At 34.8% G+C, this 60,140-nt stretch overlaps 5 protein-coding genes across 9 annotated transcripts; 4 read left to right on the top strand and 1 right to left on the bottom strand.

The window, feature by feature from the left end:
- The first annotated feature begins 18,521 nt into the window (after positions 1-18,521).
- On the top strand, positions 18,522-20,217 carry LOC113753268 (putative F-box protein At3g25750). The gene is made up of 2 exons (XM_027297371.1): positions 18,522-18,650; positions 18,949-20,217. The coding sequence occupies exon 2, from the start codon at positions 19,267-19,269 to the stop codon at positions 20,134-20,136; it is 870 nt and encodes a 289-aa protein (XP_027153172.1). The 5' UTR covers positions 18,522-18,650; positions 18,949-19,266; the 3' UTR covers positions 20,137-20,217.
- A 458-nt stretch (positions 20,218-20,675) lies between these two features.
- On the bottom strand, positions 20,676-26,042 carry LOC113753737 (phosphate transporter PHO1 homolog 1). Of its 2 annotated transcripts, none has more exons than XM_027297971.1 (13): positions 25,753-26,042; positions 25,267-25,567; positions 24,592-25,000; positions 24,435-24,483; positions 24,262-24,333; positions 23,820-23,949; positions 22,901-23,024; positions 22,560-22,806; positions 22,305-22,454; positions 22,010-22,162; positions 21,627-21,905; positions 21,243-21,379; positions 20,676-21,090 (listed from the first exon to the last, which is right to left on the bottom strand). In XM_027297971.1, the coding sequence occupies exons 1-13, from the start codon at positions 25,975-25,977 to the stop codon at positions 21,000-21,002; spliced, it is 2,367 nt and encodes a 788-aa protein (XP_027153772.1). In that variant the 5' UTR covers positions 25,978-26,042; the 3' UTR covers positions 20,676-20,999. The 2 variants fall into 2 exon arrangements, with proteins under 2 accessions (XP_027153772.1, XP_027153773.1); XM_027297972.1 differs by having other exon boundaries at positions 25,762-26,042.
- A 17,830-nt stretch (positions 26,043-43,872) lies between these two features.
- Positions 43,873-51,233, top strand: LOC113751332 (probable isoprenylcysteine alpha-carbonyl methylesterase ICMEL1). Of its 3 annotated transcripts, XM_027295303.1 has the most exons (12): positions 43,873-44,580; positions 46,588-46,664; positions 46,856-46,925; positions 47,080-47,160; positions 47,616-47,690; positions 48,032-48,133; positions 48,219-48,359; positions 49,458-49,523; positions 49,614-49,757; positions 49,908-49,998; positions 50,352-50,540; positions 51,004-51,233. In XM_027295303.1, the coding sequence occupies exons 1-11, from the start codon at positions 44,162-44,164 to the stop codon at positions 50,511-50,513; spliced, it is 1,428 nt and encodes a 475-aa protein (XP_027151104.1). In that variant the 5' UTR covers positions 43,873-44,161; the 3' UTR covers positions 50,514-50,540; positions 51,004-51,233. The 3 variants fall into 3 exon arrangements, with proteins under 3 accessions (XP_027151104.1, XP_027151105.1, XP_027151103.1); XM_027295304.1 differs by lacking the exon at positions 51,004-51,233 and having other exon boundaries at positions 43,873-44,558; positions 46,593-46,664; positions 50,352-50,650; XM_027295302.1 differs by lacking the exon at positions 51,004-51,233 and having other exon boundaries at positions 50,352-50,650.
- Positions 51,234-53,419: 2,186 nt separating this feature from the next.
- LOC113754176 lies at positions 53,420-54,336 on the top strand. 2 transcript variants are annotated; one of them, XM_027298530.1, is made up of 3 exons: positions 53,420-53,642; positions 53,817-53,965; positions 54,020-54,336. In XM_027298530.1, exons 1-3 carry the CDS (start codon positions 53,546-53,548, stop codon positions 54,053-54,055), a joined length of 282 nt encoding a protein of 93 aa, XP_027154331.1. In that variant the 5' UTR covers positions 53,420-53,545; the 3' UTR covers positions 54,056-54,336. The 2 variants fall into 2 exon arrangements, with proteins under 2 accessions (XP_027154331.1, XP_027154330.1); XM_027298529.1 differs by having other exon boundaries at positions 53,423-53,642; positions 53,817-54,336.
- Positions 54,337-58,112: 3,776 nt separating this feature from the next.
- Positions 58,113-59,093, top strand: LOC113753831. The gene is made up of 2 exons (XM_027298090.1): positions 58,113-58,253; positions 58,455-59,093. The coding sequence occupies exons 1-2, from the start codon at positions 58,142-58,144 to the stop codon at positions 58,700-58,702; spliced, it is 360 nt and encodes a 119-aa protein (XP_027153891.1). The 5' UTR covers positions 58,113-58,141; the 3' UTR covers positions 58,703-59,093.
- Positions 59,094-60,140: the final 1,047 nt, after the last annotated feature.

Raw genomic sequence — 60,140 nt, 5'->3', positions numbered from 1 at the left:
GGCTTCATCTTGAAGGGTTGAGAGTCAAGCTTGAGTGGAATCTCATGATCTACTGCTCTTGCTGGGGGCAGCTCAGTAGGGGTTGCAAACACATCTGCAAACTCATCAAGGATATCCTAAACTCTTGCAGGAATAACAGTTTCTGTACTCATGTCACCTTGCCCTATCCTCATGTTCATGCATAACTGTCTTTTATACTCAATGAATGTCCTCAGGTCATTTCCTCTAATAAGGTCTAAATCACAATCTTCAACTTGTCCTTACAAGTGTACAGCCTCCCCTTGATTTTGCAAGGATATAGTCAACTTGTGAAAATCAAACGTTATAGGACTGAATTGAGTCATCCAGTCGACTCCCAGTATTATGTCCCAGCCACTTAAGTCCATCACCTTGAGGTCATAGCAGAACTTGTGTTGGTTGATCTCCCACACTACCTTAGGACATATTGCTTTACTAGTTACACAAGCCCCATTCCTCACGATCACAGAAAAAAGGTTTAACCAGTTGATAGGAAATGTCAAATGCAATTACCTTCTCATTACTGATATAGCTGTCAGAACTGCCTGTGTCTACTAGTATCAGCATTTTCTCTCCATCCAACCTCCCTACTATTGTGATTGTTTTTCTCTTAAGTGCATCAGATAAGGTATGCAAGGACATCTCCATGATCTGTCCTAGATTACCTGTGTTCTCCTCTTGTTCTCCCACTGCATCTTCGAAGTCAGATTCCTCCTCTTCCTCATTGATCAAGAAGTTTAAGTGACCAAGCTTACACTGGTGACCTTGGCCGTACTTTTCTCCACATTTGAAACAGAGGCCATGGTTCCTCCTATACTGTACCTCTTGTGCTGAGATTCTCCTGGAATCTGAATCTGTGGTTGACATAGGCCTCCCTTTGAAGTGAATATTTTTAAATGAGTTTACTGGAGGTATTCTGTAATGCGAATTGTGATTTAATTGTTGAGAGGCATTTCTGAAAATTTCAAATCTATTTTCAGAGTTTACTTTCATATTCTCCTTAGGCGTTCTGCTCTGGAGTCTCAGTGCATTCTCCTGTAATATGGCCAATTCAAAGGCCTCAGACGAGGATGTAGGCCTTAACATCTTAATCATAGTTTTGACTTTATCTTTTAGTCCACTAATGAAACTTGATATGAAATAGGCCTCACTCAGATGAGGATTCTTTACTGTCATCAGAACCTTTAGCTCCTCAAATTTTTCTTGATATTCTTCGACCTTCCTGTCTGGTGCAATTTATTGAATTCTTCCACAACATCTTTCCCTGCCAGATTATCAAACCTCTTGCACACCAGTTCTTCAAACATCTCCCATGTTATCTCAGGTCTCTCCACCTTCACCCCTTGGAACCACCTGTCTACCCTCCCTTCTAAATACATCTCAATCACTTCAACCTTCTGTTCTTCAAGAATTTGGTAGTTCTAGTAATATTTATCGCATTTCCTGAGCCACTCTCTAGGATTATCTCCCGAGAACAGTGATAAGTCAATTTTGGGGGGATTTGGAATCAGAACCTTGCTCGCCTCCTTCCTTCCATTCCTACCCCCTTCAACTCCCATTTGTAGCCTTTGACTGGGATGCGGTGTCGGCAGCAGTGGTAATTGATCACTTAGGGTTCTACCAGCTTCCGAACTCCCTTTCTCTCTTTCCATCATCAGTCTCATTAGTGCACTGATTTCTTGCTTCATTCATGCCATTAATCCTTCCATTTTCTTATTGTTTTCCTCTAATTCCACCCGCAATTCATTGCGTATTTGTTGTTGGAGGTGGTGCGAAGATTGCAGACCTTCAAGCACATCTTGAAGCTTGGAATCTTGTTTCTTGACCTGTTCTTCTAGAGTTTTAAACCTGGTGCTCTCCGTCATTACTCCCAGATCCAAGGATTCGACAAGCTCTGATACCACTTGTCAGGATCCTATTTGCATAATCGAGGAATTTGGGGAAAAATCAAGCTCGGATGAGCTTGATGAGAAGAAATTGCAAAGGGGAGCGTGTGAAGAAGGAGAAAGAAAGAGAAGAGAGAGAGAGGAAAGGAAAAAATGAAATTCAGTTAATATCTTTCTTATATGGATCCTTGGCCCAATCATATTTATACAAGTCGGATAAAATAACTTCCACGTAACTAATTCTATTATGGAGCATGTGCTCCTACACCGACTCAACTAATTGGCTAAACGACATCGTCTCACTAAATGATTAGCTAAACGACACCATGTTACTTATTCTTATATGCTACTTAGTTGCATCAAAACGTCATCGTCACAGTGTTAATTCCCGCTACCCTGACACTCGAGTCAAAGTTCGACTCGAGTTCGGTCAAACTCAAACTCGAGTCGAACTCGAGCAACTCGTTTATAAGCCGAGTTGAATTTGAGTCAGGTGAGCCCAGGCTTGTTAGCTCGTCGAGCCGCTCAACAAGCCTTGTGAAATTACAAAAATACCCCTATTTGTATAACTAATTACTAAGTTATGATTCAGCAATCAGACCAAAAGTTTCATCTCCACAAGTTGCATTTCATTTCTGATTTCTTACGCATCTTTCTTTCATTCACAATTTCTCACACAAACCCTTGAACCCTAGCCACTACCGCCACCAGTCTGCGGTCTACCAGTGACTACCACGGCCACCACCACAGCCACCCCTCAATCAAAAGCCAACACTCCATAGCCCTAAGCCCCTAATCTTCCTTCCCGTTTGTCAGCTTGCTTTAGATTAGAAGTAGTAGCAGCTAAGCAGCACCGGCACCACCAGCTTCACAAGGCTTCGATTAGCAGCTTGGAGACGAGCAGCTTCGGTTGGTTTGCAGGTAATAAGATTCAAGAGCAGCTTCAATTTCTACATTTAGAACACTCACGGTTGAGGGAAGGAACGCGCAAATAAGCAAAAAGTGTAGTAGGCTTGAGGCCTTGCTCTTTCTATATGCATTTTTTCATCTTCATCCCCTTCTTTTGCTTCTTCTAGTTGCATCTTCATCGATGTATACGTGTCCTTTATTGTGTTGTTCTCAATTTAGGCTAGACAGAAGTGGTGCTGCTGTGATGACGGATTTCTTTTTTCTTGGGATTCACAGACAAATTTTTGGTAGATCCAAAATATGTATGGTTGTTTTTGGCTCTCATTTGTTAAATTTTCGTTGATTTACTTGTAAATCAAAGATTCAAGCATTTGTAAGATTTTGGCCCTCAACCTCTTAGGTTTTTTTTGGTTGATTCTATTATATAGCAAGAGACTTGAGATGAAATTTGAGCAACTTAAAATGAAATTTAAGGTACAATCATGAACTTTTCTGGAATTACTCCACAATCACGATTTCTGTCTTTTGATACAAGCCATTTTTTGCATGTTCCTAAATTTCCTGTTGAAATGTCATCCTTGTTTTTGTCAAAAAAATTATCTAAGCAATTGTGACATGAGATGATCCTCTTTAATTAGCTAGAGTTTAATCTCTAAGTCAATTGCTCTAGCAAGGGAAAGGCATATAATATTACTTTAATTGTCAAATGCCATTCTTCAATTTACTGGAACCTATACTTCCATTCCTAAATCAGAGTTGCCAAGAATCTGTTATAATTGTCAAAAATATCTGAACAGGTTCAAAATCCATAATAAAGTTACATAATTGAGTTTCTTATGTTGTAGACAGTGATATATCCAATGGTGTGATTGAAATTTAGTATCTTTATTGGAAATTTTCAAGATTACAAAGCTTTAGGATCAAGTTTTCCATATGATCCTGGAGGTGCTGAATTAGCTAGGACAATAAGAAATGCTACCAAGGCTACTGTGATTTTTTTTTTATTAAAGCTAGAACTGTCTTTCCTTTGCTTCGAGTTCATAGGACTAGTAACTTTAGCATTCCTTTAATTGCTGGTTGTATGGGAATCAGTTCATACACAAGTCATCATCTCATTTGAGCTAGTAAGCAGATGTCATAATTGGTTGGATGTTCAAAGTAATTCTTTTAACTCTTAGGAATCTTTGCGTATGTAGTTGCCCATAGGCCATGTGTAATGCAAGGCTATGGTTTTGTCATCTGTATACATGAGGATTCGTAATTGTCCATTCAACTCCAGTTTGGTCCTTTTTCTTGTCTGGTTCTTTCCTGCGTTTTAAGGGTGTTTTGGGCAATCTTTTGTCATGGTTTGTTAGACTGTTTTTGCTATTTTTTTGGGGCTGTTTAATAAACTGTTTGGACTGGTTTTTTGCACTTTTTTTCTTAGCTCGTATTTGGCTGCTTGGGATGATTTAACATGAAAAATTTGATAGAATAAAAAACCACAAAATCGTTAGTTTCATGTGTTTTATAGTATTGAATGTTTGAGAGTAAAAGATGATTATCTAATCATGTTTTGCTATTTTCCTTTGTTCATAGTTGAATCATAATATGGATAAGTCTGCCCCAGATGTGTCTTCACAGCTAGTAGGTACTTGCGGGGATTCGTGACTAGCATTGATATGGAGGGTAGGAATGACAATGAGGAAGAGCTAGAATGCTCTCTTGGCGATGAAGAATTAGAAAGTGAAGATGAGAAGTTAGAAGGCGATACACAAGCACCTGTTCAAACTTCAAATCAAGGGGCTACTGAAGGTGATACTCTAGATGCTTTTAAAAAGAAAAAGAGAGCCAGAAAAATCTGAGGCATGGGATGATTTCAAAGATGTAGAAATTGGGCCTAAAAAAATAATTTACTCAGAGTGTAAGCATTGCCAAGCTAGATTCAAAAAGCCGAAGTCCGGTACAACTTCAAGTTTGTTAAGGCATCAGAAGAATTGTGGTAAACGATTGGACAAACTTAAAATAGTAGAGGCACGCTAGCAAAAACTTAATTTTTCAGCTGCTGATTTTAGCTCAAATGCTCATTCCTTCATTCATACTGGCAAGTTTGACATGGCTGCCATGAGACAAAGCGCTGCTGAGTAGGTGCTTATGCATGAGCATCCCTTTTCAATTGTGGAAAAGGAAGATAGCTTCAACTTAATGATGAAAAGGGAAATGCCCGAATGGCAAAAAATCAGTCCAACAAGAAAGTTTATTTTTCCGTGTATGAAAGAGAGAAGCACAAATTGAAGAATTTGTTAAATAAGGTCAAAAAAATCAGCTTGACCACATATCTTTGAAAATCCAAGAACCAAAAGATTGAATACATGATTATAATTGGGCATTGGATTGACACCCAATGGAGATTACAAAAACAAGTCCTCAACTTTGTGCATGTCCCTCCTCCACGTCCGGGCATTGCCATTGCAGATGCTATTTACAAATGCACGTTGGATTGGGGTATTGAGACCAAAATTTATATAGTGTCAGTTGATAACACGTCAAATAATGACTCTGTATTACGATGTTTGAAGGACACATTCTCGAGAAACAAGTGTTTGTTAACCAAAGAAAAGTTATTCCATGTGAAATGTTGTGCTCACATATTTAACCTAATGGTTGAAGATGGTCTTAGTGAGATCCAAGAAATAATTCATGACATAAGGGCAAGTGTAGAGTTTATAAACAAAATTGAAGGGAGGCGCTTGACCTTTGCCAAAATTGTACACCAGCTGCGATCGCCTGGAAAAGTACTGATTTATGACTGCAAAACAAGGTGAAATTCAACCTATGAGATGCTAGCTTGTGCTCTCAAGTTTCAAGAGATGTTCTCGAGATTCAAAGACAGAGAGCCAAGTTATACTCTTTGTCCTTCCACAAAATATTGGGAAAAGGTAGAAAAGGTATGCAATATTTTACAAATTTTTTGAAATGCGACTCATATAATATCTGGGAGTGATTACCCGACAGCTAATTTATATTTAAATGAAGTTTGTGGGGATAAAAACACTTTTAGATAGCAAAGCAAATGATGAAGACAACTTTGTTCGATTAATTGTTTGGAAGATGAAGATGAAATTTGACAAGTATTGGGGTGAGTGTAACCTAATGATATCTATAGCAGCCATCTTGGATCCTAGACTCAAGATGCGAGTCATAAACTACTACTTTCCATTGATATATCCTCCGTATGAAATGCAAGTGAATATAAACAAAGTTCAGCAAGCATTATATGATCTATATGCCGAGTATGTGAAGATACATGTTTCAAGTTGAAGAGATTCTGGAGCAAGCTCTCAAGTAGTGACAAATGATCCAATTAGCAAGAGTAGCAGTAGTTCATCTTCTATAATGGCACATGTTACGGGAATGTGTGAATTTCTATCTCATATTGTTACTGTGGAACTCATTCAATCAAAGAAGAATGAGCTGAAACCTATTTTGAAGATGGTCTTCTCAGTGCTACAGAGAAGTCGAGTCTGAATATTGTCTATTTAGATGCTTTGAAATGATGGAAAAACACAACAAAATACAAAATTTTGTCTAAGATGGCTGCTAATATTTTAGCCATACTTATCAGCACCGTAGTTTCGGAAGTGACATTTAGTGCTAGAACTAGAGTGCTTGACTCCTACCGTGCTTCTTTAGCTCCAGAGACTGTAAAAATGTTGATGTGTGCTGGGGATTGGTGTCGTAGGCTACACGAGGTGAAGAAAAGGGAGAAGATAATTATGTTGCAAGTTACTATTTCATCTATTGTAATGTATTTTATAGTTGGTATAATCTTGATCTGTATTATTATTTTTTACTTTGCAGAAAATGAAGTTAGCACAAGAGATTTTATTGCCTGTTCCTTGAGTTATTTCATGTTTTAGGTAATCTATATTCTATATTGTAGTTTTCTCAAAATTTTTGGCTACTAGTCTCTTCATCCATTTAGCTGCTGGTTTCTTAATATGTGTATATTATCTATTTGGAGGTTAGTTTTATATGATTTTTATATTTCATGTGAGATGTTTTCTTGGATGTTTCATTGCAACTGAAATAGAAGTTATTTGGCTGTTTTTGTTCTCTTTTCTTAGATATTTTTTAGCTGTTGTTTAATTGATTGTTTGGACTGTTCAAGTGATGAATTCTGGACAGACTTTAGGCTGGTTCTTTGGAAGTTTTTTGGCTGGCTTTGCCCTTTTTCATGGCTGATTTTTCTGCAATTTTTTGGGTCAGTTTTATGGTATTTTTTGGCTGTTTATAATTTAAGGATGGGCTCATGATAATGAATTAAGGAATTATAAATGTGATCATGAATCAATGATTGTACTTAGTTTGTAGTAAGACTTATAATTGACCTTAATTTATTTGTGATCTTGTTTTCTTTCCTTTGGCTAAATGGGGTGAATGGCATATGCTTTTTACTATTATTGAAGTGTCAAGTTTGTATGCTTATGTGTATATGATTATCTATCTATGACTTTCTGTAATGAAACATTAGGAGGCAAATGCAAACTCTATTGATTTTGGCTAGATTGACAGCCTTAAACTTGATATTATGATTTGTTACTATGTTGGCTATATTGGCTAGTTTTTTGACTTATTCTATTGCCTGATGTTTGCCTATTTTTTTGACAGCTCACTTGCTAGAAACTGGAAATGAGACATGGAGAATTCTTAGCCGGCTTTCCGTTGTTGAACTTTGTGACTAAGAATGTTGAACTTGTGTGAAGTGTTGGACACTTAAATTCTAGACTTTTATGTGGCATATATTTTTAAATTTATGATTGTATTTAGTGAAAAATTTGTAGGCCTTTTTCGATTATGATCATTTGAAAAATTATGATCAATTGTAGCCATGAATTGTAGACTATTATTATGCTCATAATTTGGTTAGAAATAAGTTGATAAAATACTGTTTTTATTAGATTAATTTCTTGAAATTCGAGCTGACGAGCTGCTCACGAGCCAACAATTTGAGCTACATTACAAGTTCACAAATCGAGCTATTCGCGAGCCAGAAATCGAGCTAAAACTTGCGAGTCTTGTCGACTCGAGTTCGAACTTGGTTATTCTTTGGTCGAGTCGAGTTTGAGCTCAAATCTCTTGACTCATCGAGTTCGAGCTCGAATTCGAGCTTACATGTTATTAAGTTGAGTTCGGCTCGATAAGTCCAAAACTCGACTCGACTCCATTCGTTTGCAGCCCTAGTTACAACTAATAAAAGAGGATTAAAGATGGGCTAGGTATGGTCATATACAGGTTCAATCAATGTTTCTCAATCTGCCTATTCTCTAAACGAAAAACTCGCATGTCAATTGCTTCATAAGGCTCATTAAGATATCCCTTCATGTTGTCATCCGTAAAGTGTATAGAATTTAGCTTACAATTTGGAAAACTAGTAGCAGACATCCACATAGAGTAGTTGACGCCCAAAAACAATGTAGAATTGCCCAGACTCTGGATTTCAACCCGCCTGGATTGATCAATTGTTAGCTTATAAATCTTGAAAATCATAGTTCCTTGATAGTCATAGTTTTATCCTCCATCCAGAGATAAACCCTTAGGACTAATAGTAGCTCTTTGTCCAATGATTCAACTATATGTAACATTGTAGAATATTCAGACCAACGTGTAGGATGTTGTGTTATCAAGTGCTCCATTGAAACATCACCTTGATAGCTATCATCACCATCGTAGCTGTGAGCTGTCTTCACTACCATCTTCATCCTCACAAGTAGCATCTCCATAATTTCAGTTATCTGATGAATCACCACAGAATTCCCATTGCCTGATGAATCGTTACTAGAAAAGTAGTCGACAACAACAAGCTTCTTGTAACAATTTACAGCATATAACCTCCCCTTCTAAAATTGAATATTAATAACAGGTACAAACTGCCAGGATTGTTCTTCTGACCTTATGAATCCAACCATGGGTGTTATTCCATGGATTGCAACAACAATATAATCGTTTGGATGCAAATAAGGATTACAGGATAAGACTACCTTATGAATCAAGTTTTCGAGTCAAACTAAACCCTTATTCTCCTCATCCAGATCATTGTCAGGGATTTCTCATCAATCGAACTCTCCTCATTCTTATCATAAGGAGAATCAAAACGAGGGATTTTCATTACAGGAGGAAGCTGTATGGTCTTCCCAGGAAAGGGATTAATCAATGTGATGGCTAAATCTTTTTCAGCAAAAGCTCAACAGTCGTAAGAGCAACCACAACACTTTTTGTTGAACGAAATTGGTAACAGACAATAATATACCTTATTATCCTCAAAAACACTCCATAAATTATGATGTTGCTCACTTCCATTCGCCGGGATCAACAACATGGGAGGCTACTGGTGGCATGATTTCTACTAATTCCTAGTGATGATGCATATGAACCAAAGCTCGAGTTCGGAAGAAGTTTTAAGTATATGTTAATAAGTTATAGAAGAAAATAAAGTGAAAAAGAACTTTTTATAACAATATGTTCATGAAGATAGTAAAAATACGCATATCAAATGGTATTTCTAAATATATATGATAATGCATTCTGATACTAGTGAATAAGCTAACAAAAAAACAAAAAAATTACTAAAACTGTTTGATTTGCATGACAGAAAATAAATAATATTAAATAAATAAAAGGGGTAGAACTATTTAAAGAAATCTAAAAACTTTTTGAAAGGTTTGTTCTCGTATGTTTTAAAATAGAAAATAACTAGAATCAGCTAAAACTGCTCTCGAGTAGATTATAAATTTTATTTTTTAGCTATTAAATAAATAGTAAATATTATACACATTGATGGTATATATACTATTATGGTTGAATATACGACACATATATGCAAAATTTGAGTTTCAAATTCAAATTCGAATTATGTGTCATACATCTAATGGTGAAAGTGTATACATTGTCAGTGTATAGAAGATTAATCCTTAAATAAAATATAAAATGTAACTACAAAAGCAAACAAGAAATCTGAAAAAAAGGGATTATCCAAGATCAAAATTCATAATCACAAGAAATACTTCTCACTACTAGTATAGTTTACTTTTTTTTAAGTAATACACACACACATGTCTGTGCGTGCAATTTGACTATTTGGGCTCTATAATAAGCATACCAGGCCTTAGAATGAATGAAGCCCGGCCCAGCAGAAGTTAGAATAAACACACGTGCTGTCACATCGAACTTCGCTCTAACGGTCGTCAAACATTTTTCCCAAAAATTTTTGAATTTCGATGGAAACTCAATCCACCTCTGTAATCCCATTCCGATTGAAATAAGAAGTATCAATCTAGAAACTTCCCATCAGGTGCGTGTAAATATACGGTGTAAAATTGTTCCTTTTCATACCATTTTATCTTTTTCTTTGGGTTGTTTTTCGTTTCCTGTCGAGATTCGGTTTATGGATTTCTTCGTCTGAATCGTTTTCTTTTACTAGATTTTCACTGCACTAGAGGATTCTTTGCCTATATTATTTGGTCCTTTGTTGGTTTCTTTTCTTCTACCAAAATTTGGTTTGGATTTTCTAGTCTAGGGATAAAAGGCGAGAGCTTTGTGTGGTGGTTTGAGAGAATTTAGTTAATTATGGCGGGTAGTTTGTCAACAAATCCTGGAGGAGGAAAAGGTAAAAGTTGGGCAGAGCTGCAAAGGGATGTTCTTGGTGTGATTTTGAATGAGTTAATACTCCCTGATTTCATCCGATTTAGCGTTGTTTGCAAGCCATGGCTTTTTGTTGCACTTGATCACAAGCATAAGCGGATGGAAACCATCAACCAGCAGGTCCCAATGTTAATGATCCCTCAAGAAGGAAGTAAAAAACACTGGAATTTGTATAGTTTGTGTGAAAATAAGGTTTACGGTTATGTACAAAAAAAAAACTTGAGGATAATGAATGGAAGTGATTCTGGTGACAATTATTATGATATGATATGTTCTAGTTGTCCTTGTACATTGGATACTGATGCAATTTTGGTCCTCAATGTGGAGACACTAATAAAAATGGGGCACTAATAGAAGGGAAATTTTTTATAGAAAGTTACTATTTTCAGCACAATTTTTGCAAACCTAACAATTAAGCATTTGAGCTAAAATAGCCAAATCAAAAGATGCTATCATCTTTCACTTTCCCCTGTTGTTTATCCATGATAATGCTAAAAAATCCTGCAGCCATATTTCTGGAAGAATACCAACAAAATGAAAAAAAAATAGATTGTTAACTTTAAAATGACAAAAGATATTAAAAGGTTCATTTCTATTCACTTATAGTGTTCAAGGATGACACAGAACAGATTAACGATAGACCCTGGAATTTTTTACCTGAATGCCTCCTTATTTTGTGAGCATTCATGGCATCAAAATTTTCAAATCTGTGACAACACTTCTTGTGACTGCAGAAATCCTTGTAGTTCTTGTGTTTTTCTTTCTAATGTTTGATCATGGCTTGATGGTTCCCACAGCTGCGTTCGCATATGTTGCACAGCCCATCGATATCAAAGAAGCCGCCATGTTCTTTGTATGTAATATGCTTACCCTTCTTAATCATTCTTCCTTTTTTCCCCATCTCTGGACAAACAAATTAGATGACATTAACGAGTCTGAAGACAATTTTAGAACTATTGAAACAGCAAATCTAAAGTTAATTGAAACGAGCAAAGTTGCAGTTAATAACAAGACTTGGGCAATCCAAACTTTAAGAGCACACCAGAAAGAATTGATGTCTAGCAAGCTAAAGAAATTTTCTTTCCAAGGACAAATCAAAGACTGTAATAGAGGCCATTTAGAATTTGCATTGAATTTCTTTTTCTTTTTCTTTTTTAAAGCATCTAGATAACTTAAAAACACATAGAGAAAATTAAATCTTTCTGCCTTTCTTTTATTTGTTTCCTGTTTTCTGATTTTTCCCAGGGTTGCAAAGTCATGAACCAGAGAATTAAGAAATTAAAGCCTGTAGGCAGAAAAGATCAAACTAAAATACAAAGAACATATTCCAACTTATAAGAAAACAATAATCAGAACTGATAAATCAAACAAAAAATGAAAAAAGAATAAAGAAATTACAACCTGGATGCCTCTTGATTTCGATAGGTGAAATCCAATCTTTATATGATTACTTCCCCTTAATTCTTCCCTCTGTTTTTCCATAACAAAAAAGAGAAATAAAGCAAATTACATATGAGAGAGTTCAACCAGAATCCTTTATAAGTAAATGTTAGGATCCAAACGCGGAATAAACAATTATTGAATCATTAAGTGCATAACAATTTAATGAAGAACAAGTCACAAGTATGAAAGATAAACAACACACAATATTTAACGTGGTTCAACTCCACCATTGAGTCTACGTCCACGGAGAGAAAGCCCGTTCTTTATTATGAGAGGAAAATCCTATACAATAATACAATTTGAATCCAAAGTCCAATCCTTGTATACCATCTCTCATCTCCCTAGAACCCTCTCTCACTACCCCATGTATAAGGCTACATGTCCCCTCTTGTATGCTCTTGTGTGTCTCTCGTATAGTATGCTAACCCAACTATTTATAGAGAACATTATTTGGCAAAAAATACCAAATAATAATAGGAAACCAATTCTAATTCCTACACTTGTAGGAAATAACTTCTAATCCTAAACTAAATAAAATATTCCTTAGCTACTATTTCAAATAACTAAAATCAATTAGAAAACTAATTACTTTCACACAAAACAAGAAACCTGTCTAAAAGAAATTAAGCCAATTTTCTAATAAATTTTCACATTGGCGAAAATTTCTTTTAACAATCATTTGCCTTCAATTACCAAATAATATGGTACCGAACTACATACCCGAATCAATACAGTACTGATACCAAATTAATTCAATCGGCAAATGAACATGTGTAGTTACTCCGAGTCCAACCTCCAGTTGACTCGTGAGAAAGTGTCTCAATTCACCGTCTCCCTCTACAGGATTTTTTCTGACCACCACTTGCAATCCGGGATCCCCTTCTGTGAGTTTTAACCCTAACTATTGAGGCAACCAAGTGGTAAAATCACTATATCTCTTCCCATCCTCAGGACTATCTCACCATGTGTGGTTTCAAAACTCCACCTAAAACAAAAATTCGTAACTATCAGAGTCTTCTGGCGCATGAAATTAGATCTCTTTGTTTCTTTGGGACACGTGCCACACCACCCAAAAAATATAATCAAAATCTAAAATCCACTGAGATGAAATATCAACCGTTGGATGTGTGAGAAAGTCTCCACCGATTTATATCCAAAATCAACATTAGATTCTACCTTTTTCTTGACTCTTGAATCACCTGCCTAGATTCACCGTCAAGTATCTCCATACTTTTCGATTTTCCATCCTTCACCGTCAATGTTTCTTGCTAAGCCATTGAAACAAGGATATCATCCATTAAATTGTTCAATTAGTAGCAGTCGCCAATTCATTTGATCTCAATAGTTAACCAGGATCCAACCATGAACCTTGCTCTATTGCCCGTGAGTAGCTCAGTCTCGCAACCAACCTCTGATACCACTTGTTAAGATCCAAACGCGGAATAAATAACTATTGAGACATCAAGTGCACAATAATTTAATGAGAAACAAGCCACAAGTATGAAAGATAAACAACACACAATATTTAACGTGGTTCGACTCCACCATTGAGAGCCTACGTCCACGAAGAGAAAATTCGTTCTTTATTATGAGAAGAAAATCCTATACAAGAATACAATTTAAACCCAAACCCAACCCTTGTATACCATTTCTCATCTCCCAAGAACTCTCTCTCACCACCCCATGTATAAGGCTACATGTCACCTCTTGTATGCCCTTGTGTGTCTCTCATATAGTATGTCAACCTACCTATTTATAGAAAATATTATTTGGCCAAAAATACCAAATAATAATAGAAAATCAATTCTAATTCTTACACTTGTAGGAAATAACTTCTAATCCTAAACTAAATAGAATATTCTTTGGCTACTACTTCAAGTAACTAAAATCAATTAGAAAATTAATTACTTTCACACAAAACAAAAAACTGCCTAAAAGAAATTAAGCCAATTTTCTAACAGTAAATAACATCAGACGAGAATCAACAAAATCTGAAACCCATTCATTCATTTTGATTTTCCCATTCATTTTTGTCTTTCTTGTTTTCTGATTTCTTCGTTACGCAAAGATGGAATTACCCAAAAACTAAGAAAATTCAAGCAAAAAGGCTGCAAAGTAAGATAAGAGTCAAACTAAATTCAAGAAACCATACAACAACGAACACTACATTCGATAATTAGAGGAAGCATCAAGAAAATTTAAACCCAATCAGAATTGAAAAAATTACCAACCTGGACAATAAACTGCAAAATCATAATCAGCACATGAAGCTGTAGTGATTATTATCAGAGAGTATAACCACCTTTGCCCCTCTCGATTGACATGCAACTGGGAGAGTTTTGATAGGACCAAGAAGAAAGAATCTGAGATGGGAATCAAATAAGGGAGAAAGGAAGCAGAAATGGAGCGGAGAGACTTGTATGCATGTATGGCATGGGAAGGGATACGTGAGAATATTAAAGAGCCAATATGCTGCATTCTCAACGACCTCACTGATTTTCCCGCTATGACACCTAGGGCGGTATGCGCGCGCTATGTTTGTGTTTTTTTTTTCCCGGGCGGGGCACGGGGCAGGAGGCGGGTCCTTCTAGAGTGATTTTTATTTTAGGAATAATCTTCAGTTCAGAAAGTAACACTTCACCTCTTCGAAATCGAACAAAGGTTCTTTTTACTTGTATTTGTTTGATTTATTAGCTAGAACATAGCTAGGTCTAGTTTCAATTTTTTGTGCAAATCACCTGTGAAATTTGGAATTTGAAAAATATTAAAGGAAACCCATTCAAACGAGTTGTGTAGTATGGTCAAAATACTAATGGGTATGGGTCAGGTATTAGGTGATTTGATCTCACATTGGAGTGTCTGCACAAGTTGATTTCCTGCATGACCACAGCTCCAAAAAAGGATAAAAGTTAAAAAAAACAAAAACAAAAAAGAAAGCAAAAAAAAGAGAAAAGCAACTAGTTCACATCTCTAGGTTGGAGAAACCATGATTTTATTTCAAATATTTGTTTTATCTTATGTATATTACATTAAAAAGAGCACTATGCTATTATTTTCAAAAAGAATATTTAAAGAGCTGCCATTTGAATCAGTATTTACCAAAATTCTTCTCAAACAACAGAAGGTAATAACCTTTTTCTTTTTTGGGCTGCCAAACATTGCAAGTCTAACTATCATATAAGCAGAAACCAGTTCACGTCTAACCATCATCATGCAAGCAAAACCAAATCGAGCGAGCTTCTACAAGTTTGGTTGCGGGACTTTGGAGCATGAGAGTTGTCGGTCTTCAACTTGCAAAAGAGAAAGGCATTCACAAATTTATTTCGGAGTTGACTCTAAAATAGTAGTGGATTATTTGAACAATAAGTGTGAAATGCCTCTTCGCGTATGTGACATAGCAGGTGGCTCTCGAAGTATCCATGTCACTTTTCAATATTTCAACATAGAAGGAAACCGACGTGAGGATTTCCTAATAAATCTTGGCGTTCAATCGAATACATGTGTGATCAATTGCAAAGCAGACATTTTAGGGGTCAGCTGGGCTAGACCCATTTAACCTTTTTAAGAACCTTAGGTAAATATTTGATTCTCTTTTATTTCTCAAAAAAAAAGGGCAAAAGCAAATTCTTCTTGAAATTAACAAAAAAAAAAAAAAAGAACGATCGATGTACTATTATGTATAAGTTAGAAGCCAACTCCAAAAGCCAACAAATTTCTTGATCAACCACACATCAATCTTTGATCTATCCCAATTTCGTTCAACTCATTTCAAGCATCTACTCTTCCTAAAGCAAGTCTAAAATTTTCCCCTTTACAATTCCTCCAACTATTTTTTAATTCATAATCGTTAATTCTTTGGAACTTATGCTTATTTTAAGTTTGTCATTTAAAAAATTTTGATGATTATTAGTTTGTCAATTATTCTTATTTTAATTTGTATCTTAGAACTTTAGTCTCATTTTGCATAGCCTTAATGTGATTTATAGAATTAGTTAATTTTTGTATGATTTTGGCCGATGAGTTAATTTTATCTTTTATAGTCAAGCTTATATTATAAATATTTCATGTTATAAGATAACAAAATAAAAATGCCTCTAAAAATAATTGATTCTTTTTTCGAGCGAAAACGATCCCCAATAAAGAAGATGTGACTTATCCTAAAGAAACTCCTCCGATTGAGTCATTTAGTTTCATATGCCTCGTAATGATGGAAAATAAAGTAGTGGAGAGTCTAATTTCATGTTTTACTTTTTATGGCATATTTTGTTATTACAAATATTTATTTGTTAGCTATAGACTATTGAACTTTCATTTCAAGTTTGTGTATTTTATTTGTAATATTTTTTTAATTGTCTATTTGCCCCCAAGTCAAAATCCTGCGTCCGTCACTTAGGGATGCAATTGAGGGGCACCTGCCCCAGGGGGAGCTAATGGGGCAGGGGTTGGGGCAGGTGGTGGGGCGAAGCCTGGGGGAATTTTTTCCCCCTGTTTAGAAATAGGGCAGGAGCCCGCCACTTGCTAAAAAATTAATATATATGTGATATAATTATATGTATATATTATTTAATTTAATTAGTTACAAACTTATAATAATGATATTATTAGTTATATGTATTATATAATGGATATTAGTATAAGTAATATAATTGATATTATTAATTATACTAATAATTATACATGTCTAATAATAGCAATTATTAATTAGTTATACTAAATTTATAATTATACTTAACACAACAACACTTTTTATTTCTAAAAAAAAAAACACAATAATGACTTAGTAATTGTATTTGTGTTAAAAGTGAACATTTGACCATTTTAGTTCTATTTGTTTCAACACGTTGAATTGTATTCAAATAACTTTTGTTTGATTATTTTTATGGATTTCAATTGTGAAATCACAATAGTTAATAATTTGATGATGTATTGATATTTTAGTACTTGATTATTTGCTAAAATTTAACTATAATAAAATTATATGATAAATTGTTATTAACCCCACAGGGGCACCCATGTGGGACGCAGGGCGGGGCGGGCCGAGGCAAGGGAAGCAGGGAGCGGCCCAACCCCGCCTCATTGCCATCCATACCGTCACTATCTGGCTCAAGTAATATTTTATTTTTTTTTAAAGAAAAATTGACATTATTAATTGATATATATTTTGTTACTATTGCAAAATGAGAAATATTATTTGCACTCTGACCATTTATTTTATCATATAGTCTAATAAATGAAAACCATATGATAGAAATGATAGTGGGAGTACGATTAACAAAAATGGGAGTACAAATAACATTTCTCTTGCAAAATTTTACGAACTTAAGCTTTGTTGCTTTTCCCCTCCCTCCCCCTAAGAAAGAAAAAGCGGAAAAAAGAGTGCTTAGGTGTCCACGCAACTACAAGTTACAATTACTAATTCCAAGTGATAATGCATATGAACAGAAGGTAGATTTTGAAAGAAGTTTTGAGTAAATGCTAAAAAGTAACAAAACAAAAGTGAAAACAAAAATTTGTTATAACCATATGTTCATGAGGATAGCAAAAATTCGCATATCTAATGGTAATTTTATATATGATAATGTAATCTGATGGTTGTGAATAAGCAAGCAAGATAACCTTTTTGTAAGGCATCTCTTCTTCCCTTCCTAAATCATCCCTCCAATGGAGTTTTACTTGTCCAAAACTCCAAGAAAGAACCCTAATAAATGCTCGATTTGTATGATTGAATAACAAAAGCAAAAGGATAGAACTTATTAAAGGCTTAAAGGTCTTGTTCTTGTTTGCTTTAAAATAGACAATAATCAAAACTTCCTTTGGTGGATTATAAATTTTAACTTTTTAACTATTAAAAAAAATCTAAAATGTAACTACAAAAGCAAACAAGAAATTTAAAATACGAATTATCCATGATCAAAATTCATATTCACATGAAATAGTTAACTGAGAAAGTGCTTAGATGATATCAACTCTGACCATAATACCTAACAGAGGGTTCTTTTATACCTCTATATCACACACTCTATACAAAAGGGCAAAAAAATTGAATGTGGCAGATATCCAGCATGATGCAGGTGGCATGTAAGTTAGGAAAAATTGAACCAACAATCTCTCTTAATAATCCTATCCTCCAAATAAAATCTCCCTTGTAATCATACAGTGTCATGATCAAGATTAATTCTTCAACAAACAACTTTATGACAATGTGTTTGGATTAACAAGATTTGAAATAAAATAATTTACTTCACAAAATTTCAATCACCTTTTTACCTTCTCAATCACCTTTTTATCTCACATACATCACATCACAAAAAGTGTTACAGTAATTATCTCAAATAAATCATCCAAATAAACTCCTATCTAGTATATTTTGATTTCCTCTTTTACTTTTTTCTTTTTTTTTGTTTGTCTTTTTGGCAATTTAACTATTGGGGCTCTAGTTTAAAAAAAAAAACCTATTTGGGCTCTAGAATAAACACGTCAGGCCTGCAGGCCGTCGACGAAAGGTGTATTTACTGCACGAAGCCCGGTCCACTGGAAGTTTAGTTTTGGAAGTTACTCTTCAAACACGCGTGCTGTCGTGTCGGACTCTTAACTCTGTCCGAGTCGGTCAAACCTTATTTTTCCCAAAATGTTGAAGTTCAATCGAAGCTCAATCCACCTACATAATCCTATTCCAATTGAACCAAGATTACCAATCTAAAAAACTCCAATCAGGTGCGTGTAAATATATCGCGTAAAAATCTGTTTCTTTCCGTATTATTTTAGCTTTATTTGGGACTGTTTTTCGTTTCCTGTTGAGATTTGGTTTGTGGATTTCTGCCTGCAATATGTTTTCCTTTACTAGATTTTCGCTGCACTGGAGGATTCTTTGCCTATATTATTTGGTCCTTTGTTGTTTTCTTTTCTTCTGCCAAAATTTGGTTTGGGTTTTCTAGTCTAGGGATAAAAGGCGAGAACTTTGTGTGGTGGTTTGAGACAATTTAGTTAATTATGGCGGGTAGTTTGTCAACAGATCCCGGAGGAGGAGAAGGTAAAAGTTGGGCAGAGCTGCAAAGGGATGTTCTTGGTGTGATTTTGAATGAGTTAATACTCCCTGATTTCATCCGATTTTGCGTTGTTTGCAAGTCATGGCTTTCTGTTGCACTTGATCACAAACATAAGCGGATGGAAACCATCAACCAGCAGGTCCCAATGTTAAATGATACCTCAAGAAGGAAGGGAAGAACACTGGAATTTGTATAGTTTGTGTGAGAATAAGGTTTACGGTTATCAGTTTCTGGTTCCTCACCGGGTAAGATGATGCTGCTGTTCCTCATATGGCTGGTGGGCAATGGCTGAAAAGGATTTATCCGTTAAGCTTGTGAATCCCTTTTCTGGGGAGATCATACATCTTCCTCCAATAATGGTAGCCATTCCTGGATTTCATACTGTACCTGAGTGCTACATCCACCGGGTTATTTTGTCTTGTGATCCTTGTTTGTACCCATACAGTTATGTGGTTGCTGCCATGTATAATTCTGCTCCCGTTGTGGCATTCATAAAGTCAGGTGAACAGTCATGGACTTATGTGTACAACAAGTTTAGGCCTGTCAATTATATTCTTTTTCATAAAGAACAATTATATGCAGTGAATTCTAGGAATCAGGTATTAGTTATTGATTATGAAGGTAATGATTCATCAGATGATACTGAAGATGAGGATGAGGATGAGGTGGAATACTATGAAGGTCCTTGTGTGGAATATTTGATATCACAGCCTACTGAATACTCTCATGTGTCTTATCTGGTTGAATCTTTGGACGGAGGTCTGTTATTGGTCCGAAGACGGTACCTTGAGATAATTGATGATATCAACTATAAGGTGACGGTGGGTTTCAAGGTTTATAGAATGACAAGGAAGCATTCAAGTGATGAGGAGGAGGAACCGGAATGGGTTGAAATCAAGAGTTTGCCTAATATTGCATTATTTGTGGGGGACAACCATTCTATTTGCATCCCAGCATTTGGTTTCCGCAACTGCCAGTCAAATTGTATATACTTCACAGATGACTGCACAGAGAGGGATCCTGATGCTCCTTATGAAGCTACTGACATGGGAATCTTTCATTTAGAGAGTGGACAAATAGGGAAACATTATGAGCTTCCTCAATCACTGTCATACTTGCCACCAGCAGAATGGATACTGCCAAAGTTGCAGTAAACTAAAGTTTCAGCAGCTGGTTTGCTCACTTTGTACTTTGATTTAGTTATTTTAGTATGAATTAATTGTTTATTTTAATTATTCAAAATCCCCCATTAAATCTTGATCTAAAAGAAACAAATTTCCCCCAGTTCTTGTGCAAATGATCTTGCTCACTGTTATACACAAATTTATATTTTTCTCGAGTAGATTTTATTATTGAACAGATTCGACATCTGTCATTTAGGTACCAATGTACTATAATTAATGCTTTGAGAGTGTAAATTATAAATCAATGATGGTTTAAGAATGCAAATTTCACCCTTTTTCTGTATTGAGCATTAATTTTTCAGATAAATGTTTTTGACCTCGCAAGTTGAGATATATAAAACTTAAACTATATTTACATTAAACTCTTTTTCTTTTTCTTTTTTGGCATGTGTATCAAAATTCTTACATTATCCATCGGACAAGGTTAAATCTAAATTAAGGATTTTGTACAAAAAAAAAAGAAAAAAAATTATCTCAAGTAAAGCAACAGGTAGAAAAGGCCCTCCCATCTGGTAGCTTAAAGCATTAGCTACATTACAATCAAATAGCTCCGGACACACGTGCAATTCAAGTGCAATATACAATGGAGGTTTCCATAAGAGAAAACTAAACTCTAGGTGTTATTGATTTTATTGAGATGGGGAAAATTTTGTGTACAGGTATAAATTTCCCGGCCAAAAAGCGAAGAGAAAAAAAAAAAAGAAAAAAGAGTAGTTGACATGTTGAAACATCAACTTATCAACTGGAAGTAATAAATTCCCCTCCCAGCAATTTGGCCAGGTTGGATTAAATTCTTTGATTCTGGCTTCCAAGTAGTCCATCCAATGGGGCTATCAGTCTTGATCATCTACTTCATGAAATGGAAGTGGTATTGTTTTGACAGCTCTAAATTTGCCTGCATTATTTAGATGCTCATTCTCCAACCTGTGCCACGAAAAAGAAAGGAAATTCTTATCTCAAGTAAAGCAGCAGGGAATACAGATATCATTAGGTTCATGATAATATAACGTAAACTGATCACCCAGTGGATGAACATGACTGCAAATGACCAAATATATGTAAAATTGAATACGTACCTATAAAAATTCCAATGACCTCTTCTAACAACTTCCAGGGCAGCCAAAAGTAGCCCCGTCACTCTGTAGTCTACATTTCCAAAATTGTAGTGGAAAACTGTTTGCAACCAAGCTAATCGGAGAACAAGATTCAATCCCTACGAAATATTAGCAATAACAACGATTCAAAATCTTAAAGAAGAGTGATATTTGTTCAATAGAAAACAACTGTAGAAATTTGCTATTCCATTGCTAAAATGATTGTATGATCAATTTATCTGTATATGTGGATCTTTGTCTTCTTATACCAGGTGTCTTCCTACGAGTTGTGTGATATATTATCTAGTTTTTTCATTTATTCTCTTATTGAGGGACGAATCTCGAAGGGGAGGAGTAGAACGATACCATGGAGAAGTAGTAAATGAACTTTCTCCGCAGCATTAGTTCATCTCTTAGCCATGGATTCTTGGAATGCGGCTGAAGCAAACCCCAGTCCTTCACAAAGTCCCAATACAACTGATACACCGTTGCAGCACTAGATATGACTACAAGCAGGCAAAGCCAGCCACTGCTCCTTTCTTTCTCATAGGCTACTTTGGCTCCTGCAGCCAACATTGCTGAGACATATTTTCCAAGATTGACAAGATGGCTTGTGTGTCCTTCATCAAACCATCTTCGAGCACACTGCCAAGTAGAATCATCATAAGTTAATAATGAGGTTTTAATCTATTCTTGAAAGATTACAGAATAGAAAACTTCAGAAAAGCCCTCTGTATTTATGTTCTAACCTGCATAGCTCTCCAGTAATAAGGAAGGAATGAAACTGCATAGGCTAAGTCTCTATAGTTTTTGTTCCTCATGCAAAGTCCATAGTCCTGAGTTTTGTAGCTTCCTGATATGTAGTAGCAAGCTACATACTCAAGATTTCTGAGCATCGGTACCTGATTGGTTTAGAAAATAACAGATTCAGTTGATAGAGCAGAGATGATCATAGTACATAGGATCTTTTAAGTGTGGCAAAATCAATTTTCGAGTAAATTAATGAGAAAAGTCGCTGCATATGACACAATTAGCTGATCTAACCTGGCTACAAAGTTGATCAGCCATGAAAAAATCCAGCATGACCACCTTGTACAGAGGGGACAAAATGATGTTTCTTATTACACAAAGGAAGCGGTAGCGGCTTGATTTGTAGATAATGTTGAGAGGACACACCAGCACTAATAGAAAAACCTACGGGAAAAGCATCGTTGTGAACTGCCTGATTTGAGAAATTACAAATGTAGAAGTACTGTTTAAATTATCACGGTATATTTTTTTTATTTTTAAAAAGTTTACCAATAGTAGAAGGCCTGGGATTGCTTGAATTTGAGCATTATAACCCTTTGCTATGAGCAACAGATGTACAAACAAGACCCCTACTACAACAGTCATTGACGTGGTACAGATCAAAAACACATCTCTATATTTGAGTTCTCTTGTTGGCGACAGCTCAAAGATGAAGCTGTAATTAATACGGGTCTTTCTCCACATGAAAATGTTACATCCATACAGGAAGAAGTGCAGAAACAGGAGGCTGAACATGCTGCAAGGATGTGAACAGTTTTCATGTTAATCAGTGGATCTTGGAAGCATATTTAGACTAATTAGTTATAAAATTTGGATCAGTATTTACTTGCCTAAGCACCGGATAGACGGTTTCCATGTAAATGTTTGTCTTTGATTTGGGTCTGTACGTTCCCGTGACATGAGCCATGATGACATATCCAATCAATAGCGCAAGGAAACACCCACTGAACAATCCTGATCATCCAAAACAATGAGTAGATTAGTTGGAATCTCCTCCACTATTTGGTGTCGTACATGTTATAATCCATTACACTGGTGTTCAGCACTAGAATGATGGTCTTAAGTTCTTTTCTAGGAGATATGGATGATTTAATGATATGATTTTTATCCATATTGAGAATTTATCTAAAATTTCACAATAACCAGACTAGTTTATTGTTCGATGCACAAAACCTCCTTAAACAGCCTGATGAAAGAGAGTGGCTTCATATGGTTACTAATCTACAAACGACCATAGGTTGGAAGTGTGTGATAGATCACACTCCTAGTAAAAAGCAATTAATTGGAGCCTCAGTCTGTCATTTCCTAGGACATGTCAGGTAAATGCTCAACATTAGTAGTACATGTCATCATCAAAGTCTCAGAATATATGGCAGGGCATTACCCTGGGAAAACTAGTGTCCTATTGAGGTTCAAAAGTTGTGGTCAATAAGTTGATGGTGACCTATATGCACCTTTTCTTTCTCTCCATCTCCAAAATGTGGACCCTGGTAGAACTTTTTGTTCGATATTTAGTCGCTAATTCAAGGTCAAGTTGCCTAGAGGCCATTTATTTTGTTGCAACTTTTGTGCATTTGTTTCTTTTGTATCAAATGGGACCCCAATGAACACTAGCTAATCAGACATGTAAAACAAAAGACAAGTGATTCAATAAAGGAAACAAATTATATATGTTATCTTGAAAATTTATCTCTTTTGTAATACTGCTTTAATTTCTTTTATGATCGAGTTAAAAGGGAGGAAACTTACCAATGAAGAACGTCACAGAATGTGATTCTTTACGCTGTGTAGGTTTGAGGTATTTCATGGCCTTTCTTCTGTCATCTTCAGCAAAGTGTTTAACAAATATTTCTTCGACTTCATCTGCTAACTTCAAAACCTGTTAATCACAGAAACTAATTAGACATTTTCTCTGTTTCAGAAAACATGCACCCTGGCTAGTGTAGTGGAGACAAGCATATCTTAGCTAGATAGAAAAAAATCTTAGACCATTGCTTGTGTGGAAATGCACTTTACTAGCATATGACCACTTAACACTGTCTAAGAATAATCTGGAATGGGATGGCTGATACCCCACAACCAATCATCTTCCTATCACAGACATGTAGCTAGCCTGCTCCATCATGCAGCAATAATTTCATTTTCACTAGATATTTTACTAGAAAGTGCTGCTTTCTGGCTTTGCATTTACCTTGTCTGAGCTGTTGAAGTACGAACTCTCGACCACTCTTAAATAAATGGGAAGAACTTGTTGGTTAGTCACCTATAAAAAGTTTGATAAAGTTACTGTCAATGACCAAAAAAGGTAAAAGAAAGAAAAAGATACAAGTGCATATGACTATAGGGGTTAACCTCCATACTTACTTTGTCAAATTTTTTCAAAATTTTCACAAAAGCAAGCAAGTTTAAGTTCCTGAAAAAAGTACAATGGAATTACGTTAAAAATGAGTTTAGATACTTCTTTCAAATTAGATCATAAACTATAAGTGGTAAATTCAATGTAATTGAGTAAAATAATTACCTGTAAGTTTGGAGGTACCCCAATCCTCTGTAGAGCTCAATGAAAGCTCCTCTGATCATTTTCTCAGCATGATGTAGCTTTGTTTTGTTTATGTGCAGTCTACTTCCTTCTACACCATATTTCTTGGATGATTGATTGACCAAATCATCCCAAAGTAGATATGTTATTGCTGAGAATGTACGTGTTGGATTTGTCAGTGGAATGTGAATTCTTAGATTTTTCCCCTGGCAGTTGATAACACGAGTCGAAAGACTCCTGAATTTGCCATCTACTCTCTTCGAACTTATAGATTTGGACAATTCATCTGGTTTTGAACAGTCTTCGTATTGGACATCGCTTTTATCAGACTCATCTGTTGGATTGTCCTGCCCCTTCTCTTGCTCTGCCTTGTCTGTGGTAGATTCTTCATCTGTGGCCAATAAATATGATCAAAATTTTAGTTGGACAATGTAAATCTTGGAAGCATAACACGAATTTCATAAGTCCCATAGCATAAAACAGAAAAGCATGGACTATGTAGCAGTTGAATCATGAATGCTTTTAGCATTTGCATGTCTCAATACTACTTAATCCAGGAAATGATATACAAAATTGTGATTGACTAATTTATCTCCAAGTTTGTCTTGCATGTATGTACTGTGATGCATATAATCAAGATGGAGTCAGTCGATATACCGCAAGAAATGGTGCCTGAGATTGAAACGTCCTCTTTTGAATCTTGAGCAGAGGACCCTTTAGCACGTTCATCCTGGAGTAAGGTTTTGAGCTCTACAAGAATCTGCATTTGTTTCTTCAGTGAGTCGCCTCTCTCAAGAAACTCTACCTCTTTCGCCTTGTAAAATTGGTTCACTTTGTTAAGTTGAAGGTCCAGAAGTATGAAGAACTCTTTCGCTGCATCGGTATCAGCAAATTGCTCGAGCAATTCAGTCTCGTACATATCTCCCTTGCTTGCTGAGGACGCAAGTTTTCGGTGAACCTGATAAATAAGGAAACGAACAAGTAAACGTTAAAGTTAAATTCTTCTTTGTTGGATTGTCACATTTTGCATGTGAGCTGAACTTCGACAAGAAAATGTGAATGTGTTGCTTTTTCAGTTACATAACGCTGGACAAGAAGATGAAAAATGTGACAGACAAATCCAGGGAGGGACAGATTTAGTACTTGAATGACCTTGTGTTCTCTTTGCTGATGTCCAAGCAAAGAAAACTTTCTTAAAGAAGAGAAGGAGAAACAACTTTCTTGTTTTGGCTGCTTATTAACACTTGTGTTTTCAGGGTTGAGGAGATGAATTCGCTTAAGGTCTTTCTTGAGTTGCCAATAATCTACAAAAGCCTCTTTCCATTCAGGGACCAGCTGACCCTCAAATTGCTTAGAGAACTTCACCATCTTGACTCGATTGAGGCGATCGATTTTCTTAGAGCAAATTTGATATGAAGTGATGAATGTGGCAAGGCTAGCTGCTTAGCAGTGAGTGTATTCAAGTTTGAGCCTGTGATCAAATATTTATGGATAGAAAAAGGAATTTGATGTGGGATGCCCAAGAGCACATTCTGTAATATCCTCTACACCTATATTATCCTAGCTCTTTCCACTTGGAAAAAACAGTAGTAGTGCGATTCGCTTCCCCGGGAGCATTACTAAACTTCCTGCCGGATATGGTGACTTCTCAGCCAGCATGCTGTTATGGAAATCTTGGAGACACTGGAAATTTAAAGTATAACGTATAATACTGTGTATGGTCCTCTTACTGTTTAGATAAAGTAATCTGGAAGATGCATTTAAAAAGAATTTTCTTTTTAATGCTACAGGTGGATGTCCCAATAATTTTTTGAAATGTCTTATATTTGGAAAATTCTACACCCCTCTAGGGAATCATTCCCAAAATGCATATCTCTCAATGATGGTAGTGCTTTATATTTTAAATGTTTGGAATTGTTACAATATAAGCGTTTAAAGCACTTATTTCAGTATCCAACGATGAATTGATATTTAAGAGTATAGTATTGAAAATTAAGGCGTGCAGAATCCCCGGTGCCTTTGAGCTCAAAATAAAATGATTTTTTTGACAAACGTAGCCCAGAGCTGAACGCTATTGGGCTATGGTGCATCTCCTCCTAGGCTAGGTGAACTCAATAAATAATTTTATACTCCTAGGTTGTTTATTTTAATACAATTTACAACATTTTTTTAAGCAAAAATAATTTTTTCATTAATCATCAGAAAAAAGCTTTACAAAGGAAAAAAATTTCCTAGTACATCAAAGTACAACTATATATATATATATATGTCACTATTCTAAACTAGCTCTATACAAGTACAATTAGAGAATCACTATTCCTAAAACAATACAATTTGCAACATGTTCATTTGAGAATTTAAAATATTTGGACAGCCGTTTTTTGCCGAAAAATTGCGTCGTTTTCCGTGATCACATTTTCTTATTATCTTTTTTCTTCATATACATCAAATCGCTACAGTAATTTTTCTACAAAAAATCCTAAAAAATGCAATCCAAACACAATCTTGGCATAAGGAATCAACAATGTGCAAGTGGCAGGAATACGTAATGGGAACCATAGCCTCTCACAAAGTAAAGGAGGATTATTACCTAAATCATATACTACAAATCACAAAAAGTCGCAAGTACACAAAGGTTGCCACTTATTAGCCAAGCCTGATTTCCACTAAGATTGGGATAACTAGCTAGAAAGGTTTTTTGTAATTATCTTAAATCTCCCACTTCCAGTAGTGAAAGAGCTATTTAATTATGTATGATCTACTTAATCGTGCTAGTGTACTCATGTGTCAATCAAGATCAAGGACATCGACAGGATCAAACTTTTTATGGTTCCATTTGATCGCCTTGGCAGCCTTTGAACTTTACCTGTTCTATTCATCACTAGCTAATTCATGCATGGATTGTCATGTAGTTTATTCACTTTCCAGAGTAAGTATAATGCACTTTGAGTTGTAACTCACTCTGTGATTTCACTGACTTCTTGTTTTAAAATGCTAAGAACATTAACAATGTGGAATTATTTATGAGCACGCAATTTTTTTTTTCCAGGTTAAGCTTCTGCATAAAAAAAATCGAGTATTTGGCTACTAGTGCTGGTATAGTTCAGGTATAATAGGAAAGGAAGGTTCTAAATAGTAATATTCTGCTGAAATAATTCCATCTTTCTGCTAAGTTGTCAGCATATATGATACCCTCCACTACAACAAAATTGTGAAGGATATATATATATATGTATATATAAAAGCATATATTTCTTATATGTCAGCATATATATGAAATATTCTGTTGAAATCGCTAGCCGTGTTCAGTCATTTCTTCTCTATTGAGAAGGATAGCAACATCACAGATGTTACAGAATTGGACTACTGAAAATGCCACCTTAGGTGGCTGACTCTAATGTACGTTATTGTCTTCATTTGGCCAACCCCCACCACCCCAACCCACGAGAGCTAGCATCATCCCTTTTCCTATTCCTATTCTAATTCTAACAATGAACAAGACACATCCTAGAAAGTTATTATTGCAACTAGATTCTTGTTAGGTCAATTTGATGTTTAAAGTACATAATTTGTCCAGGAAGTTTTAGTCTAGTGATTTAGTTTGAGATCCTAAGATTTTGGATTCAAATCTCCTTTTTTCCTCCCCGCTTCTTACTTTCTTGCTAAAAAAAGATAAGTTTAAAAACATCGTAAAAACATTAATTACTTTATATTATAAGCACGAGAGTTTTTTATGCAAATGATATTAATACTTCCTACAAATCTCAAGCACTTTACATCTTCTTTTACTTTAAAAGGGATGATGGAGTCTCCCAGATTTATCTGCAAGTGTTTAATATCAGTTACCTCTCTTTGTAAGAAGATACAGTATATAGCACAACAAAGCTATTAACTATACATGTGTAGTTAGAAATTTCTTAAAGTTTATTTTGATCTGGAACATACATATATACCAATCGGTGGGCGATTACATGGGACCATAATAACTGCAGTAGATTAACGTTTTCGTTTTGCTACCAATAAGCAAAAAGATAGAGATTGTTTCTAGATAAAGAAATTTCTTTAACCTTTGTTGTTGGTCCACATTGACATGAGATGTTTCTTTGGTGGCTAGGAAACATGTGGTCAGTTCCATTACGAATGAAGACTAACCAAATCTAGTGCCAAAAATATAGATCTTATTGTCTTTCACAATATCAGCATTTTTTTGTAGAGACTATGGTTTTCCCTTTCATAATTTCATCCACAGCAATGCTAGACATTCCAAAAGATTTGTCCCGAATGCATTCCCAAATAGAATTTCCCAACTTAAACATATTTTTTTTTCTGGAATCATGTAATAAGCAAATTAAATTTCAGCAACAAGTCAAATATAGTTCAATTATTCTCAAAGGGTTTGTACTACAAAATGCAGGATGTAACATGTTGAGTAAATCTTTTTTTTTTTTAATTTGAAGTTTGATTAGCATACTGTTTTGGTTCTTGATATTGCATAGGAATCTCTCTCTCTCTCTCATGAATCGTTTTATGGGTACAATTTTTATATTTGAATATAAGTCATTGTAAAAATTGATTCTGTACCAAATTACGACGAACAAAAGAAGGCATGCACGGTAGGGGCACCAAATATTCTAAGGCTTTTCAACCAATGGACCAGGGACAAACCATGCAAGTCATGGGTCTGAGTAGGATGGCAATTTTTCTCTTGTTGCGCCCTTTTGCCCCGCCTACAGTTTCTTTCATCTGCTTCCCCACAGTTTCTTTCATCCGCTTCCCAGATAAATACGTACGGTTGCTTCACATTATCTGTAATTTTATCTTATCTGTGAGGTTTAATGTAAAGTTCTACTTGAACAAATAATATTTTGTGTATGTGCAAGTATACAATTCTACTTGCATAACTAGATTTAACTAGCTACATGGACGACACATGGTGCTGGTCAGGAATTTTTTTTTTCTTTTTTTGGGTAAAAAGAAGTTTGGTGGGTTTGATTCCGATCATGCCCTTGGGATTATAGGTTACGACTTTTTATGAGGAAATTGCCGGATCGCTTATAGGAGTTTTTACAGATCATCTGTCAACATAATTTTTACATTGACAGCGAAATTAAAAAACATGATCTTTTTGTGAGGAAGTAACTTGTTCTTACCAATTGAGTTAACTTATGTTGGTTGGGATAAGAGTCGCCAAAGAATCTAAAGATTAGGGTGAATGGTAGGTTGGGTGGCACGGGGGGAGGGAGCTTGTATGTGTGCGTAAAGTATCTAAAGATTAGATAAGAGTCGCTAAAGTATCTAACAATTAGAATTAGGGATGGAAATACCTATAATATAGAGACAAGATTAAATAATGACAAATTATTTAAAAAATTAATAATCAATGGTAGTTTATAACTCTCAAAATTACTTTGTCCATGACATCCTTATTATTCTTATTTTTTGGTTGAAAGAAAACTAGTCCTGGATTTTGTGTTGGTACACTATTATAGAGTTGAGATTTAAATTGAACAGCAGGCCTTGGTGATTAAAGGAATTCCCCCAAAAAAATAAAAGGAATATAAAACAAAACTTTAAAATGGCGATGCGTATGAATATGACTTAGTGGCCAAACAAAAAACAGCAGTAGAAGCAAGGGTTTGAGGACAAAATTATACCTTAAACTGACGTCAATAGAACTAATGCCTGGGAAATAAGATGGAACATTGAAGTTAATATGTTTCATTTTAATTCGGTCGCCACGTTCTCATGAATTTGAGATTCTCTATTTCTCATGAACGTGTCCGGCCAAATATAATACGGAATAATGTCATAACAAGGTAGAGATTAGGCCTCCAAAGTATTGGAAAGATGATCCTAAGCATACGATTCTGGATTTTTATTCCAGAGAATGCCCTTTAAATTATTGGCAAATGTAAGTTCTGGGAGAATATCCCCCAAGAAAGGAAAAAATTTGTTTTAAATGGATTAGGAACACATCTTTTCAAGTTTTAATCCAGATAAAAATGATTCAGTATAGGGCATATACTTCTTGCAAATACCCTAGAGGTTCTTGCACTGCTCTTAAATCTGAGGTCGCAGTAGTACACCATCTCTGAATAAGGGCAGAATTGAGTGGAACATTAACAAGTATATGCCTCTCTTAGCATCTTTCGGTTTGAATGGTAGGTACAATTTAAACAAGCATAATGTATTAATTTGGACATGGCATGTATGGATTATTTGTTTGAGCAAACGTGTAGGGAACCAGTGACGGAGCGAGGATTTTATTTCCTGGGGAGCCAAAATTATCTTAATATGTTATGTTCAAAATAATGTTCATCTATTTAAATATATGACATCTAAAAATATCAAATATTAACTTTAATTATAAAGGTATTTAAAAAATATATAACTTTTTTTGAAGAAAAAAACTAATTCAAAAGTGATTAATCCATATATATATATATATATATATATATGAACTCTTATAATATAAACTAAAATTGTAAAAAATTGGGAAGGGGGACAACTTTATTTTACACATATTTTTGCGCAATATGAATTAAAATTTTTAAAACTCAAGCCCCCCATCAGCCCCCTTGGCTCCATCCCTACATATATATGAACTCTCATAATATAAACTAAAATTGTAAAAAATTGGGAAGGGGGACAACTTTATTTTACACATATTTTTACACAATATGAATTAAAATTTTCAAAACTCAAGCCCCCCATCAGCCCCCTTGGCTCCATCCCTACATATATATGAACTCTCATAATATAAACTAAAATTGTAAAACATTGGGAAGGAGGGCAACTTTATTTTACGCATATTTTTACACAATATGAATTAAAATTTTCAAAACTCAAGCCCCCATCAGCCCCCTTGGCTCCATCATTGTAGGGAACCATAATCTTGTACAGCAATTCATGGAAGATAACATAGGCAAGAAGAATAAGTTTTGCACGATCATATGGTGTTGAGGCCATTGAATTTGATGAATGAATTAATACCATTTGTCCTCTCGGACATTTTGAACCTTTTGATGATAAACCATGTATTCGTCTAGAGTCATTTTACACAATTCTCATTGGATTTAGGATAAAAAGATTTTAATTATTCTGATTCTCAAAAGATAAGGGAAATGCTGACGATACCATTCTGTATGATGTTGATCAAATTCCACGCGTATTCCTATGCTTTTTTCCTGATTTTTGGAAAAGATTTCACTATTATCTATTAATTTCTTTAATGACTGGACGAATAGAATCTTACCTGTTTCAACATCCATATGTATTTAATTTACAAATCAATTTTACTTTTTAGGTTTACGAATTTCGCAAAATGGAGTAGCTTATAAAGGATCTTCTTTTCTCCGTAATGAAGAAAAAAACAGTGACTAAATTTCAACGGGACCCTAATTGAGATACTTAATTATTACTAAAATCAATAGTTATTGATGATGCACGCATGCCATGCAGCCACAGACCCTTCTTCAGGAATCAAATTCAGTTCTTTTTCGAGGCTTTAAGAAGTTAAGTACCACGTTTCGGGAATCTAATTAAAGTTGGCCATATTTCACTGAGATGTTTCACAAGAAGCTTGGGGAAGGAAAAGGGGGCGAAAAAATAGAAGAGATCTATGGGTCTGGCTACTTGGATACGCAGGATTGTTAGGGCTCGTCAATCATCTCCAATGGCTACAAATTAAAGAAATCGAAGCAAACTATCAACGCATGGTATGGAATTTCTGATTCTTGCTCATAGATGCATGAAAAGACCATTTCTGAATGCATAATTCACCAATGCACATGGTGTAAAGATTTAATGTACCATATTTCATGGTCCGGACTAAAACTCATGTCAAATAGCACGTGTAAATTTTCATGCTCATAGGAGAATGATTAGCCCAAAAAGTTCTTTTGATGGAAAATTTCGTCTCATTTATTACTTCTGCTTGATGACAATGTAACAAGTTTATTAGGATGATTGAGGCCAAGAATTAGAGGTCCTACTCAAATTCCCCAACCTTCCCCCCTTCTTAAGTCTCACCCCTCCTCCTAGAGAATTTTTTTTTTTTTTAAAAAGTATTAGGATGATCATGATATTAAATCTCTCTGATAATAAAAAGGGGTTCGGAATGAATTTATGGTCATCTTTGTCTTTTAAGCACTTATAAAAGTTGACAAATTGCAGAAAAAAATTATGGTTCTATTCAAATCCCCTACTCTTCCTAGGAGGGAAGTCTCACCCATCTCCTGTAAAAAAAAAAGAAAAAAGTCTATTAGGATGGTCATGATATTAAATCTCTAATAAAAAAAAGGTTCGGGATGAATTTATGGTCATCTTTGTCTTTAAATACTTATAAAAGTTGGCAAATTGCAGCAAAAGTTCCTGGAGTCTCTCAATCTTGGGAATATAGAGAGAGATAATCCATTGAACTTGAGCAGAGTTCCAACTTAAGAAACCACAGCCGTGTACACTTCAAATGTTATTAGCGAGGGGCCCGTTTTGAATGGAATTCTCCACATCTTGGTTGATTTGGGGATTAAGTTAGATTTATATGATGATTAGGATTATTAAAGAAGTAGCAAAGAAAGTTGGGAGTTCATGAACTCTGGCTGCCCTAGGAGGCTCAAGGGTAGGCATGGATAAAGCTAGCTAGTTGGATTCTAAACATAAAGGAGCTGTTGATTAAATTATAATTACGAGTAAATGATTACTTATGTCACGTGTAGTTAATCCTAGCTTAAGACTTTATAGAATTAAATACCACGTTTTACAGTCTAAATCATCCTGTCCATAAGATATTGGAATATTGCAGGAAAAGAAGGAACAACTTACGTGCAAAATATCTACAAAGCTGCTGCTATATTAAACAATATAGGACGCTTATCTGGATAAAACTCGATATGGTACTGAGTGGGATATTAAAAAATTACCAAAAAAAAGGAAAAAAAAGAAGAAGAAACAGTAGCCACAATTGTTTAGCCAATCAAAATTACCAACATAGATTTTTAATCGTCAATATATAGAATTATTGATGAAAGTGAAATAACACGAGTAGGACAGACCTTCGAGAAAAAAAAAAGAGTAGGACAAGTAAATGCAATTCCATCATGTTTCATTTACATAAATTTTTGTCAGTTAGCACTCCACTAAGCTATTAGCTACATGGCTAAGTTTGGTCTTTGAAGGTAGAAAAAGAAGGGGAAAATAATTCCCTAATCAGCACCTTCATCACCTGAGAAGAAAAGTGAATGCAAATCTTGCACTTGAGAATAGCTTCAATGCACAAAACGGCCGGGAACTAGTCCAGTCCAGGTCCTTTCATCAAAGGAAAGGCCGAAACATGTGCAAAAAGATTGTTTCTTTGACTTGGAAGCCCATAGTGGCACAACCTCAAACCTTCTTCAAAAGCTTTGAAACTAATTATGCTTTGACAGATGATGAATGCCAACTGGCCGAATATGCAAGGACAATTATCATAAAAATTAATATATGTTATCCTAAGAAAAGTTATGCACTGTGAAAAGTTCGTAATTTAGCAATCAACACAATTACTTTTATTGTTGTTCAGACGCAAATGTTTTCATCTGTATAATTTGCTCCTTCAGTCACTTCAATTGGCTGTTTCTGAAACCACGGAAAGGACTTTCCTGTTATGCTCCCTTACCTTATAAACGTTACGTACCAAAAATTTCCTGCTGATACGAATCCACTAAACGATTATGCGTTAGTCATCTCTTTGTCCAAGAGAATTGTTTAATAGTTGCGTAACGTCTCATGGCAATATTGGCTCGACTATCCACTAGAATTTTTTATGTTAAAAAAATTAATTAGTCAAAAACTGGTTCTAATTGCTACGTCATCTAAAATATAATGGACTAGCGCTATAATGGACTTTATTAGTTGAAAACATGTCTCTGCATGTACTTTGCATAACACATTACTTACAACAATGTGTGTGTGTGTGTGCACGTTTTTTTTTTTTTTCTTTGTTGAAGGGTACTAGACGCGAACTCTTATACGGGGAAGAAGAAAAAGAAAGAAATTGAGAATCGAGCATTTCAATGTCATCTAACTAATGTTCCTATCAATTAAATTGGATTTTGAGAATAATGTACGACATATGTTAGATAAAATGTTGTCTCGAAAAGGCCAAGTTTACACATAAAAACTCTAGAGACATGCAAGGATGGATGGCTTTGACAAAGCAGGCCGAGTTGCGTGCTTGGCCAATCAAAATGTTGCAATTCCGCAGTGTCTTTAGTCCCAAGTGTGATCTTGACCATTTGATACACAGCGAGCAGAAAGCACAGTGTGACTGATACATGACAAAAAAGGCACAGGTTATCTCATTCAATTTTCAGGTGCTAATGATGCAATACCATTATATGATCAATCTTATTTTGATACGTACGTCAATCACAGAATTGATTAAAAGTTTTAATTTTCCAATTCAAAGGGATTAGAAAGCCTTCATGATGTGTTTAAGCTGCTGAAATCATAATGCTGAATTGATTTCTTGTGCGTAGTAAAGCATGGACTCCTGCTTGATTGTGTTAAGAACTACGTACTATTTAAGCCCAGATGTAATTCTAAACAGCTAAATAAGTTGGCAAAGCTAGGATAGAATTTTGCCAATCGCGGATGCTGTAGTTTACATATCCTTTATGAGTAATTGTTTGCACAAAAATAAAGGTTGCGTCATAAATATATTTTTCTGAACCTTTCAATCTTCTCAACAATCTTTTTATATTACACACATCATATCATAAAAATTATTACAATATTAATCTAAAACTTTTATCAAATAATCTTATATTCAAACACACTCCTTATCGTGTCAAGGATGGCAATTTCACATTCTATTGACTTATATAGTTACTGGAGGAAAAATGGTATTCTCACAAACTTTCCACTTGAACTAGACTCGTTTTAGGTTTTTTACTATCTTGCAATTTTAAAAGCATTTACCCCTCACATGATAGACTCTCATTTCTCAGTCATTTTTATATGTTTCATTAACACTAACAAATTGATTCTTATTATGACCGAATCATTTTTACTTTTTCAGTGCCGATAGTGATCTTAGTATATGGTTTCAGGGATTTAAAGGACTAAACGTGTCAAGAATTAAAAGCAGTTAAATTGATAGGTGCATATGAATAATTGGCAAAATTGGTTTGGGATAATTTCAGAAACCTCCCTTGAGGTTTCATGAAATATCACCTAGCTCCCCTAAACTTTTTAAAATCTCACGTAACACCCTTGAAGTGATAGTAGGGCCATATAGTAACATCAAAGGTGATAAATTGTTAATAATACCCTCATATTTAAATTTTCTAATCCTGTTTTTCTTTCTCTAAATTTTCTACTTTTCTTTAACAATGTCTATACAAACATATTTATTTATATATGTATATTTATTTATATATATATGTATAATTGAATTGCAAATGTCAATGAAATATAGGATTTAATCGATGCAATATTCAATGCATTTGGAGAAGAATAGCTGCAAGTTCTTTTTATTTTTTTTTCTTTTTTGGTGTTTCACAACTTTATTTATTTATTTATTTATTCCTATTCATTTAGAGCGCAAGAGAAATAAAGTAATTGAAACTCTGAACAGTTTTTCAAAGTCTGACTTTTTCTATAATAAAATTTTCATATTTCACACCCATAAAAAAATCTGTCTATTTTGAGTAAATTTTTTGTATGATATTGAAGTTGAATTTCATTTATTACTAAGTTTTTTTTTGCTCAAATGTATGATTTTACATGATAATTATCTTCAACGCTATGAAGGGTTTTATTTGTAAAAATGGTTTAAAAAATAGTATTTGCTTTTATACTCTTTTCCTACTGTAGAAGTGACTATTGGCTGTAACATAAAATCTTACCAATTTTTATCTCTCCACTTTTAAGATGATTCCTATTTAGTATTTTTTTTTTTTTGGTTTGTAAAATGTTCATTTTTTTATAGTCTAAGGGTATTAAAGGCACTAAAATAATCTCTCTCCTCGAACATGAATTTTTTAATATTACTTTTGGTTAGAAGGGCTTCCAATGTTACCAAAATGTCAATTCAAGGGGTGCTAAGTGAGATTTTGAAAACCTCAAGGGAGCTAGGTGATATTTCATAAAATCTCGGGGGAGGTTTATGAAATTATGCCAATTGGTTTCCACTAATATAGCATACTCAACTAAATCTGTTCTTGCAGGGGAGAGCGGAAAAAATAAGATAAGAACGAAAATAACAGGTGGATCTAGTCCCTATCACAGTGACCGAATTGTCGAATTTGTCAACTTAAGTATTAGAGGTGAGCTGCTTCTCTAATTAATTACCAAGTTATAAATTATAATAAACGTTGTGAAGAAAAAACCTGCACTAAGTACTAGACGAATTAGCAATCGTGGGTTTAGTTTATATCCGGTGTGTGTGTTTCTTAATTAAGGCTAGACGAATTCAAAACTTGACAGCTGAAAGTTAATAGGTTACAAGAATGGTCAACCTATTCTACTGCTGCTACTGCAAAGTTCATTGATTACATTTGGATTGAAGGTGCTACAAGCAGTGATTACTCTTGTTTGACCCAGTTCATGACTTCAAAAATAGAGAATTAAAAGATTTTTGCTGGTTTTAGCACGAATAAAAGAGCTTATTTAAGCTTTCCAACACGTCAATTTTCCAATGTTGGGTTTACGTTCGCTTCCAAGTTTAAATTAATTTGAGTGAATGTCCATCTATATCTACCTATTATATAAGAAGAAAGTGGAGTTACTGTAGCAACTCCAATGATTGCCAAGTGGATCCCTCTCATTTTGACACGTGGCCCATTTCTTTTCTTTTCTTCATTTTGCTTTGTTTTTCTTTTGTTCACTTTATTTCCTTTCTCCTTTTTGATTAAAGATAATTAAACAAATCCTCATGTACACTGCAGGTTTGTTATTTAGTTTCCACTTTGTATTTCATTTTTTTCCCCTGTCATCCTAATTAATCATTTATTCTATTTTTTCTCTATTGGATTAGTTGATGCATTTTCTTTCATTTTTGTCCATAATTAACTAAATGAATGATTTCATTATCGGAGATCAAGAATGGGTTTGATATTTCCTTTCTTCCATAGTCCAATAATTATGATTCATGATCTTCTACTTTTAATGTCTCTTTTTGGTATATACTATTTGATATTTTTTTTGTCATTTTTTGCGTCTTGATCAACAACCTCTGCTTATTGCTTTTCTCACCTATTTCTTCTTCATCTGACTTTCTTTTCTACCCAAAATAGGTATGTGATACTGTGAATATTTTTCCCCAAATCTAAAGAAACATTTTTTTTAGTTTTTTATATTTTATTTATTCTGAAACTACTTTTTGATCTTTTTATTTTTGGAAAAGGCTGACAACAAGACGGGTAGTGATTACATGAAGAATTTTTAGGCTAACAATGAAAGAATTGTAACTACTTTTCCCTGATAAAATAAATAACACCATTATGCAGATTCATTCTAATTCTAATTTTTTATTTATTAAAATTGTTATTTGATAATAGGGTGATAGTACTACAGTAGAGGAGAAAAAAAATCTAATAAATGAAAATCCAAGGTAAACGATGATCAGGAAGAAAAAAATGATGCCTATTAAATTAAAAATTAACCAGAATCTCTTAATTTATGGATAGGTAATTATATTTTAATTTATATAAAGTTTATTAATTGTGAAAAGTGCTTATAAACTGGATAAGGTGGATGACGGGTAAAATAATTGTTGGGGCTAGCAATTTAGAATGTGAAGATAATATTTTATATCTCTTCATTCAACATTTTGAATGACTAGCTTGTATCCATAATAGGTAGTTTATTTTCATGGTTTTAATTTTAGCAAATGATAGCTTGGAAATAAAAGAAGTGCAAAATTAGATTTCAGAATCTTTTACTTAAACTGGTTCTATATGACTTTGTACTCCTATCCCTTTTTATTGCCCATAATGATAGATAATGTAATTAGAGTTTGAGATGATTGTTAGGCATAGAACTGGACATATCATTACTATTTGGCTAAAGAAGTTAATAATATTTTGTCGATTTGACTAGCTAAAACAATTGCAGTTTTCAAAGGAATGCATTTGGTGGGAAGTTAGTATTGAGGCTTTTAGCTTAGAGTGTCACTCTACAAAATATTATTAGAAAATTCTATTTTGATTAAGAAGACATATTTGCAATCAAACAAATTGTTGGATTTGAATTTGCATATGTAGATTTACAAATATGGCAATTCATGTTTTTATTTAAACTTGCTATACGTATTCTATAACTATTTGGTTAGATAATGTTTTCATCTATTTGTAATGCTATTAGACATGATTTAAATGGATAGATTAACTCGCTCTTTCTCTCAAAAAAGAAAGAAAAATATGCAAGTTTGTATTTTTTTTTTATTGATGTTGAAGATAGTGACAGGTTTTGTGGCTTTCTATATTTTTTCTAATTATTAAAATGTTAGAAACATTATGACTACTCTTTATTTAATTACAACTAAAACTATGCTGCTATTAAACCGATAATGCACTCATAATGGATTTGCTTTCTTTTCTTTTTTGGTATCATTACGTACACATAATATTGGTTAAAAATTCTTTTTCCAAATCACAATAAATTGGGGTTAACTTTATATATGAAATTTCTTTTCACAGCAAATTTTAATTATTTTTATACTTAATTTTTTTCCTATATTTCTATTCATTATGTACTAAAACATTTGTTACTATGTATTTAACTAATGTTCTAGAGGGCCTGGCTGTGCATTGCACAGCCGAGGTACCTCTAGTTCTTGATAAAAGAAAAAGTAGAAGACAATCAATGTCAAATTCGCAGTGCTAAGATGCTGGTGGAGTGTGACTTGCCATTTGCCATTAAACGAGTGGGCGAAAACCTTAACTATTAAGGATCTGTTTGTTTGGACTGAAAATATTGTCTAGAAAATATTTTCCCCAACTTCCGTTGTTTGGTCGCTTAATTGCGGGGAAAATCATTTTCCGGTGGAAAATATTTTTCAGCAAGATGTGTAAAACAACTTGGGAAAATCATCTCATTGATGGCTCGGACCCCCCCGGAAGGAGGCCTTCTTCGCCTTCCACCTAAGCTACGCAGGAAAGGCCCAAAGCCAATCTAGGGAACAGTGAAGCTTCATAGGGTCTTTCTGTCCATGTGCAGGTAGTCCGCATTTTCACAGACATGTCTATTTCACCGAGCCTCTCTCCAAGACAGTGTCCAGATCGTTACGTCTTTCGTGCGGGTCAGAACTTACCCGACAAGAAATTTTGTCACCTTAGGACCGTTATAGTTACGGCTGCCGTTCACCGGGGTTAAAACGTCACTCACGTTTTGCAAAATAACTTTTTTCATCCCTCACTATTAAAAGTGTAATTTTACGCTCTTTATAAATTCACATTGGGCAATTTTGGTCCCTACTTAGATTTTCGACTAACTTTTGGTCAGAATTCATGACGTGTCTTGTACGTGAACATTTTTTAAGGATAAAATTGTCAAATCAGTGTGTATATAATTCTATCCATAGTCTCTCACATTTTACAAAATAAATTATCTCGTCTTTCATATTTCACAAAATGATTTTTTCATCCTTCACATTTCACAAAATGAATTTTTTCATTCCTCGTTGACTATATGTATGAGTAGTTTTTTTTTTAAAAAAAAACTCATGTATATATATTTATTTGATCTCACTTAACAGTACGAATAACATATAATATATCTCTATTTAATTTCACTTAAACAGGCTATTTGTAGTTGTACACATGCTATTCAATAGATATATACAGGGGGTTTAAAACTAATAATTTCATTTTAAACCCGTGTATATATCTATTTGATTTCATCATGTGAACCTGTTCAATATTTGTGACCTTTTCTCTTTTCGATAATAATTCATTTATTAAGTTGTATAATAAGATCATCTAATTAATGGGTTCTAATTCGAATTCTATAGTCATGCTAACAATTTGCAGTTTAAATATGAAGTTTCTATTCGCCACTTTTAAGACTAACAATTGAATTACTTGCCTTGTGATTGTTTTAAAATTTGAAAATGCCAATCACTTCTTTTTCTCATACTTTTCATTTCTTTATTTTTTCTATTCAAAATCAATTCGATATAAATACTCGACAATGTTTAGGATTAAATATCTTCTTTGTTTTTAATTTTTGAATAAAAGAAAATGAACATGAATAAAAAATTAACAATTTTTTTAAATTCATGTATATATTTATTTGATTTCGCCTGAACAGACTAATTGTAGTTGTACATATGCTATTCGTATTGTTTATGTGAAATCAAAAGGATAGATATATGAGTTATAAAAAATATTCGTACACATGATCAATAAGGGAAAAAAATTTATTTTATAAAATGTGAGGGATAAAAAATTCATTTTGTGAAATATGATGATGAAAAAAATTATTTTGTGAAATGTGAGAGACTATAGATTGGGTTATGTAAAATTTGATTTGATAATTTTGTCATTCAAAAATTGTCAGGTGCAAGACACATGGTGGATTCTGGTAAAAAACGAGTCGAAAAGCTAAGTAGGAACCAAATTTGAACAATATAAATTTATAAAAAACATAAAATTACACTTTTAAAAAGTGAGGGACGGAAATAGTTATTTTACAAAATGTGAGGGACGTTTTGAACGATTTTTCCAAACAGCTTCACTTTGCCTTGCTACTGAAAAATTAGCATTTTAACATATATACTATAGAAATACACAAATAAAAACATCTCCAAGAACATCGCATCCACAATGTATATAAAAAATAACTCATAAATATACAAAAATAAATTAAAAAATAAATTCTATAACATCTTTTTCTTCCATCTTTTACTATCCCCTCCTTGCTCCTTTCTCCCCTCCTTGTTTAGGATTAAATATCTTCTTTGTTTTTAATTTTTGAATAAAAGAAAATGAACATGAATAAAAAATTAACAATTTTTTTAAATTCATGTATATATTTATTTGATTTCGCCTGAACAGACTAATTGTAGTTGTACATATGCTATTCGTATTGTTTATGTGAAATCAAAAGGATAGATATATGAGTTATAAAAAATATTCGTACACATGATCAATAAGGGAAAAAAATTTATTTTATAAAATGTGAGGGATAAAAAATTCATTTTGTGAAATATGATGATGAAAAAAATTATTTTGTGAAATGTGAGAGACTATAGATTGGGTTATGTAAAATTTGATTTGATAATTTTGTCATTCAAAAATTGTTAGGTGCAAGACACATGGTGGATTCTGGTAAAAAACGAGTCGAAAAGCTAAGTAGGAACCAAATTTGAACAATATAAATTTATAAAAAACATAAAATTACACTTTTAAAAAGTGAGGGACGGAAATAGTTATTTTACAAAATGTGAGGGACGTTTTGAACGATTTTTCCAAACAGCTTCACTTTGCCTTGCTACTAAAAAATTAGCATTTTAACATATATACTATAGAAATACACAAATAAAAACATCTCCAAGAACATCGCATCCACAATATATATAAAAAATAACTCATAAATATACAAAAATAAATTAAAAAATAAATTCTATAACATCTTTTTCTTCCATCTTTTACTATCCCCTCCTTGTTCCTTTCTCCCCTCCCTCTTCTTCCTTCCTCGCCTTCTTTCTCCTCTCCCTCCCTTTCCTATTTCTTCCTCCTCTCCCTCCCCAGTTTTGGCCTCGACTAGATCGAGACCCTTGGTCGCAACCAAGTCGCTGGCAAAACGTGATTGATCGCGCCCAAAACACGACCAGAAGGTCAAGACCTTTTGGTCACGAGAGGCCGCAACCAAAGGTCTCGATTTGGTCGAGACTAAATTTAGGAGGAGAAGTGCTGAAGGTGATGGGGAAAGGGATAAGGGAACAGGAAATAGGGAAGGAGGAGCGAGCAAGAGGAGGAAGAAGATGGCGAAGGAAGAGGGAGGAGGATGAGGAAGAGAGATGAAGAGGAGAGAGAAGGAGGAGGGTGGTGGGTGGTGGTGGACTGTAGTGTTAATTTTTAAAGTATCCTAAAAATTTTTAAATATATTTTAAAAACACCTCTAAAAACATCACTAAAACATTTGCAGTAAAAAATTTTCATAAATATTGCTATAATAAAATATTTCAAAAACATTTCAAAAATAGTTAATCCAAACAAAGTGAAGTTGTTTTCCAAATCTTCCTACCATTTGATGTATGTCTAGTTATAGTACCATCGTAAGGGGTCCCACCAGCAAGAAAAAGAGCTTTAACGTGTAAAGAAACGAAACGGAAAGAAGAGGGACATATGACCTATTACTTTTAGAATAATTGACCACCAAGTGAAGTTTAAGACTTTACTTGGATATCGATCAAGAAATCTAATCTCTTGACTTACATTCTAAATTTAGATTTTTTGAAAAAATTTCGCCAACGAATACGTTGGCATCTGTCTAAATCGATGGTGGTTCAATCCTCTCGAGTTTTCCTTTTTACCCCTTTGAATCCTCCCTTTCCCTTAGTATAGAGTAGTAGATATAGAGTAGTAAATTTGTCACCACCTTTTCATGTATGCAGGACACTCTGTCTTCTTTGGGATAATCAAGTGTTTTTGATCTCATATGGATAGTGAGTAGTTTTCATAATATTCAATCAAATAATCGAAAGAAAAATATGCTATAATGTTTTAAAATCTTTATCTGTTATTTGTATCTACTCAATAAAGTTTCATTTCTTTCAATTTTAAAGGTGCGTTCCTTTTTTCTCTTCTATTTATTTATTTATTTACTTTTTGAAGTAGAACCAACGTTTGGTTATGTGTTTACCTTGCCAACAAATTTCCAAGGGTATGTGAGGATATTGGCACTTTACCTAACCGATCAATCACCCTCAAAGTGTATCCTTCCAACTTGAGGAGGAATTGAACCATAGTAACATTGGAAAACGAGAATTTGATTTCATACCTTCATCTACTTCATTAATGAAGAAGAAGTGTTTTTCTCATTTACTTTTTGTCTCTCTTTCCTTCTAAAAGACTCAAAACATATCTTGCTTCCCCAACCTCCAGAGTAAGAGATCCATGAATTTTCCTAATCTAAGAAGTAATAATGGAACAATAATAAAAAGACAAAAAAGCCCACCAGTCAAAATTTCCAAACGTTTCTGAGTTTCTCTTGCCAGAATATCATATAGCCAACCACACCATGCGGCACCAATCCTGTCCCTGGTCCGACCTTTTCCCTTCCGAGTTCCAAGCGCCAATCCAAATCCGCCATTCGCCAACCAAACTGTCAAGACTCATTAGATCTCCCGTCTTCTCTGCTCTGCTCTGCTCTTATGCATTCAACCTGCCCCTATTCATCTTTTCCAAATTTATCAATTTCAATCAATTACTTTAACAACAGTCAAAAACATTCCATGATCCCAGCATGATTTCCAACTCACTCCGACGAACATAACATAGATAAACCTTAATTAATCCAACAAAAAAAAAAGACATCTTTCTTACAAATTATTGCCATAATAAAAATGCAACCTCAATTACTTCCTATATCTAATCCAAACCCGTCTTCATCATCCTCATCATCATCTGAGATAATCCCAATAACGTCTTCCGCCTCAGCTGGGACAATGTTGTTTGGATCAGAGGATGATATGGCCGCCGCAACCAGAATTTTGATTTCTCCAACTTTTGAGGATGAGATGAAAATTGAGACAAGGCCCTTAATTTCTAGGACGTTGAGTTACACTGATACTTTATCATCTACTTCTGGGGGTTCAGGATCTCATCAGCAGCAGCAAAGGAGGAGGAGGACTGCTAGTGAAACCAGCCTTTTTTCCCTCTCCGGTGGCGGCCGCCGTCACTCTTTTCGACAAAATATGGGCAGGGCTGCCTCGGATACTTATCTTCTTACTCGCCTTGGCTGTAAGCTGTTGAGATATCTTGGGTAACTTTCTCAAAGGTGCTTTTGTTCTGTATTCTATATGCTGGATTTTATGGACTTCATGCAGGTTCTGATGCAATTGATAAAAGGTGTTGACTTTGAGAAATTAATGAGCAGATTGGAGTTGTACACTGCCAATTGTGTACTGCTTAACTCTGCCTTTTAGCTGTGAAAGTGAAATGATATTCTTGCATAATGCTTACCTTCCAAAGTCTAATAGCACATAGTATATAGGCAAACTTTGTAGGATGTAGTAACTACTATTTCAAATAAATTGATTATCCAGAAGCGATTTGGGTAAGCGTTAGCTAATTCTAGTAATGTATAACAACGGATTGAGCTAGGTTCTCCATGAAATGAAGAGGTAGGTAAAGCTGTCCTTCAGTGATTGAATAAGTTCTCTAGCACTTGTTTGGCAAAGAAACACTCAAATGCCTTAATCTGCTGACGACCTTCCAAATAGTGTTCTCTCTTCATGTCTATGCCTACATCTCATTCATTGTCCCCATTATGAGAGCAAAGTTTTTCAAAGGGATTGTTCTATATCATACGATCCTGGGATAGGTATTGAGCGTACAACTTTCTTGTGCACTTTTATGACCCTCGTTCGAACTTTTTAAGCTAGCTAGATCACATAAATGGGTGACTTCTTTAGCATTCTTTTACTTTTCTCACTCCGTCTACCTTCATTACATTGTTGATGTGGTGCTCTATCTACTCACAACGATTTGAAGATTTTTTAACAAGAAATGCACAGGAACTTCCTACATTTATTCTAGGTCGTGCACTTGGATGTCTAAGTTAAAACGGTTCAAGTGATTTTATTTTGAAAGTGCTCCTTTTTGTGGATATATTAATGCTACTCTCAATGAAGTTATAGAATTGTTGATTGGGGATCTCTTTAGGCTTATGCCTCAACAAGGTTGGTGATAGTATTTAGAGCATTGTAGTTACCTTGACATGTGTAGTAATCTGACATTATACCTACATGCGTGCATAGATGTTCCTCTAGTCTACAATTTGTTGAACCGGTAGCAATATCTGCTAGACTTCTTATATGTTGAGACATATGTCAGCAAAGCATACTAACACCCTTTTCAAAGTGAAACTAGTTCAATGATGCAAAAGTGTGGTATGTTAAAGCAAATTTAGCTATCTGAGACAAGAAGTTCCTCTTCTTGGAGTTATGCCGATACAACCTGTTATCAACATAATATTTAGCATTTATCTAAAATATCTAAGTATTCTGAAGTATTCAAATTTATATAAAACCAGCTGTTCTCTCCAGTCCCCAACCCCCCCCTTCCCCCCCCAAACAAAAAAGAAAAAAAGAAAAGGATAATACCTAATTGGCTTAAACAATAGTTTAGTCTTCAAAGTATTGTTATTATACAGCCTAAAGAATGCTGTCCTTGGCATATCTGATATTTTGCTACGTAACCTGAGTGCAGTTTGATGCACTGTAGTGATCTGCAGTATATGCAGCAGGTTGAGGCTTGTCAAGTACCTTTCATTGTTGTTTTCTTTCTGTTGTTTCTGTAACTAATTGACATTCACCATTCATATGGTTATAGATGTAAATAAACATGAAAATTCAGTGTTTTATCTTAAATTGTATGGAAAATTGACTAATTATTTTTTAAGTTTGAATAATGAATTGAGCAGTGATATCTTGATTGCTTTGCATTGTATGTACACATTTCTCTCTCTTTCCTTTTTTTTTTTTTGAGAAAATTGGATTGGCCAATATTTTATGAACTGGACTGAGAAATACAAATAGCACCATGCCTTGTACCTGGACTGTGCAGATAATAGTGGAATGAGAACAATCATAATTAAGAAACAAGCATTATGATGATCAAGTGTATGATTGATTACTGCTTCCATTCTTAACTATATAGAGCAAAAGATTGTTCATTTTGATATTGTTATGTCCTTTTGAAAATGATAATCTTTTCTCCTCAGTCTATTTTAACGTCTACATGATTTCTGATCATTTATCTTATTCAGGGTAGGCTACAGGTGGGTGACCAGATTTCTTTCACTTGGCTGTTATGCATTCCTACTCATTCCTGGTTTCATTCAAGGTTTGGATGTTTAATGATCTCTGTTAAAGGAATACTTTTTGGCCTCCATCTCTTTACATAGACTATGTGGTATCCCACTTGTGTGACTTCTGTTATTTATCTCTTATTTCCTGATTTAAATAGGTATATTTTCATGAGCCAGTTATAGCTGTTGAAATGCTATGCATAATTTTAATGCTTGAATGTTACAGTTGGGTATTATTACTTCTGTTCCAGTCAAGTGCAGAGAGGTATTGTTTACGGTGACCAACCAAGAAATAGGTATAACTTAAGTATTACTAATTTTGTTTTCTGGTAATGCATTCATTAAGCCAGCTCACTGCATTTGCCTTCTTATTCAATCATGCATTATTTGCTGAGTCCTTTGCTTCCGTTCCATGGGTTTGTTAACCGAAGAAAGATCTTAATGATGCAGGTTAGATTTGTACTTGCCGAAAAATGGTGATGGACCAAAGCCAGTTGTTGCCTTCATAACCGGTGGAGCCTGGATAATTGGGTGTGTGGTTATGCTTTGGTTTTCTCTTGGTCAATATGCGGGAAAACTTATCAAATGTCATAACTTTATAGAAGTAAATATGCAAAGTCTGATTCATAAAATGGTCAGATGCACATATATTTGATTAAAAGAAAAGGAAGGATAAGAAGACTGAAGAAGTAACATTGAGGTCTGTAACACTGACTGCTTCAGAAAAGTGAATATTTGGTGTTTGTGGTGGATGCTAAAATTACATTAAACATCGATAGGCAGGTATTAGGTACTGTTAAAAAGCTACCAAATTTTCAAACTTCAGTTGATTTTTGATAATCTTGATTGTCCAAAGTATAAATCTCAAGAGACAGGTTTCAAATTAAAGCATACAGCTTTGTGAATATTTTATCATGCTTCGCCTTTATTGCCTCATCTGTCCTCTTTATTTTCTTCACAAATCTAAGGACTTTTTCCTATTGCAGGTATAAAGCTTGGGGTTCTCTTCTGGGACAACAGTTATCAGAAAGAGACATTATAGTGGCATGCATAGACTACAGGTAATTGTTGCATTCCACTAGCATACCAAACAAATACTGCAGTAAGAATCAGGCATATTTCATCTATTTCCTGTTTCTTTTATATCTGAAGACTTACAAGTACAAATTGAGCTTTAGCACATGAGAATTTTAAATTTTCTTTTTGAATGCTTTTAGGAATAAAGCTGTACCATTAGTAACTTTACTTACTTTGTAATGGACATTTTTTCCTAGTGCATGCCATGCTTTTGGTTACAAATCAGAAAGTTTAGCTGGCAAGATCCTCATTGAAGTTTTAGCACTAGAATATCGCACTAACTAACTGGCTCTAACTACATCTGATGCTGGATTGCTAATTGCAGAAACTTCCCTCAGGGAACAATGGGTGATATGATTCAGGATGCTTCCCGAGGTATTTCATTCATATGCAACAACATTGCTGAATATGGAGGTGATCCTGATAGGTATTCACCATCTGCTGTTATCTTATGGTCTATATCCAGATGACATAGTAGTTCTGGTTTTCATAATCATCATTTTTATTGGCAGAATCTACTTGATGGGACAGTCAGCAGGTGCTCATATTGCTGCTTGTGCACTTGTAGAGCAGGCAATCAAGGAGGCTGGTGAAGGAGAAAGCACTTCTTGGAGTGTCTCTCAAATTAATGCCTATTTCGGTCTTTCTGGAGGGTAAGTTCATGCTAAAATTCTTGACATAGAAAAGTCAGCACGTTCCAATTAGCAAGCATGATAGTCAGAGGATCTGCTCTACACATCTTTGTAATATCAATAGCTGATTGGATCTGCTGGGAATGGACAAAAATAGTGGCAAGCTAATGGCTCTGGATCATTTCCATCATATCTTTTGTGTCTTGGTATAACTTGTGGTAATAAAAAAAAAAATCAAAGCCTTTACTATTCTGAATGGGCTGAGCAAGCGCAAGTAGTATTTGGCAATTTCTGTAGAGCTTTCTCCTTTGTTTTTCTTTTTCTTTCCTTGCCTATTTTGCCTTTTTTCTCTTCATTTGCTTCACTAGCTCTTGGAAAGTTAGGTTTAAGTGGTTCATGCTTTCTGCAAGAATTAATAACTACTGGGAAAATCTTTGAAACTTTTGTCAATGAGCCGGGAAAAGGGTCGATGAGGATTTAACAGTTCTGTAAAGCTTTTATAGTTGGCAGAAGTTTGAGTGCAAACTGAATATGACCAAAAAGATGGTGTTTGAAAATGATCACTCCTCCTCCTGCCCTGCTTTTTTTGATGAAATTATATTTAGTTATTTATGGTTGCAATTATGTATGGTATTCGTAAATTGCCAATTCCTGAAATATGCTTTAAAAACCTTTTTCATGTAGCAAAACTCAGAAGTATTTGGACTCTTAAGGCAAAACTTAGAAATATGCTTTAGAAACCATTTTCAAGTAGCAAAACTCAGAAATATGCTTTTCCAAAAATATGGCAGTCCTAGTTTTCAGATATTGGTCAGACCGACTGAATTGTTGTTGTGGTGGTACCTTGAGTTTGATGGCATTCTGATCTACAGCTTAAAAGTGGAGTCTGGATTTGAACTAAATCATAACACCTTTAAGTAGTTTATCTCTGCTGTGATATATACATGGCAAAGTAGTATCTAGTTCATGAGGATGGAAAGCTAAATGACTTGTTTTGCTTAATGTGAACTAGTAGCCGAATTGGATATGAGCATGTACTCCTCTTAACTAGTGTTTCCCCATTCCGCAACCTAGAATCATGCAACTTATTCACGTTCTCTGGTCAACATTTTTGGACAGATACAATCTCCTTAACCTGGTTGATCACTTTCATAGTAGAGGTTTATACCGTAGAATTTTTGAAAGGTAATCGTTCAGTACCATTCCAACCCTTGCTTTTTAAGAATGCACTTGTTCTTCTCTAGCCTCTCATCTTACTCATGATTTGCAATTCAGTATAATGGAAGGGGAAGAAGGTCTACGGCGATATTCTCCTGAAATCAAGGTACAGGACCCAGATATTAGAAACGTGGTTGCTCTCCTACCACCAATAATTCTATTCCATGGAACTGGAGATTATTCTATTCCCTCAGATTCAAGGTAGGAATCTCCCCTCAAGTGCAGTGCAATTACAAAGATTATTGTTACTAATGAGTACGATATGCAATTTCGGTAGTTATTTAAAGGAATCATTGTTGACTCACATGCTTCATGAATTTGATCGATGCATATCATTTATCCATTGTGCAGTAAGAGTTTTGCAGAGACTCTTAGGAAAGTTGGAGTTAAAGCTGAATCTGTTTTATATGAAGGAAAGACTCACACGGACTTGTTTCTTCAGGTACTTGCTCTTACACTTACTTGTTTCTTGTATTCTGTTTTGCTGTTACGTAGATTGAGGCCTCTTTCATACTTTTCACAACGAATCTTGCTTTGATTTCAACTTTAGACTGAATCTCATTCTTTTTCTTTCCTATTCCATCAACACACTGTTATTTCTTTGTTGCTCATGCGTTGGTTGAAAATGTGAAATAGAAAAACTTGACCTTTCACGTACTTCATTTCATTAGCAGCATCACTACTAAAACTACATTTCACCTTTTCCAAAGTCCACAGGAAATTATGCATGTAGTTCATGATTATTTGTTTTGCTGATGCATTATTTTTTTCTTTGCTTGACTTGTCTACTGTTAGGACCCAATGAGAGGTGGTAGAGACGATATGTTTGAAGATTTGGTTGCCATAATTCATGATGGAGACTCTGAAGCGCTTGCCAAAGATGCAAATGCTCCCCCAAAAAAACGCCTAGTACCTGAATGCATGTTGAAGTTAGCCCACAGTGTCAGTCCATTTTAGCACTCATTTGATGGATAATTATATCCGGTACACCCTTTTTTTTTTTTTTCTTTTTTCTGTAACTTTGATTATTGTACAATGTAACAGGGAGCAAAGTTTTTAATAGAAAAAACTGATCACTAGAAGGTTGCAAGCAATCATAGTCAATCTTTTTTTCTTTTTTGGTTCAAAATTGAGCGCGCACGCACACACCCACACACACATATGTGGTTTTTTTTTTTTGCTTTTTTTTTTCAAAATGTATGTTGTGTGTAAAGGATTAGCCTTTTTTCTCTGGCTTTGAACTTTTAGTAAACGTGCTGACCATTTTAGTATGCATACGTTTCTTCTTTGTTGTTTTACCTTTTCTGGAGCCCTGATAAGAATTTTGGTATTTTGAAAATAAAATGGGAGTAAATATTAAAAACACACACACACACACACACACACACACAATTTTATATGTTCAATGAAGTTCTCAGGATCCCTTGTTTACTCTTATTATCCACAGGAAAGGGATGCCAAAATGAACACATCTCCGCCAACCATTGATCAAATGATGTTTTAATTTAGAGTGTAGTAAACCCAAAAGATTAATGTTAATTCTAGATTATAAACATTATATTTGTTTAGTCAGTTGGTTTAGGTGGACCATGAATTGTTTTGTAATAAAACAATTTTCAGGGGATTGTAACCCACTTTTGGGGTGATAGAATTAGTATTGGATTTGGATTTGTTGGTCAATTCATCATGGTAAGAATAATGAATAGAAATATTCACTTGAAATATTCCATCTGAGTTTGGAGGATGGAAAATGTTGCCATTTATAAGTAAACTATTGAACTAATCTCAACAGCTTTCACTTAACTTCCTTTCAAGCACAAGACTCCAGAGTCGAAGTCTTCCAAAGTCTTTGGAAAACCTTCGCTTAGTTCAGGGATGAAGTACAGTACACCACTTGGATTAAATGCTTCATATAAATTAACCAAGTCATTCATGCCTTATTACACAAAGAAAGAAAGATGATTGAACAATTGAGCAAGAGAAGAAGGAACTTTAACCTTATGTTGCATGGAAAAAGTCGGTTTCCTCTTCTCTTTTGCTTCTTCTTTTCCTGATTCAATCTTTCACAGAATGGTGGTGTGGGCGGTGAAATTGGGATTCCATTATCAGCAGGGAAATTGGAAAACCCAAAATAAGCCTTTTGATTATTATATGTGTCCTATTATATTATGCTGAATGAAGTTGTAGTCCGTAATTGTAATTTTTTTCAGTGAAAAAAAGAATTTTTAAATATTAATAAAAATTCTAATTATTATATACTTGCATTAACAACAAAGCGCAACGTAATTCACAAGAGAGAACTATAGCTTATATGAAATTCTTTAGTTTCCTATATTAAGTATTTGTAATTCAAGAATATTTAGTTCCTAAGTGAATTACTCCCTACAATTGCAGATTTGTTAACAAAACAAAAAAAGAGAGCATAAGATTTTCATCTTTTTTGGTTGAAAGAACAGTTCAAATCAAAATGTAAACGATAGCTACCCCTTCGAACCCCGGTTAGACTTTCAACTGAGTCCAGAAATATGGTAAACTTCTTTCACTCTTGAGCCTTTTGATTTAGTGGAGGACAGAAAAGCCAAAGTAGATAGAGACGAAATAGCATATTATTAACTTCCAGGTCTGCTAAATACCTTAGAAGTGTCGAAAAATAAAAATTACAACCTTTTGATCATCTTCCTGAAAAATCGATGGCAAATGAGAAAGGTAACGGCTCCTTTCTCCAATCTTGCAATGCATCTCGTCAAGCAAAATGTGGACTTTGAGGGGAGGCTGGTACAGGTACTCTGTTATCAAACAAGAAACAAAGAAATGAAAATATACAATCGTTAGTTCTGTTGCAGATGAATATATGTATCTTCCTAAATTTACAAAAGAAAAAGAGAGGGATTTCCTTGTGATCCCCCCCCCCCCCCCACAACAACACAAAAAAAAAAAAAAAACCTTGTGATTTCCTTATATTTATTGTCACTGAAAAATATCTGGAGAGGTTCATAAAGTTAGCCAACAGATGGTAAACGACAAAGAATAGAGCCTTTTTTTTTTTTTTTGGGTTTTGAAACATGAAGAGAGAGAGCTAACAAATCACTGATACTTACTGGCTGGGAGAGGGAGATAAGGCAAGAAAACGGACGTGATTGCGAGCCGCCAATGATTGTTCAAACAAATGGAAGAGAATGGCGATCCAAACGAGGATTAAGACCAAACCAATGGTTGCTCTATGCACCATATTTTCTTTTCTTGAGAATGCTACTAATTTGCTAAGTTACCTCAAATTTGTGATATCTCTTCTATAAAAAATATACCATCCTTCAACCTTTGTGTCGCCTTGCTTTTATACGACACTTTCTCAGCTTTAAACATCAATCCCTCAACCTTTGTGTCTCCTTTTTTTCACTATTAACATGAACCATCTTGCGGTCAAATTTCTCAGTCAATGATGTCTCTTTTTTCTTTAACGTGCATGCATTCATCTCAACACAATTTCTATCCCCTGTACGTTATGAAAATTTTCCATCATTGACCTGTTCTGTTTGAATGAAAGAGAGGGATGAAGTCGAACGAGTACGTCGGAATCCACAGTTTCATTCAAGTACTAATATTTTCTTCATTTGAATGGAATTGTGAAATTCAGTGGAAATTTCACGTTTGTCTGGTACCAATACGTTAATTTCAAACTTCAAAATTCAATTACACACCTGTAATACGTTAGCATGTGACTCACTATTGTTTGAGTTACAAAGGGAGGGAAACTAACTTGTCACTCAGACTTAACGTATTTGTTTTTTGGGGGGGGGGGGGGGGGGGTGTCAAGATAAGATAATAGCAGCCAGAAAAGACCGTCAAGTCTTTCGGAGTTTTTCATACGGTCCACGTAGCTTTTCCTTTTAAATCTTTCTCCGAATAGAAGAATCACAAACCAATATTAGTAAGTAGTATACACTGGAGCTTGCAGAACGAGTTTTCAGATAGAAGAAATAAACAATATAATGATGAGCAAGAGGAAGACTTTTGCTCCTCCTATTTTCATCTTCTATTGGCTTTTGATGATTTCCATGATTTTACCCCAACCCGCTCTCTGCAGTGGTAAGTAAACACATCTTTTTGTTTACATTTTTTTTTTTTTGTTTATTGCTTAACCGCGAGTATATTTTAATCGAAAACATTTCACGCTTAGGAAATTGAAGTGCATGGACTTAGCCCTTTTGATATTAATATCTAATCTTTACTTTAATACTAGTAAATTTTTGTATTTGGCAGGTGGGGGTAGAATGATTGGAGTGCAGCACAGGGATTCGCCCTCTGCTGGCAGGGCAACTGGCGTAAGTTCTCCTCCTGCTAACTCTGCTCCTAGAGGCAGACCAAGCATAACTTACCCGGTATTAACGAGTCGGCCAATCTGCCGTAGTATTCGCTACTCGAATTGCATCATCCGAGGCTCTAATCGAAGTCGACCCTGTAGTTTTGCCAGTCGTTGCGTTCAGCACAGGCAACCCTGAACCCCCTACCTAGTAATTAATTGGGCATCAGAAAAATGGGGTTTTTAATTTTATGCTAGGAGGTGTGGCTGTTTAATTTTTTTTTTTTCAAAATAATTTTTCCCCTTTTAGCACAACTTTTGGGTTTTTCATACGGTTTTTTTCTTTTTATATGCCATAATAGCAGGTTTGTTTCTTGAGCACCGTAATGAGGCAGAACATGTTGAAGACAACGCCCGTACTTTTTGTAATCGTATATCTTTGGAAAATCTGTATGTATCCACCAACCATCGTATGCTATAGACCTTTTCTTTTTTGGGGGGCACCATAGTGTAGACTTTAATAACTTGAAAGATGATCATTCATTCTCTAGAAGTGCTTTAAATATCTTCGAGGCACCACAGCATTCTCTGATCGATCATATTTTAATTAATTTTACGAAAGGATGATTCAATTTGCAAATGTTTGTTTATCAGCGGCCATGGACCACTTAATATCACATCTCTGTTCCATCAATAAAGATTCGGGAGCATCACCACTCTCAGCTTAATTGGCTGGCTCCAAATAAGAAAGTTTCCTAATACGTGTGACAATTGATGTAGCTGAAAATTGCTGATATATATTTAATTGCACAAACTAAAAGTTGCATAGCTCCATTACATTGATCAACCACAGCGCTGAACACTTGCTGTTTCCAGCAGTCACAAGAAAAATCATAAACGCTCAATTACTATATGTTACATATAACAAATCATAGAGCACCTTCGTTCTTCCATCGGAGCCTGGTATAGGAACTCTGCAGTATCGATCCAAGACATGAAAATTAGGACACCGTATCCATAACTAAAGCCAACGGATAATAGAAGATAAAGGAAAAAACGAGATTGATTAGGGCACCTATTTATAATTTTCTCAAGTAAAGAACAATTTCCAATTCAATATCCCAAAACCATTTGACCTCCATGACTCCATGCACACAGGCCTCATGACGCAATTGTGGCGTAGTCACGTCTGAAGTGTGAACAGGGCTAAGAAAACCGGACTTGACATGTTCCCGTACAAATTAAAGCTGAGCCGAGAGTGATCCAATCGAAGCTAAGCCCAGATAAAACCGAGCCCATGCAAAGGAAATAAATGTTATTGTGTGCAAGTGTGTATAGAAAATTAAATATATGAAGAGGTTGTGTATCTGTCGATCATAATTCAGTAAATTCGTATAATGCAGAAACTATCAGACTAATTATTTTACTAAATTATTGTGCATAATAACTTTCGGCCTTCACAATTATCTATCTATCTTTTTTTTTTTTTTTTATTTTCTGCGAAACGTTAGATGATATGTATTGATTGCGAAGAACTTTGCAGTAATAAGTTAAGGCTTGATCAAAATTATAATTATACAAGGAGTGTTTAATCTTGATATATGCTGAACGAATAATAGCAAATTCTTTTGCTAGTCACGTTTTTGTTTTCTCTAACTAAATAAAAGAAAAGGAGCACACTTGAAACAACAGCCTCATGCATTTTGACAAGATTTGTTGCAGTTTGGTCAGTCATAGCTACACCTAAACAGTGGTGATGAATCAAAGATGAGGATAAGTTCCTTTTCAGTGGAGCTGGAGTTCAGTTTGGTTCCAATAAATACAGCCACAAAAGACGTTCGTTTACCTCAGTCAAGTCAGTAACTGAAATTGATTGACAGCATTACCTATGGCAACCAAGTCTGCAAACTAATTTGAGTTATTTGTGTTTCAAGCACTGGGGTGGGGAGTAGAAGATCAGATCTTGTATGAGTTTCACAGAGACAATCCACCATAGCAACCCAAAAAAAAAAAAAAGGACAATCTTCCATAGCAATCCTTTCTTTAATTTTCGCCTATATTCATCGTTTTTTTTTTTTTTTTGGTTGGTTAGTTGCCGATAGATGATGATTTGCGCACATCTCTGACGACCATTGATCAACTAGTCCTTCAAGTTCTCTGGCCGATTACTCTCTCCCACAAAAGAATAATGTTAATCCGGGTTATAAACCATTTTATCGTTTAGCTAGTTTGTTTATGCGGGCCACGAATTGTTTCGTTATAGGATGTAATGTCTCGGTGGAGGGTTGAAGAAATAGAAAAGGGAAAGAAGAAGAAACTGGGGGAGAAAAGAGAGAATTTTATTGAGAGGATGAGAATTGTTTACAACAAGAGTCAACTGTCCGTCACTTCTCTGATTTCCCTTATTTATACAAAGCAAATGGCGGTTACTAATGAGATTCTCCACACCTATACAATTGCTTACGTGGAAACACTCCCTGACTGACCACCGACTCAACAATCTTGTAATGTTTACTAATTGGGATATTACATAGGATTAATTGGCAGGGGATACTAATCCCGTCTGGCGTAATCTAATTAGTTTTGGATGTGATTTTGGTGTCTGTATAATATCCTTGTAATCCTTTCAGACATGCATTCAAGAGTAAAGACTCTTACACACTGCCCAGCAATTAGATGATGGATGAAATTTGATTATGGCCCTAAATTACACAGCTTTTGGGCTTGGAGGTCTGAATCAAGAATCCTCTTGTTGAAACTTCAAACTTCAATTTTTATTTTATTTTTATATCGCAACCAATGAAAAATTGAATGATCGCAGCCCCACTTGAGAAATTATTGGTACCTTCATTTTAGCAGATACCACACAAGTTTCATTCAGTTTAAAACACTTGAGAAATTATTGGTACCTTCATTTTAGCAGATACCACACAAGTTTCATTCAATTGAAAACTCTAGATTGTCCTGTCATCAATTGCCACTCTAGGTGACTTTTTCAAATTCAATGAGTTCCAAAGGACACCCGTCTGATTTAAAGGTGGTTTTGTCCCTTCCAATTTCTAATGATCTAGCTGGGTCTATTTTTTTTCCCATAATATAGAAGTAGGAGTCGGTATAAATGTAGGTAGTTGACGTTTACCCAAAACAAAAAAGATATTTAATAAAGTCAGCATCCATGAAGACCACGAAAGTCGTCGGAGTCTTTCACTTAATGGACCGCTTCATTTATCCATTTCAGAGGTGTGGTGTATGATCCTTGGAAATTAGGCCGAAATCTGAGCTAGGGTCTTTTTGGGTAAAAAATCCAAGTATCTGTTTGGGTGATCAACTGAGGAATTACAGTAGATAATACTTCTAAAACAATAGGTTGAAGATATTTAAACCTCAATACCATCACCAATAGATCCCACATCTCCCAATTATCATGAACACGTACGGGTTGATGGAGCTTTTTATTTTTCAACCCCGTGCATTTATATTTAATAGCCAAATATATACGTGTACTAAGAAATTAAGAATGCAAAATCCCCAATAACTTCAACATTGGAGTTTTTGTTTCATAACGAGTTGAGCTAATCTCAAAAGCTTTCACTTTAACTCTCCTTCATTCAAGCACAAGACTCCGTCCAGAATAAGGAATCCTTCTGGTCTATAGGCGTCTGATCCGTCCTAGTCTTTCAAGTCTAATTTCATTTATAATATATGGGGTCAATAATCCTTCAAGTCTAATTTCATTTATGATATATGGGGTCAATAAAATAGCAGCCAGGAAAGACACTTTCATTCGGTTCACGTAGCTTATCCTTTTTAAGTCTTGCTCCCAATAAAATCACAAATCCTCAATTTTTTCTCAATCATTTTTCACTATTATATGTAACGGAAGAATAACACTGTGTGATGTAAACATACCATGTCAACTTTAAAATTTCTAATCTACCCTTAATTATAAGAACAAATTAATTGATCTCAATATATTCCAAAAAAAGAAAATAAAGCTCCCCACAATCAGCAACCACTAAGATCCAATTATAATTTCCCCGCACTAACTCCCTCACATCCCCATTTTTCTCTCCACCAGGATTTTAAATACAATAACTTCCTTTGAAGCAGTAACTATAGAATTTTCAGATAAATACATATATGTCTACAATGATATGTTGTAGTTTAATATGAAAAAAATAAATAATCATACATTTTCTTGAAACAAGCACACACTTAGGGTGGGCCCAAAATCACTAGTATAAATAACACCAGAGCTTGTACAACGTTTCAGGCAGCCCGCAAAATGACGAGCAAGAAGACTTTTGCTTCTCCTATTTTCATCTTCTATTGGCTTTTGATGATTTCCATCGTTTTAGTCCAACCCGCTCTCTCTGGGCGCACACTTGGCAGCGGCGGTAAGCAATGCATACATCTTTTTTCATTGACATCATTGTGAGTATGCTTTAATCGAAAACATTTTTATTCACTTCTCTATTTGATGATATGATGACAGAGTACAAATCATTGATGCATGAAAGCTGTTGATTTAGCGCTTTTGATACTACAAATATCTAATTTTGGTGGTTATATTAATTTCTGTATTTTGGATGGTGGAGGTCGCATGATTGGGGTGGATCCAAGCTCTGCTCCTGCTCCCGGGGCAACTGGCGGAAGTTCTCCTACTAACTCTGGTTCTAAACCCGGAGCCCATGGATCCCCAGGTTATCGTGCACTGCAGCCGCGACCAATTTGCAACAAAGTGCGATACGCGAACTGCATCCGGGACCCACCAGAAGCTAGACCATGTGGGTTCCAGAGCCGTTGCAGCCGTCATGTAGCACCCTCACCGCCCGCACCCAAATAAAAGTTCCCAAGAAAACCGGACTTGACCCGTTCCCCTACAAATAAAGTTGGACCGAGAGTGATTCAATCCATGCTAAGTCCAGATGAAACCGAGCCCATGTAATGGAAATAGATGTGTATAAATATATATATATATATATATATATGTATGTATGTATATTTTTTTGTAAGTAGGAGGTTTTGATTCTTGAATTCAAGACCTTTTATTTACAATTTCTTTCACTTTTTCACCCAACCCTCCTCCGAAAATAAATGTACTTGCTTTCAAGTGTTTGTAGAAATATATATATATATATATATATGTGTGCGCGAGCGCGAGCGCGAGCGCGTGTTGATTACAATTTAGTAAATTTGTATAATGCAAAAATTCTTAGACTACTTATTTTACTAAATTATTGTTCATGATAATATTTGCCCTTCACAGTTACCTATCTTTAACGGATAAAAATGTGTTTTCACAAGATCTCATATAGTTTGGTCCGTCACAATTACACCCAATGGTGATAATCAAGTCCAGAGGTCTATATTTAATTCGGAACTTTCACCTCATATAGTTCACTGGGTTGAATTTTGACTTTTAATATAGAAAGTTTCTTTTGCCACTGCAGTAGCCAAAAAACAAAAAAAAAGTGCTTTTGCAAAGATTTTATGCATGGAGAAAAAAAAAAACGTGATTTCGCCTCAAAAAAAATGAAGAAAATTTGTTTCATGTGAATTTCATCTATTTTTGCCTTAGACAATATTAAGCTGAAGAATTCTAATTGCTGACTATCAAGAATTTCGATATCTTACCAGGATTCTCATGCATAGAAGTCATTTCTAATAAAGCACTCTGCAGATTGATGGACGGTATTTGGCATAGGCTAGAGCATTGAAATTTGATGTTGAGAAAGAAAATTATGAAGCAAGTGGTTTTGTAATGTGATTTCCTTTTGGTCTCTTCGTTTTCTACAAGTTCTAACTTTAGTAATAAGAAAAGAAAAAAGCTAATTGATGAACTCGCAACTCTTGTACAATGGATTACCAAAAAAAAAAAAAAAAAATTTATTTCACAATCCTAACTTGCTATGACGTAGCCCATTCTGATTGTTCTACGTTCTCCTTCCGGCGATCGTTTTGCCTTCATAAAAAATTCGTAAATTCAGAAATAGCATTTGGACCTAACGATGAGGTCCTCGAGGGGAGCCGCCTATCGGTACTTTGTAGTTTAAAAAATGAAAACAAGAAGAAGAAAAACAATGTAAGTAAAAGAGAATTATAAATATTTTACACTAATAATGTAAGTAAAATTAACTAGCAATTGAGACATCAAAGTAATTGTGAAGGGCAAGCAATGGTTTAAATTATATGAAATTGAGAAGGCTCATGTTGACTTTGTCACATGTTCCAATAGGGGATACTTGAGAACATTTTATTTCACAACCATACGCAGGAGAGTG

The sequence above is a fragment of the Coffea eugenioides genome, chromosome 11 (genome assembly GCF_003713205.1).
Source record: "Coffea eugenioides isolate CCC68of chromosome 11, Ceug_1.0, whole genome shotgun sequence".
NCBI classification, from domain to species: Eukaryota; Viridiplantae; Streptophyta; class Magnoliopsida; order Gentianales; family Rubiaceae; genus Coffea; species Coffea eugenioides.
This window is presented reverse-complemented; position numbering and strand designations above follow the sequence as displayed.

Bases quoted from the DNA above. Each gene is read 5' to 3' on its own strand.
- LOC113753268 (XM_027297371.1), top strand. From the start codon at position 19,267: ATGGCTGAAAAGGATTTATCCGTTAAGCTTGTGAATCCCTTTTCTGGG.
- LOC113753737 (XM_027297971.1), bottom strand. From the start codon at position 25,977: ATGGTGAAGTTCTCTAAGCAATTTGAGGGTCAGCTGGTCCCTGAATGG. The intron at 25,001-25,266 runs GTATATCGACTG...TATTGGCCACAG, and splicing joins CTCAGGCACCATTTCTTGCG to ATGAAGAATCTACCACAGAC. The intron at 23,950-24,261 runs GTAAATGCAAAG...TGTGATTAACAG, and splicing joins ACTTCAACAGCTCAGACAAG to GTTTTGAAGTTAGCAGATGA.
- LOC113751332 (XM_027295303.1), top strand. From the start codon at position 44,162: ATGCAACCTCAATTACTTCCTATATCTAATCCAAACCCGTCTTCATCA. The intron at 46,665-46,855 runs GTTTGGATGTTT...TGAATGTTACAG, and splicing joins CATTCCTGGTTTCATTCAAG to TTGGGTATTATTACTTCTGT. The intron at 49,524-49,613 runs GTAATCGTTCAG...TTTGCAATTCAG, and splicing joins TACCGTAGAATTTTTGAAAG to TATAATGGAAGGGGAAGAAG.
- LOC113754176 (XM_027298529.1), top strand. From the start codon at position 53,546: ATGATGAGCAAGAGGAAGACTTTTGCTCCTCCTATTTTCATCTTCTAT. The intron at 53,643-53,816 runs GTAAGTAAACAC...TGTATTTGGCAG, and splicing joins CCAACCCGCTCTCTGCAGTG to GTGGGGGTAGAATGATTGGA.
- LOC113753831 (XM_027298090.1), top strand. From the start codon at position 58,142: ATGACGAGCAAGAAGACTTTTGCTTCTCCTATTTTCATCTTCTATTGG. The intron at 58,254-58,454 runs GTAAGCAATGCA...TGGATGGTGGAG, and splicing joins GCGCACACTTGGCAGCGGCG to GTCGCATGATTGGGGTGGAT.